We start from the raw sequence: 72,089 nt of genomic DNA, 5'->3' as shown, positions 1-72,089 counted from the left end.
CGCATCAGCAGGAGAGCCCAGAAGTCCAGCCTGCCCTTCTATGTGCTTGTGATTCTTCTCTTCAAGGAAACCGCCAGCATCCCGAACCAGCTTAAGATGATCAGCGAGGGAAAACTCCGGAGATACCAACGAAAGACTACAAGACTTCTACAGTGCTGCATCAACCAACTTTGGGACAACTACAACGATGGATCCATCAGCGCCAGCAGCCAGCAAACTTCTGAAGAAATGTGGACAGATCTACAACGGACAGTGAGTGAATAAGAAAAACGTGCTGAATGTAAATATTGATGTACATATTTATGTAAATATATATGTACATATTTATTACACCAGGATATAACAAAATCGAACTTTTTACAGTTTATGGATCATGATAAAATCTTATGTTCCCTGTCCTTTAGTTGAGACTGATGCACGCCACCACTACGAATACATATATATCTATAATTTTGCTCGTGCACCATGCACCATGCATCAGTTACAATAACCATTTACCATCATTACATTATATAATCTACCACTGTATATAAAATTAGAGTGTCCAGTGATTAATTACACTATTTCTCGATTCATATAATAGCAAGTGTTTATTCATTTATAGTAAAAACGTCATTGTACAATTTATTTCAACCATTGCTTACCATCCATTTTGGCACCATCACACTTATTTAGCGCATGCGTACCAATAACATCATAGAGCCCACTTAAATTAACTCATAACGATAAAGAGCTATACAGAAGTAAAATGCAAAGGTGAAAAAGCAAAGTTAAGAATGTTAAAGTGCGATACTAGTATCAATCCTTCGCCTTCGAACCTTAGCTCTTCGCCATCGCCCTAAAGGTGAAGGTGCGAGTGGCCCCAACGGAACACGATATAATAAGAATATATACCACATGTAGTATTGAGAAACTGAGGACCTTATACACTCGGTACAAGTTTTGGGACTTAACACAAAATAAGTCTATATATAGAAACTAAGGATCTAATACACACGGTTCAAGTTTGGGGACTTACAAACAAGATAAATATATATATATATATAGAAACTGAGGATCTTATACACACGCTTCAAGTTTGGGGACTTACACATAATAAGGGTATATATAGAAACTGGGAACCTTACTTACATTGAACAATGTTGAGGACTTATACATAAGATAAGGGTAAGAAAACCGAGGACCTTATATACACGCTATAAATTTTGGGACTTACCCCCAAGATAAGGGTATATTAAGAAACGAAGAACCTTATACACACGTGAACGGTACAAGTTTGGGGACTTACACAATATAAGGGTAAATATAGAAACTGAAGATCTTATACATGTACACGTCGCCCGCGTGGCGCAGTGGTTAGAGCGTCTGTTCTAGAGTCGCGAAGTAAGGAGTTGATTCTTACGTCGCGGGTTCGAATCCCACTGTGGGACGTGGAGACCGGTCCTTTGGATGAGACCGTATAAACCGAGGTCGCAGTAGGTGCTGGCACAAAAAAGATCCCTCACTGCTCAATGGCCGAAAGAGCCGAGTATAGGACAAAATTTGCAGCTCTCCACTGGCAAGTGGTGGCGTCTCTATATGAGTGAAAAATTCTGGAGAGGGACGTTTAACAACATACAAAAAACAAGCAAACAAAATATACATGTACACACGGTATAAGTTTTAGGACATACACACAAGATAAGGGTTTACAATGACACTGAGGATCTTATACACACGGTACAAGATTTGGGACTTGCAATTAAGATAAGGGTATATGTAAAACCTGTGGATCTTATACACTTAGTACAAGGTCGGGGGTCGCCGGCGTGGCGCAGTGGTTAGAGCGGTCGCTCTAGAGTCGCGGAGTAAGGAGTTGATCCTTACGTCGCTGGTTCGAATCCCACTGTGGGACGTGAAGACCGGTCCTTCGGATGAGACCGTAGAAACCGAGGTTCCGTGTCAAAGTAGGTGCTGGCACGAAAAAGATCCTTCATTGCTCAATGGCCCTCAGTGCCGAGTATAGGTCAAAATATGCAGCTCTCCATATAGGTGAAAAATTCTCTTAAACAATATACAAACAATATAAATTAGGGACTTGCACACAAAATAAGAGTATATCTTCAAAGTTCATTTTTCTTTTTGTATAACTATATCGGGCATCACTGAAGAGACATAATTTGTCGAAATGCGCATCTGGTGCATTAAACTGGTACCGTATAGGATTAACATTATGACTCCTGGGTCAATGCCTTTGCTGGTGGACTGTTAGCTATGTACTTCGGTACTAGCTTGAGAATACGGATTATATATTTAATTGCTGTGGTAAAATTTAGAAATTTATTTCAAAATTTAGGATTATCTCCCCAATGCATAGCACTGATCTTTCGATGTATTTGGCTCCAGTCTTTAGCACCCCTTTTCAGCTCTTCAAAGTTTTTTTGTTCTTTTCATATAAATATTTCGGATTTCCAAAGTTTCGGCATGAGCATCCCTGAAGAGACATAATTTGTCGAAATGCGCATCAGGTGCATCAAATTGGTACCCTATATGATTTACTTTATGTCCCCTGGGTCGAGGCCTCAGCTGGTGGACTGTTAGTCCTCGGGGGTATCTACACCCAAGTAGCTTAGTACTAGCTTGAAAATACGGATATATACGTAACTGAACTGCTTTGGTAAAATTTAGAAATTTATTTCAAAATAAAGGATAATCTCCCTCATGCATAGCTCTGATCCTTCGACGTAGTTGGCCCCAATCATTGGCACTTTTTTTTAGCTCTTCAAAAGCCTTTTTTATTTTGATATTTTGCATTTCCAACGTTTCGGCTTGAGCATCACTGAAGAGACATAATGTGTCACAATGCGCATCTGGTGCATCAAAATTTGGACCGTATATGATTTACAGACAAGATAAGGGTACATAAAGAAACTGAGGACCTTATACACACGGTATAAGTTTGGGGATTTACACACAAGATAACGGTATATATAAAACCTGTGGACCTTATACACAAAGTACGAGTTTGGGGACTTGCATACAATATAGGAGTATATATACATGTAGAAACTGAGGACCTTATGCACGGTACAAGTTTGGGACTTTTAACATAATTTCCTTTCAATTGAGGACTTATAACAATATCGTAAAACTAGATCTGCAAAAATCGTAAGGCTTTATATAGTTCTAAACCATTCAGTCAATACAGATTTAGTAACATGGTCATTTGGTATCTTGCTTAAATCTTAAAGAATGGAGCCGTATAAGGTTAGGACATTTCCTTGTTCTGATTAAATCATTTTTTTTTCAATTCTAACAGCTTTTGAAAAGTTATATTTTCAAAACTTGTATGGTCAATATCATGCTTTACACATTTTCTTCCCTTATTTTACTGAATAACTTATTGATAAATAATTTATATTACTTTTCCCTAATTTTGAAAACTGAAAAATATATCGTCTCTGAGCGGTGAAGTGTTCTCGACTTGAACGCACTCTGTCTTATTGATATCCTAACACCTCATGTCAACTCATATCAAGTATCAAACCAGCCTGCAAAAGTCCCTATCAAACACGAAGTAACTTTTAAAAGATTGATTGATTGTTGTTGTTGTTTCACGCCGAGTCGGCAATATTTCTGCCATATTTCGGCGGGTCTTTTAAAAGATAACCTTTATAAGATATATTCGCTCATTTTTATTCATGAACTAATATATCTTGACTTTATTAGTTTTAAAATTACCTTAAACATAACTATGCAGACCTAAAACTTTCTCCTCTAAGGCTGATATAACATACAATATCGATTTTAGTATGTCATATTCTATATACAATACTATGAACCAAAATTATTTTCTGAAAACATGATTTTTGGAAAGAAAAGGACAATTTCTGATCAGCAATCTACCACAGAAATGAAAATGTTCTTGCAAGCGACAGAAAATAATAATAAAAAAAACAGGACTGAAATAAATTCAGTCAACAAACATTTTTCCCATTTTATTTCCATGTTGAAAGTTCCAGGAAACGTTTTTATAAAAGAAAAAACACCTGTCAAAACAACTTGAGAAATCATTATGGAAAAGACCAGGTATACAATCTAATTAAAAAATCAGGGAAAATCTTGATTTGCATACTACTTTGTTAGTTCACTGGGATTGATTGCAATTCTACGATTTTTTAAAATTTTGATTACAGTTCCCAGAGTTTACATTTATTGTAAATAAAAAAAAAAATGATAAGATATTTTTGATATCTATTATGATTATTTGCAGCATTTTAAGATTATTAATAATGTAATTAAAATGAAGGGAAGATGTTTATTTGCATACTACATGTACATGTAATGCTGATCAGCTGGTTGTTTCGTATACGTTAAGGACCCTCTATACACCACCGCAAAATGTTTTCTTTCGAAGACAATCAAGTATCAATGAACATAAATCACTATTGTTTACTTCCGTGGAGAAAATACATGCGAATAAAGTGTTCAATTAATTTATCTTGGCTATTTAAAATGTTATGAATGCTTGAACTGGTTACAAATTAAGAAATATACTGTAAATTTCTACTTATTGGAATTTAGATAAAAGGGCAGATCAATTAACTGCAGAAGAATGCCATAGAATCAAAACTCTTTACTGTGCAGTGTAGAGAGGGTTCTTAAGTGAACTGATGACATTGTATAATTGATAATGTGTTTACTTTCAAATACTTTAACACAGATTATTTTCAAGATATAATTTGTCCAGAAGCATTTTGGAAATATATATATATATATATATATATATATATATATATTATACTACATGTAAGTAAAGTAATAAATATTCCTTTTTTCATGCTTTGTTGAAGGTCAAGTATCTATGGCTACAACTGACTGGAATTGATTGCAGGAGTATGATCAATGATAATATGTTTACAAATGAAACTGAAACAAAATTTTATTAATTTTAATTTATCGAATGACCCTCAATTAGAAATACTTTTTCACCTGTATTTTGCAATACTTTACCTTAGAACGAACAAAGGCAACAAAAGGTTGTTGTAATGTTTGTTGTGTATGTTCTACTAGAAGACGTCTTATCGGTCCCCAGAGAAAGAGTGGAAGGGATTTCGTTCAACCATGACGGGAACGTCAGCGCGTAACGAGACCTAGTCAAGACAGGGCTATCCATCTTACTTCCTGCGTAATCGCGACGTCACTACCATCAGACCTCTTTCAATACAGTAAGCAATCACCATCTTCACTTCCACCCAAAAACTGGAAGAAACCGATTGAGCAAGTTTGGTCTGCGACTTTGTCGACTTTATGGAGGTGTTCGTCTCAACGTCTCTTTATGAGTAAAAAATATTCGCACAGGACGTAAAACAACAAACAATCAATCAATCAAACACGCACGTGAGCGTTGTGTGCCTATTGTTTACCCCCACCCAATGTAACCAGTATATCAAGACTTTTTAGTAAAAAATCACATTAACCTACTCGACTCTGTCCATACAATCCATTTTTGTATCCAATTGAACATTTTGGGACTAACTGGACTGTAGAGTAAGAAGGCCTAGGAATATCCCGCCCCTCTTGATCAGCTAAGGGCTACCTTGGTGGAAAGGTTGGATAATATCACTATGAGAAAGATATATGCACTGAAGACCTCCTTGCACAGGAGTATTAAGGCTGTGTGCGATGAGTAAGAGAGGCATAGGAAATATTAACTACATTTTCGATTCCTTTTTTGTAGGGGTATCGTCAAATGAGTTTCACTTTCTCTTGAATTATTCGTCAAAATCAAATATAATCTTCTTAACTTGTTGATTAAGTCGTTTCTAAATGAGAGATAACAATATTGGAAAATATATTTAAAAAGTTTTCATTAAATCACATCAAAAGTTTACTCTGATGTGATTATTCTTATTCTTCATACTAAAATTATATATAATAAAATTATATATATTTCATTTTGTTTATTTCAATTTTAAAAGTCAAAAAAAAAAAAATATTTCAAAGAAATAAAAAAAAACTAAGAAACCCATGAAACATGCCTGAAGAATCAGTTACATTAAAAAAAAATGAGAGGAGATGTCAAGCAAGTTCATTCTGCATTGTCAACATTATCAAAAATACATGCGAGTCTTTACTGTCGCTTGATTTACAACGTTTGTTCAATAAATTACGTTATTTTACAATATATAAATAAACGTCTTAACATCCTTCATATCGTTGGTTTTGCATTTATTCTTATCATCTCCTGAAACACAGAAGAATAAGATTTAAACTCAGTATTACTCTGATTAATAAGAGAGAATGAAACTAATAAGCAAGGAATCAAATTAAACAAGAACAGAAAAATGAGAAGTTTGAGCTCAGAACAAAACATACATTTACGGATGTCTACAACATATAGCGTATTCTCCTGCTGGGTGGGTATTGCACGTGAGGTTAAAGGGGCAGCGTTTTTCTCCAGGCCCACATGTGACATTGGGTATAGAATATCCAGAGAGGCACCTCGAGTCAGGGATACTCTAAAAAGGTAACCGGAGATAGAATTATACTAGATTTATTGGGACTTGGATATAGAGATTTTAAGGATATATTAAAGTTTTTCAAACATCATAGTTAACAATTCTCTGAATTTATATTCATTACATTTCGATAAACCTTTTATCAAATACTTTAGCTCATGCCTCCAAACCACAATTTATCTTATGATTTAGACAAAAGATTTCAGTATTAATTTGAACAAAAAAGTTTTCTCGATACAATTGGCATGTGCTGTCAATTTTTATCTTCCTGTGTGGCATTAATATGTAAATTTTTAATGAATTAATTAGTTTTACTGTGAATATACATATTTGTACCGAATTAACTTTGCATCTAATCAATGTCAAAACTTGCTATTAAGATTTTTTTATAATTATATTCAGTTATTTCTTTCATTTTCAAAAAGTTGTCGCTGTGATATTTTTTTTTAGGAGTTTATGAATGAACAAATTTATTCAGCAAAAAACAACTTAACTTTGAATAGAAAACATTATTAAATGCAATAGAACATTCTGAATTGTTGTTCGCAAAAACAAAGCAGATAAAAAGTGATAATATAAAATCATTTACCACAGTCTTCAAAAATTCCTCTTTAGTCCATTCAATAAGGTCCTGGAAATTTAATAATCATATACACTTTAAAAAAAACTAACACTTTTTCTTCTCTAATATAAATTAACTAGAAATTAGATTTGAAAAAAAAAATCTGAGACTAAAATGAATACTGAAAGTGAAAAATTATACCCATTAGCAATACTTAAAAAGAAACAAAAAGGTACTTTGAGCATTGAGCTTATAAAATTAATCACTGTTCCCGTTTGATTGTAAAGGCAAAGTAAATTAAAGAATATATTTACCAAAGAAACCGTCGCCCGCGTAGCGCAGTGGAAAGAGCATTTGATGTAAAGTCGTGGAGTAAGGATTTGATCCTTACATCGCGGGTTCGAATCCCACTGTGGGACGTGGAGACCGGTCCTTCGATGAGACCGTATAAACCGAGGTCCCGTGTTGCAATACATGCTGGCACGAAAAAGATCCTTTACTGTTCAGTGACCATGAGTGCCGAGCATAGGTTAAAATTTGCAGCTCTCCACTGGCAAGTGGAGGCGTCTCCATATGGGTGAAAAATTTTCGAGAGAGACGTTAAACAACATACAAACAAGCTAAGGAAACCTCGAAGATTTAGCCTTGAGACCATAAGCCGAGAACAGACTTAATTCAAAATTTTGATTTTGAATATGTTGAGTTTATATTAACATAAATATGTACGTAAAATTTTGCAGGGTTTAATAATATTCTTATATAACTTAATTTTGGTTGTAACGCGTCTTTTGATTGGATAAAAAGGATTACAATAAATCGTATAACCTGGGTTGTCTACGTCACAATGACTTAAGTCAAAAACGTATCAATCCCCTTGACGTTGCATTTAAAATACGTACAATTTGAAGGCATTTTTTGAAGGAGAAATTGTCTTATTTTCTACACTTAATAATGGAAAGTTAAATTATAAGGAATGAATTTTATAGCTACCCAAGATATAATGGTATAACCTTGGTTAGAACAGTTTATGCTTTATATAAACCGCTTCGAGGTTTATAAAGCGTGAACTGCCCCGACCTAGGTTATACCAGTATAACTTGGGTAGCTATTAAATTCATTCCTTAATTAAACATTTGTTGAAAATTTTGTTTCGTTATGAAAATTATTTCCAAAGTTATATTGATTCGAAATTTTGACTAAAGTCTGTTCTCACTTTAAGGTCTTGGGGCCAGATCATAAAGGCAAATTCAAAGAATTATGGTCTCCCGCTTTCGGTGTCTTTGTGGATGGGATACCATTATTATGTCAAATACGAAACCCCTATTTCTTCTCAAACATTATAAGGAAAGATAGCATTTTTGATAAGTAGGTCGAACCTCAAGGTCACGGGTTCAAATATCATAGTATATAAAAAGGTCTTTTCACAGATAATATGCAGGTGTAATATGAAATTTTTATCTTTTCTCTTTCAAAAGTTATGACCAATTTAAAGTAATGTTAACATTTTTGAAAAGTAGGTCAAATTTTAAGGTCAAGGGATCAAAAACTAGAGTATAATTGGAAAGGTCTTGTCACAGGTAAAGATATGACCTAGGTTAAAGTTTTTGGCACAGACAAATGAAATTTAATGTCCCTTCGCTTTCGCGAAAGCGGGGGACAAAAAATAGTTCTGCATTGGCACTTTGAAAAAAAAAAATGGTGTGAAAGTCTAATGAAATTTTATTCACTGGTATAAAAGTTACTGATAAGATAAGGATAATGTAATGGAAAGAATATCTTTGTTCATGTTCTGCTACGAAAAACCCCTAAACATCGAAAAATGGAGATGCACAATAGTCACTTTCTTAAGAGTTTTCTCCCGTTGTCGGCGTAACCCTTATTTTTTTCACTATATCCTTTGAATCTTACCTGTAAATATTTTCAACCTTCAAACTTGGTCAGACAATTTGACCCGTTCCTTTGTTGTCATAGTACGGGGCAATATGAAAACATAATGAACATATAAATATATCGATTTTTTTGTACATTGCCACATAAGGTTGGTATCAAATGTTACAGAGGGAAAACAGTGCCTTACACCGATTGACCCCGCGAGAAGAAATAAATGTGAAAGTCGACTATGGCGCAATGCATTGAATATTCAGTGAAAGTCCAATTGAGTTTTATTTATTGGCAAAGAGGAGCTACAAAAAAGAAGTGGGTACATGTACTCTCAAGTGTTACGGACGGATACCATTATCACAAGGGCCCCTTTTTTCAAGCAGGAGCTATAAGGAACATAGTAACTGTGAACAAAAATATCTAGCAGCTCTGTAGTTAATAGGTTCATGAAATTTGCCACTGTATGAGAAAAGTCAAGAAACAAGATGTGTTTGTGAAACACTGATGCCCCCGTATGGCAGCTTATGGCGAAGGTTAAAGTTTCTCAAATGCAAGTCGAAATCCAGGCCAAAGGATAAAAAAATGTTAAATTTAAAAGCCCTAGCACCAACCATTCAAAAGTTATGGCCAAGGTTAAAGTTTTTCGAAAGTAGATCAAACTCCTATGTCAAGGTCAAAGTGGTTGGTATCCAAAGAGAGGTCTTGTCACAAGAATTACATATGTGAAGAATGAAAGCCCTAGCACCAACCATTCAAAAATTATGGCCAAGGTTAAAGTTTTTCAAAAGGTCAAAGTGGTTGGTATCCAAAGGAAGGTCTTGTCACAAGGATTACATATGTGAAGTATGAAAGCCTTAGCTCTAACCGTTCAAAAGTTATTGCCAAGGTTAATTTTTTTCAAAAGTAGGTCAAACTACTAGGTCAAGGTCAAAAGGTTAGAGTTGTTGGTATCCAAAAGAAGGTCTTGTAACAAAGAATACACATATGGAGTTTGAAACCCCAAGCACCAACTAATCAAAAGTAGGTCAAACTCCAAGGTCAAGGTCAAAGTTGTTGGTATCCAAAGGAAGGCCTTGTTACATAGAATACACATGTGAAGTTTGAAACCCCAGGCTCAAACTGTTCAGAAGTTATTGCAAAGGTTAAAGTCTCATAAAATTTTGCAAAAGTGGGTCAAACTCCAAGGTCAAGGTCAAAAGGTCAAATATGATGGTACCCAAAGAAAGGTCTTGTCACAAGGAATACACATGTGAAATATGAAAGTCATAGCTCCAACCAATCAAAAGTTATGGGCAAGGTTAAAGTTGACAACAGACAAACAGATAAACAGACAGGACAAAAACAATATACCCCCGGGATCTTTCGATCCGGGGGCATAAAAATATAATTAAAAGAAATGAATACCCATGAAGTAATTTAAAAAAAAAAGAATTGACAGAAACGATAGACAACCCTTACCACTATGTTGGTCAATGAAAACACAGCAGGGATCATCAAAAGGAACACAATTCGACGATCCATATTTTGAATCCCCTCAGAGAAAATGCAAAATCGCAAGAAATCTTATATATATGTATACTGTTTAATTTTAAATGTTTTATTCTTTCATTAAGTCACCTGGTGCATGAGACGTGCATGTCTCCAAATGTGAAAGAACTTGATAACTTGATGTGTGGTTTTCCACGTCCGAATACTAATGAATGAATTATTTCCCTCGGCTACTTTCACAGAGAGGTTTATTATCTTTAGATGAAGAAAATTCGAATTACTTAAGTTAGAAAACAATTTAATATTTAGTTCATGATATACAAAGTAAGTTTCTGTAACTTTATATGCAGAAAGTAAAGAGGGGAAATCGGAGACAGGAGGAATAACATTCTTGAAAGATATATCAGCAAAAGCATGGATCCATCCCTGATGTTATCAAGGTCTGATGACACGATTCACAAATATCTGTTTTGTTTCTCTTCGTATTTTATATAAAAAATATTCAAAATAAACACTACCATATGATTTCTTAAATGTTTTTAATTTGTCTTAGAAAATATATGCAATAAAAATTGTCATTTTTAGAATTCAAGTGATTTCAAAACGGATTATATAAGAAACGCCACCCTCTGGTATTTTGCACCAGTACCTGGTAAGATACCTGAATTTTTTTGTGAGGAAACTTGTTGGAGTAGTAATACTTCAATGAGAAATTCTTAAAGAAAGTTATATATTATTGAGGAACATGTCGTCTGATATTAATCTACTTATAATCTTACTTAATATCAGAAAACCTGGCTCATACGTGGTTCATTTCCAGCGAAACATTTCTGGAAAAAATGGGATATCTTCAATGTTTTCAAAATTTTTACACCAAAGTCAGAACCCATCTTTCATTTTGTCATTTACTTCTAACTAGCCACCGTCACGGTAGCTCAGTCGGTAGACCGCTCGCGCCGTGAATGGAAGGTCGTGAGTTCGAATCTCGGCCGCAAGTGACTTAGTCGATAGGTAGCAACTGTACCTTCGCCGAGCGCTCGGCACTTTGAAGTGAAAGTTGCGGGTCCTTCGGATGAGACTTTAAAAACCGATACCCCGTGTCACGGCAGGCGTTGGCACGATACAGATCCCCCACTGCTCAATTGCCGCGAGTGCCGAGTAAAGGTCTAAATTTGAAGCCCTTAACCGATATATGGTGAGGTTAAATTCTCGAATGGGACGTAAAACAACATAAAACCAATCAATCGAACGCAGCCGAAGTCATGTTATGTAAAATCAAAGCAAGTCCTTTCAAAGAACCAGGTGCAAAAAGCGAAGTACAACGGGATTCATATTTTCTTAAAGTGTGCTGAAATTTTATTTCGAAAGTGTGGATGAATTCTTAAAGCTTTGCCTGTCCTGTAGATTTTTTTTTAAAATCAATTTTTATTTCAAATATACTGTTAGAGCTCTTAAATTATCTCCATCGAACAAAGTCAATACCCCTTCCTAAAGATAATTTTTATTCGACGTACATTGCTCAGGTTAGTCAAATGAAGTTGATTGGTAGGGTGGTCACACGATACGAAATGAACAGGGAATTTGTTCGTTTTTTTTCAGTCTGAAGTACTTTACACAGTATTTTTCCCCTTCAATTAAATATTACGCCATTTACCCATTATGACGTTCATATTGACGTTTATTATGTTTGATAAAATGGTTATCCCTATCTTTCTTTATGGTTGCGAGTATTCTCTTTAGAGAAGTGGACAGGCTTTCGCCTACGTCCACTTCTCTTCGCAAGCCTTCATGTTTTGATTCTGGAAAACGTGTAAATTTTCGAACCGGTGACGGCCTACACTTCACAGACATTATATCAGTTTCAACATAAATACACACAACTGTCACAAGAAAACCATCCTTTACATATCGTTAATCCATTTTCACAAGTTCTCCATCACGGATTTAAATTAATGTTTATCTACCACAGCTTATTAGAAAAAATTGAAAATTTCAAGTCGGATAATTTGGAAAAATTGGCGACGACGTATTTTGATGTTTAAAAAGCAGTTTTTGACACTTCACTGTTGATTTAGCATATCAATCAAGATCAATATTATAACTTATACAATGTACTTATTTTAACTATTTTAATACAATTAAAATGTAAATTTGAGCTTAAAAAATACTTCATTATTTCCTCTCTGTCAATGCTAAAATCTTTTCTTTTATTCTTAAACATATTAACTTTACCTTTCCCACCGTTCACGGTAGCTCAGTCGGTAGACCACTCGCTCAGTGATCGGAAGGTCGCGAGTTCGAATCTCGGCCGCGACTGACCTAAGTCAATAAAAAATGGGTAGCAACTGTTCCTTCGCCATGTGCTCGGCACTTTGAAGTGAAAGTTGCGGGTCCTTCGGATGAGACCTTAAAAACCGATGCCCCGTGTCACGACAGGCGTTGGCACGATAAAGATCCCTCACTGCGCAATGGCCGTGAGTGCCGGGTAAAGGTCAAACTTTGAAGCCCTTCACCGGTATATGGTGACGTCTCTATATGTGTGAAAAATTCTCGAATGGGACGTAAAACAACATACAATCAATCAATCAATGTACCTTTGAAAGAAAAGATTTAAAACAAAGATCAAAAGAATTTGAACGAAACTTAAGGAAATACTGTCTCGTTAATTTAAATTAAGTAGACGACTTCTTTTTTTTCATTATTATTTTGTAAAAATAGTTTCCAGTTTTGTCCGAATCAGAGGATTTTTTAATCCTTCAAGAGTTACTTGCACATAATTTAAATCCGGGATGGAGAACTTGTGAAAATGGACTAACAATACCTAAATGTCAGTTTTCTTGTGACAATTATGTATTTTTATGTTAAAATTGTTAATAGAAAACGTCTCTTATACGTACATTCAGACGTATTTTAAACGAAATGTCAGTTGACGTGTAGGCCGTCACCGGTTCGAAATTTACACGTTTTCCAGAATCAAAACATGAAGGCTTGCGAAGAGACGTGGATGTAGGCGAAAGCCTGTCCACTTCTCTAAAGGGAATAGGTTGCGAGATATGGGGATTTGAAAATGTGAACATTTTTGAGAAAGTTCAACGCAAATTTGTAAACTTGTACTTCATCTTAAGTCATCTACTCCAAAATTATATGGTTTATGATGTGCTTGGTAGATATCCATTGGGCCAAAATAAAAAATACCTTTGTTTCACCTAACGCGACCGACCCAATTAAAACGCGCCGACTGGAAAATTTTTCTCATAAGGTTATTCCAATATTTTTTTTTATCAACTTTTATAAAATAGAATTCCATCAAAATCAGTTTTTATCAGAAAGACTGATTTTGTTCTGTGATTTTCAAGCGTTTGTTGGAAACAAAATGGCGCCCACAACATGTCTCGGTCACGGAGGGATTAGTTCATGTTTTAAAAGAAAGACAACGTATCAACCTTATGCCTTTAGCATATAAGAATCCTACACTCTTGAAATACTTTGTAAATAAAATACAATATACAATGACCTATTAAGCGTGTTTCGGTTGTGTTTACCATCTGTCTTAAAATTAAGTACGTAAAGAGCATGATTAGGCCCCTAGGCCCTCCTCATGATATCCCTCATAAGCAGACAAGGGGCCCTTCTTGTGAACAAACCAATCAATTTCACATTTTATTTAATTTGAGTTTTGATCTTATAAACAGTTCATCAATATTTCTATGTTTAATACATGTATATGGGACCATAAGATTTTAAATAAGTCTGCATATCTCATCCTAATGAATAGAATTCAAACGTCCTTTCTTCATGCCTTTTATTCATGGGTTAAACTTCATGACTTTGACATTGTGTATGACATTTTATCATTTTTAGATATGGGTTAACTCAATTAAATATAGTCAACATACTTTTTCCAAATAGATTTGAAATTATGAAACAAGCTTCCTGAGATGTCCGTGTATTTTTCTTTAATAAGGCCCTTAAATTCAAGATTGGTTGTTTCTTTGATTTAAATTCATTTGATAATTATTGGGACAAAAACATTTATTTAAACATTTGTCTGGTGAAGGGCTCCAAATTTAGACTTGTATGCGGCATTTTAGGCCATTGAGCAGTGAGGGATCTTTTTTGTGCTAGTATCTACTGCGACACTGGACCTAAGTTTTTATGGTCTCTTTCGAAGAACCGGTCACAACGTCCCGCATTGGGTTTTGAACCTGCAACTTAGAAAATAGCTCCTCACTCCTAGACTCTTAAACGCAATGCTCTAGAACCACTGCACAGTTCGAAGCCCTTGAAAAAGTACATTGCATGTGTCAGCACTGGAAGTTGATAGTATGTATGAAAAAAAAAACTCTTTGCATACCCGAGAATCTTTTAAACAGATGTGTTCAATTTCAACAAATTTACTCTGGTATGAGATATTTCCATTAAATAATAGTTGTGAATTAATATACCTTAAATGTTAGTCTTAACGGCATTTGTATGGTATTCTAGCTGTTTACAAATGGCTTTCTTTTGTACTTACTTATTTATAAGGGTTTCATTCCATTTAATTTTAAGAAAGTATTTTCAAAGCTGCTGTCCAAATTTATTTGCCTACCTACCTACCCAACTTGAGATTTTTGGGTCGGGTTAGGGGAAACAAAGGTATTTTTAATGATGGCCTTGAGTGTAAATATTAAAATGAGAATGATAAAATTCTGGGTGAAACTGTTGAAATGTAAAGAGACAAAATTGTGTCATTTTATATAATTTTGTATACATGTACAGCTCATAAATGTAAAAACTGTTTATTGTAGTGTTAAATGTATTTATTGTTAATTGTGAATATTTTACATAATGTGGTTTAAATAATGTCTGGATGACTCAAAATATAGTTGTTGTATTTAATAAACAAACACTGATTGGTCAATTTCTACAAAAATTGAATTAAAATTTTGATGCATCTAGTAAAAAAAAATTATAATTTGCTCACTAATAGTAATTTACATCTAGAAACTATTTAAACACCAATGTGTCAATGAATACTATAGTTACATAGCAAGATTTGGACCTAGTAATCATTAATTACCAATCGAGACAAGCCGATGGAGGAACATAACATCACATCAAAGATTATGTTTTTTTGTTTGTATGTTGTTTAACGTCCTTCTCGAGAATTTTTCACCCATATGGAGACGCCACCACTTGCCGGTGGAGAGCTGCAAATTTTGTCCTATACTCGGCAGTGAGGGATCTTTATCGTGCCAGCACCTACTGCGACACGGAACTTCGGTTTATACGGTCTCATCCGAAGGACCGGTCTCCACGTCCCACAGTGGGATTCGAACCCGCAAAGTAAGGATCAACTCCTTACTCCGCGACTCTAGAGCAGACGCTCTAACCACTGCGCCACTCAAAAACTACGTAGTTTATGTAATAATGATATTGGAGACGAATAACATTATTATGTCATGACCAGCTTAAAAATGATTTTAGAAAATTTTATTTTCCAATGGCATAAATAAGTGATTTTAAGCTTTAAAATTTATTTATATGTAAAAAGGTATCCACAATCAATAACCTTAATAAATTCATCTATATAGAACATAATTAATAAGAGAGTTATCCTTACAGATATGTAAACTGTACACTATCGCATCATGTATTTTGATGATATTGTATGATATTGTTGTATTTTCTTGTTGTTTTACATAATGTAGGAATAAATTGAATTTAATTGAATCGTAGGTTACGTAATGTGCAAATGATCACTTCGCAGGAAATCTAAGTGAATAGTCACCTAAAATAAAATCTCACGTGGAATCACTCATCAAATTTGTTGCCAGACGATTTTGCAGCGCCGACGTCGCTGTCAAGATCTTAAGAAGAGTTATCGGTAGACTGAACGATCGTTCCAATCCAATGGAAGCCCTTTATGAGGCTGAGGTGGAAAAAATGTTTATCGTTGGTCTTATTCTAAGAACAACTGCTTTATCAAAGCCAGCGGAACAACCCCCTTGCACCCTTGAACCAAGCATTGGTTGCTCTCCGGTATTTTGCAAGGGGATGTGACGGTACATATTGTCGTTTTGTACACTTGGAGGCACTTTGTCTGTGTTGAAGAGTATACGGCAGAGAGAGAGCGGTGGGCCGGGTGTCAGACCTTCTATGCACACAGGTCTGCCTGAATGAGGTACGTGAATCATTTGCATTAAATGTGCATTCCACAAAATTGAAGGTTAAAAATGCACACAGAAGCATCTGCACAACTTGTTGTTTCCATTTGACCTTCACCAAAGTCGTAAAAATGCAAAACTGAACCCGATTTCATAATAGATATGTTGGTTTTCTTATATACCTACACTTCCCATGTAGAATTTATATATATCCACATGACATATACAAACAACTGTGGTTCATCATCATCATCTCTAACTTTTCTATGATCTTTACCTAGGAGCAATTTTTTTTTACATTATTTTCGTCGTTTTTGTTTGTTTGTTTGTTGTTTAATTTAATACTATCGCAACATTCTCAACTTTTGTTAGATGCGTGGATGGGACCATGATAAAAATTGTTGCCAAACAGTTAAATGTATAATTACTAATTCCGAACCCTAGGACGCGGGAAGAGAAGAAGGCACCCTCAACTTTTTTTTGAGTAAATAGTCTTTGGGTGAATATTTTCATTTAGATGCTGGGCTGGTGCTCCCCCCTTCCCTCAAATAACTGTTAGGAGTATTTTTGTGTCTTTCTCCTTTGTTCAGTTTAGATTTTCTTTCGTTTTTTTTAATTTTTATCAGGTGAAAAATCATATATATCGGCATTTTAATTGCTGCAATTATTGCAGGAGTGGGACATAAAGTACAAGAACGACTACTTGATCAAGGTCAAGGATTGCATCTTGTTCCATTCACAACTGAAATTTAATCCGAGGAACCGAGAAAATACTAGTTCCAAACTTGGAGTGAAACAGAAAAAGTCTGAAACAAGAAAACAGGACAAGATAAAACAGAGGACCGAAAATTTACGAAACACTTATGCACGATGTGGACTGAAAGCCAACCCCTCCAAATGTACAGCAGTCGGTACCACTGGTACCACTTGCAATTATTTAAAGAACCCAGACAATTGGCGATCAGTCTGTAGGAATTGCATCAGATCTAAGAGCAGATCTTAAAGCAAGAGGGCTTATCTATTTCTGAAAGTGAATGATAAGGATGAAGATGCCATGTTAGATATTCTTTCTACCAGTGACGATTAATCAGATACTCCTAAGTCAGACAAATGACCTCTTCCACTATGTTCAGGACAAACCTCTAGAATTCCGTGTAGACACTGGATCAAAATATAATATAATTGTCAAGTCACAGTTCATAAAACAAACTTGCACGGTAAAGAACAGAAATCGCAGAAGATACTGCGTTCAAAAACCACACATTTCGTTCGGAATTCTGTGTCGACTTGCCACCTACAAGAGGCAAAGTTTGAAGCAGTAAGTGTGTCAGGAAAACGTCATAACGGGTGCTACAACTGCAAAGGAAATTTCATTAAGCTTGTAGTAATTCTCCACATCTAATATGCAATACAGGACCTCTCCCAGGAGAACATAGCATTACAATTGACCAAAATGTAAATGTGATTTACGGAGTGTGCCGTCATCCAGCGTCTTTAAAGCTACAAATCATTGAAAAGCTGCGAGAAATGGTGTCAACGGTGACATTGTTCCCGAGAACGAAAAAAATGCTTTACTTCTTACTCCTTATTATGCGCATTCGCAGAAAAGTTGAAGTTAAATGTACCATGGTCTCAAGTACCAAAACATGAATGTTGGGACCCACGAGTTTTGACACAATCTTCAAAAAAAAAAAGATTACTTCAACATATTTCTCACCTTTGTATGTCCCATTCGAACGACAATTCCGTCAGGATATTTTTTCTCCATTACTTGTACAGAAACAATGAGAATATTGATTAATTGTATGCTGTTTTACGTCCAATTCGAGAATTTTTCACTCGCATTGAGACGTCGCCATATCCGGTGAAGGGCTTCATATTTTGACCATTACTCGGCATTAAGGGCCATTGAGCAGTGAAGGATCTTTACCGTGCCAACGCCTGCCTTGACACGGGGCCTCGGTTTTTAGGGTCTCATCCAAAGGACGCGCAACTTTCACTTCAAAGTGCCAAGCGCATGGCAAAGGAACAGTTGCTATCCATTGTTTTAACGACTTCGGTCAGCCGCGGCCGAAATTAGAACTCACGACCTCCCGATCATGGAGCGAGTGCTTTACCGACTGAGCTACCGTGAACGGTACAATGAGAATAGTTGACAAAACTCAATAGACAGAAGACTGTAAATGAACTCTGGGAAAAAAGTTATCTTTAGTGACGAGTGTAAGGTTGCATTGGGCATGGATAAACGTACTCTTGTTCGCAGACGGCCCGGAAAAGAGAAGACACCTCCTTGCTTCAATCCTGCTCGTTGTGCACGCACGAGGCTAATGATCACAGGTTGCATTACAATTTGTTTGTTGTGTCCATCACGAGAATTGGAGGCGCCACCATTTGCCGTTGGAGGGCTGCAATTTCGACCTATACTCGGCACTTAGGGCCATAGAGCAGTGAGGGGTCTTTTTCGTGCCAGCACCTACTTCGACCCGGAACCTTGGTTTCTAGGACCGGTCTCCACGTCCCGCAGTTGATTCGGACCCGCGGCGTAAAGATGAACTCCTTACATCGCGACTCTAGAGCAAACGTTCTAACCACTGCGCAACGCGGGCGACCATTACGTTTAAAGGTAAGGGAACAATTACCGTTTTAAATGATAAGGGAACGATAGGCATTGTAAATGGTGACATTCAAGCTTTCAAAATGTATTAAAAAGATCATTGTTAGGTTACGTCTGGCCAGTTATTGCTTGTCATTTCCCGTATTACAGCTATTGTTCATGTATTCCTATCTTTCGAGCCCAACTGTTAAAGATTTCCTAGAAAAATTCACATTAACATGTAATTGCCATCATAAAGTCCAGACATTTGTAATTAGCGAAAATTACCCCCCCCCCCCTTTCCCTTTGGAATAGGTAACGACCCCCCCCCCAACCGGGTGCGTTACATAATGGTTCTTCCACATGCAGACGTTGTCCTGATAGTTAATGAGGGATCCATGAACACCCCTGGCAACTGCACGATACTGGCTGGCTGACCTTAGCTTCCTGGGAGTTGAAGGTGAACGCGGTTTACTAATTTTTGTAATGCCACCTAACTAATGGGCTCTCATACTTTCACTATGGAGCATACGCCCTGTCTGAGAGCCCAAAAGTGTAAAGTCAGTTACAGGCCAAGTCTAGGACATTTGTTTTAGATTGTCCAACCTGTGGTTGACCAGGCGTAACTCTCCCTAAAAAAAACTATCAACAACCCCCTCCAGAGTGGACACTTCTATCAGTGCGTATAACAGCTGAAAACCTAATATGTCCCCCACAAGAACCTCACAAATAGTTCCTTGAGCGAGCGTGTTCTCCTCGGACTACATTTAATGTATGCTAGGCCGACAAAGTAATCAATGTATATCTCTAACAGAAATACATCTGCCCTTTTCAGCAGTCAGTAAGAAGGACTGCACACGAAACAACAGGTGCGCGAACAGAGCCACATGTTCGTGAAGTGACAAGGTAATTCGTACCTTATATTTCCAGGACCAATTCAAGTAAGAAATGAACTTATAAATCCTTGGTGTTTATTTAAATTTCTGCTGTTGCTATTTAAATATAATCCTATTCCACCAGGAATATCAGTCCAAATTTTTACTGACCAAAGTTATGGGTTTCGCAAATTTGTTTTGGAACCTACCTAAATTATTCCGTACATTTTCAAAAAAAATCTGCTAACATAAACTAGGGTAGTTGCAATGTTAAATCTTATCGATTTTATATTCATTACTTGTAGAATGTTAAAATGTTTAAATGTTTACAATCATGGGAGTGCATGAAATTTATCAATAAACCTGACTTCTTTAAAAGTAGTAATTTTTTTTATTCTAGACATTTACAATAAAATACACAGTATATTTCTTACATTATACAAAACATTAAACAAACACTGTATATAATCATTAGAATATTCAAGTTTGAATGCAGAGTATTCTACAAGTGTATATTTGAAAGGATAAATACTAGCTCCGTACACGAAAGAAAGGAAAGAATTGTTAAATTCAGTGTCTTAGATATTTACTGGCGTTTGCATTATGACGAGATCCTGCACTTGATTTGAAATGATGTAGAGGTGTGTGTGGAACGTAGGAATCTCCATTGTAGGATAAGGACGAATTGGCATTGTACTGAAAACCTGGATTTTGATTTCCCGCCAAAACGAGGTCTCTCCAGTTTCTGATTGGTCCAATGTCTTCCTGATGGTTTTCTGGACATTTATTCCTGTTTAATACATAAAACAAAACTTTGACTGAATTTTATCTATGTCAAGAATTTACCGATTAAAAAATGGACACAATCGTCTGTGTAAAAGATGTTTATTTGAATGGTAACTGTTAATTGTTTACGTCAGTTTAAAGTGACAAAAGTAGTACAAGGAAGAAATTAATCTCTAACTTTGGAAAAGATATACGGTATACATTTTATTAAAATCATGTATACTAGATGTCTTTAAAAAAAAAAAAAAAATCTTTGTACAATCTCTAAAGGGAGCCGAATGTAGTTTTATTATGTGAAATCTACAACAGAAAGCTCTTTGATCTTATGTCCTGTGTAACGTATATTGACTTCAGTATACATGCCAAGTTTAGGGAAAATCTAAGCATTTTTGAGGGACCAATCTTAAAATATTGTTTCATGTACTAGAAGGTTTTATGGAAAAGTGCTAGTTTTTGGACTTCAATGTAAAGGACAAGGTATGGTTACGACCGAATCTGGCCTCTTATTTGATGTAAAAATCAGAACACAGTTAAAATTGTGATAGTTTGTAGTTAAGAACTTAAAATGATGCTTGTTTTAAAACCAGCACTAATTTTGATTCAAGGCTTACATGGAGGCCACAAGAGGGTGCAAAAGTAGGATATTTTCACGAATTTCCTCAATTCTGATAGAATTCTGTGAAATTTGAGATACTTTTCACTTCGGGAAACATAGAGCACAAGCTTGCCTTTCTGAAATTTTTATACATAAGATGCATCTGATACAATTGTATGAAATATATACATTTGATAGATAGGCAATCTTGTACTCTATGTTTTCTGAACCAAAATGTGCTGTAAAATCGATGAAAATTTGCATAAAAATGAGAAAATTCGGAAATTGACATATTTTCCAATCTTCCTGTGACCTCTGTGTATCCCATAACTTAGAACCAATACTCATTTTGTGGCAGGGGTGACAACAGGTTTTTAACTAATAAACTGTTGCATCACTCTAAAAGACACCCCGAAACGGGGGCCAAAAAGGGGTCTTAGCCTATCTTGTCATTTTCACGTATCATACAATTTAACAGACATTGTTCTAAACTATAAACAAAGAACAAAAAAAAAACTATCGTCTGGTGAAAGTGGGTATCCAAAAATGTATTGCACAAAGAAAACTCCAGTCGCCGTCCTTAAAATCTAAACCGAGGAGTACTTACGATTTACTACATTTTCTGACTACCAGTCCTATGATTATCATAATTAATATAATTCCAACAATTGACGACGAGACTCCAACGATCAAATGGGTGTTTTTAACTTTGGACTGAGTCGATTCTCCTTTGGTATCTTTTGCATTAGTTGAAGTAGTTGTGTCGACACGTTCTGTTGAGGTTTCTGTTGATTTCAAGGTTGATGTACTCAGGGTTGATTTAGGCTCGCTGATTGTTGTAGTTGAAAATGTATCCTCCTTCACAGTTGCTTTGCCGTCAGTACTTATTACCGATGTTGTTGATGATTCGGAAGTTGATGATTGAGAGGAAGTCAATGCTTCTGTGTTACTTGTAGTTGTCATTTTCCCTGTAGAAGTCGGTTTTGTAGTTGATGACGATGTGATTGGTTGAGTTGTTGTTAAGCTTGCAGTTGTTGTTTCTTTGTTTGTTGTAGTTGGCGAGTTTGTAGTGAGTGCTGGTGTTGTTTCCAGTGTCGTCGATGCTATTGTTGTTGATGTTGAATCGGTTGATGATATCACTGTAGTTGTGTCAGCAGTTGTGGTTGATGTATCCTCCGGCATCTCTGCTGAGTCACTTATTGTGTCAGCAAAACTTGTTGTTATTGTCGATCCAATAGAAGAAGAATCGGACACCATAGATGTATGTTCGTTTTCTGTAGTTGTGATTGGAGAGGTTGCTTTGGTATATGTTGTTTTGTCCTGTGCAGCTGTCGTAATAGAAGCTGTAGTCTCTTCTATTTGTTCTGTTGAGCTCCTCAATGTGGATTCTGTGTCTGTATGAATCATTGTTGTTGTCATACTTTCTGTTGTTGTTTGTCCACAGGCTACGTAGATAAAAATATTTATATTAGGCCAACTTTAAAACTATGTTTGCCCTCTCCCGACTTACGATAAAAAATTAGATCGTTAGATTGGTGGTGGTATTTTTTTCAACATCGGTTCTGAATTTTCAAAATCTATTTTCCGGAATACGTAAAAAATAATTGTGTTGTGGAGTTAAAAAGTATTGATTTGGTCCATTTTAATGCAGTTGGTCGGGAAGGGGCAACCGATTTTTTTTACATATTACCATGCTTAACTGTATTACTGTCAATTATTTTTGGAAGAAAATCACATTCATCTCGATCCAAATCAAAAGGAAATAATGCCGTCACGATAGCTCAGACGGTAGAGCGCTCGCTCCGTGATCGAAGGCCGCAACTGACCTAAGTCGTTATGAAAATAGGTAGCAACTGTTCCTTCGCCAGGTGCTCGGCACTTAAAAGTTGTGGGTCTTTCTGATGAGACCTTAAAAACCGAGGCCCCGTTTCACGGCAGACGTTGGCACGATAAAGATCTCTCACTGCTCAATGGCCCTGAGTGTCGAGTAAAGGTCTAAATTCGAAGCCCTTCACAAGTATATGGTGACGTTTCCATATGGGTGAAAATTCTCAAATGGAACATTAAACTACATACAGTCAATCAATCAAAAGGAAATAAGAACATAGTATGCTAATAAGTCTTACATTCATTTTCTGTCCAGTTGAATTTATCATTTGTTGTATTGCAGTATAGACACTCATTGATGGAACTATTCTGCATGGAACTAATGCATTTACTGTCGATGAAACAGAAATGTTCCTGTAAATAATATATGAAAATGAGATTTATCCTGCTTAAAAGCTAAACACGATTCGTAAAATGAATTTGTCCGCCATATCTTTTATCTGAGGTCCCCATGTAAGCCGTTCATTTAGTCACTGTTTAGTGTAATCAGTTGTCGTTTGTGTAGACAGACGTATTCTACATAGCACTCGGTAGCAACGAAAATAACTTTGCACGGTAAAAAAAAACGATACCAAAGAAACTTACAACCGTTGCACAGGTAAGTGCAGTATACAAACAAACCCAAATACACGTAACTGCAATAAAATGTATGCAAAGGCAATGCAAGACAACTAACGCAAACACATGTCGCCATTCCACGTGACAATGAAGCAGGCAGGTGTTACGAATGCGAAGGATATGCCCCAGTGCTGATATCATAGATAGTAAAATCAAATATGGCGTATGCTTATTTAAGAGTCGTGTTCAACTTTAAAGAATTCAAAGCTCTTACGGTAAGCGTACATGCATGCAAGACATACATGAATTTTCAAGTACTTAGATCTATATTTTTTTAAAGGGAAATATGGAAAAAGTAAAAGCAGATTTTTGAAATTCATTTGACAGACAGGTGTTATTCGAGAGATTCACAGGATGTTTATGTATATACATTATATCGTTACAGGTCAATCACAAAACACTTGGTAAACATAAAAATGTACTCCGAACACGTTTAGAAAGAGAGCACCACTTACCTTTAAGATGAAATACACATTTCCGGATTCATTGTGGTACTCCTGACAATGGGACTGATATATAATAACTTGATACGTGTCTGTGAAACGTACTCCGTCATTTGAAATGTTAAACTTGATTTCAGTCGTCCAGATACCAGATGTGTCATACGGAAGCGGACAGAATCCCTCAAATAAGGTTCTCTCTTGTAAAGTCATCTGTCTCTTGTGCTCACTTTGTTCTGTTTTGTTAATATTGCTCTAAGAAAATATATTTCATATTGATGAAAAAAAAAACTATGTCAAAGCATTGTCAAATGAACAAGCATATCAACACTGATGGATTGACTGCGTGTTATTTTACGTCCCATTCGACAATTTTTAACTCGTATGAAGACGTCATCATATACCGGTAAAGATCCTTAAATTTAGACTTACTTGGCAATTGAGCAGTGAGGAATCATCATCGTGCCACCCATTATCGTAACACAGGGTCCTTGTACTTAAAGGTTGCATTCAAAAGACCTGCAACTTTTAATTCAAGGAACCGAACATTTGAGGAATGAAACCTTTTCTCATCATCTTAGGTCTGTCGCTGCCTGGGGCTTGAGCTCACAACCTTCGAATCACAAAGACTACAGTATCGGTAGCTCAGTCGGTAGAGCGCTTGGTCCGTGATCGGAAGGATGTGTGTTCGAATCACGGTCTCGACTGACGTAAGTCGATAAAAAAAAATAGGTAGCAACTGTTCCTTCGTCAAGCGCTCGGCACTTCGGAGTGAAAGTTGCGGGTCCTTCGGATAAGACCTTATAAAACCGAGGCCCGTTTCATGGTAGGCGATGGCACGATAAAGAACACTTACTGCTTAAATAATGGCCCTGAGTGCCGAGTAGAGGTTTTAATTTGAAGCCCTTCACCTGTATATGATGACGTCTCTATATAAGGCCAATTTTTTTTTATATTCTGTTTTACGGGAGCGCCGACCCTAATTTGGGCTAAAATGAAATAAAAATAAAAGTCCCCAATTCAAGTTTTATTTTTATTTCTCCCGAAGATAGTTTATTTATAGTCTCTGAAAAAATAAAAGAAATATAAATAACCTTTTTACAAGCCTTTCAAAATGCGATTTGTCATTGGCTGAGGTAAATAGATTCATCCAATCACAGTATTCGTTGCGTGAAGAGTCACTGCACAGCACAGCGCCAAAAATGTCAGAATCGGAGGGTTTCACGTGTTTTTAAATAGTCAGTTCAAAAAAGTGACGTGTCAATGTTATATATTAGACAAGAGGCCCATGGGCCACATCGCTCACCTGAGCACATTGGCTGGGCAAAAGCACAAATCAGTTCAGTATTGAAAAGATTACCGGGAAGGGGGGGGGGGGGCTTGAATTTTAAACTACCTGATGCTTCCATGTCAATATAACAAAATGGCTTTGTTGTTCTTGAGAAGATTTTTAAAAAAAATTCCCATATATTCCTGTGTAAAAATTTGATCCCCCATTGTGGCTCCTCCCTATCCCAGGGGTCATCATTTGAACTTGAATCTACACTACCTGAGGATGCTTCCATATCAGTATGACTAAACATAGCTTTCCTGTTCTTGGGAAGAAAATATTTTTTCTATATGTTTCCATATCAAAATGACTAATCATGGTTTGCAGTTCTTCAGAAGATATTTTCCTTTTCATTTCTATTTAAAACTTTGATCTTCCATTGTGGCCCCATCCTACCCATGGGGGCCATGATTTGAATAAAATAGAATCTACACTACCTGAGGATGCTTCCACATAATAATACATCAATCAGGGCTTTGCTGTTCCTGAGAAGAAGATTTTTAAAATTTTTCCTATATATTTCTATGTAAAACTTTGATCCTTCATTGTGGCCCCACCCTACCCCCGGGGGTCATGATTTGAATAAATTTGAATCTACACTACCTGTGGATGCTTCCATATAAATATATACCATCTGGGCTTTGCTGTTCCTGAGAAGAAGATTTTTCCTATATATTTCTATGTACAACTTTGATAGTCCATTGCAGCCCCGCCCTACCCCCGGGGGTCATGATTTGAACAAACTTGAATCTACACTACCTGAGGATGCTTCCATATAAATATGGCTCATCATGGCTTTGCTGTTCTTGAGAAGAAGATTTTTAAAGATTTTTCATATATATTTCTATGTAAAACTTTGATCCTCCATTGTGGCCCTGCCCTACCCCCGGGGGTCATGATTTGAATAATCTTGAATCTACACTACCTGAGGATGCTTCCATATAAATATGACTCATCATGGCTTTGCTGTTCTTGACAAGAAGATTTTTAAAGATTTTTCCTATATATTTCTATGTAAAACTTTGATCCTCCATTGTGGCCCGCCCTACCCCCGGGGGTCATGATTTGAACAAACTTGAATCTACACTACCTGAGGATGCTTCCATATAAATATGACTCATCATGACTTTGTTGTTCTTAAGAAGAAGATTTTTAAAGATTTTTCCTATATATTTCTATGTAAAACTTTGATCCTCCATTGTGGCCCTGCCCTACCCCCTGGGGTCATGATTTGAACAAACTTGAATCTACACTACCTGAGGATGCTTCCATATAAATATGGCTCATCATGGCTTTGCTGTTCTTGAGAAGAAGATTTTTAAAGATTTTTCCTATATATTTCTATGTAAAACTTTGATCCTCCATTGTGGCCCCGCCCTACCCCCGGGGGTCATGATTTGAACAAACTTGAATCTACACTACCACATGAGTTTCATCTTTCCTGGTCCTACGGTTCTTGAGAAGAAGATTTTTAAATGATGCCATTATTTTTTCACTAAACCCTTATTATCTCCCCTTGAAAGAGGGCGTGGCCCTTCATTTGAACAAACTTGAATCCCCTTTACCCAAGGATACTTTGTGGCAAGTTTGGTAGAAATAGGCCCAGTGGTTCTTGAGAAGAAGTCGAAAATGTGAAAAGTTTACAGACAGACAGACGGACAGACAGACAGACGGACGCCGGACAAAATGTGATCAGAAAAGCTCACTTGAGCTTTCAGCTCAGGTGAGCTTAAAAAGTATAAATTTTAATGAAAGATTGAATGAAATAGACGAATCAGTGATCTTGATCAAATGTCATGCGGAGGGCCACGTGGAAATCGAGGTTCTGTCAACCGCTTGTTTTGAAAGGTTTTGAATACGTATTATCTTTGACAATTGCTTCAATACATTGAAATACGTCTTGAAGATTTTTTAAACTTAATTTTAAGACAGGAATGTTTTCTTTTACAAGTAACGACAGAACACTAGAACTATGTAGAACTGGTAGAAAGTGGCGTGACTGAGGAAATTCGAGTCACAACTTTCACTCGTTTTATGACAAATATTGGAATTCAGAATTACCTACGAAGATATATCAGTATATATGCTTGATTGATACAAGACATTATCTCCTTTTTTGTCGCTTTATGGAATTTTGCGTGCTATGTAACAAATTAATGTACATTGATTGTTCAGCGTATTCATATCAGCTGATGTAGTGTATATGTATAGCTCTTGTTTAGTAAAACAACTTTTTTTACCACTAGGGAAAAGTATTGTAAATGATACGCCCTTACAAATATTATTTTAATTCAAGACCTGGTTTCTTTTTTCATTCAACAGTTGTGGATTAGAACCATTTTCAACAATTAAATTTTTAAATTCTGCAGTAAACAGAATATTGTCATGTGTATTTTACATGTGTATACTATGGGAAAGATGTGTATTTTCTACAATTATATTGAAAGTTAGCATGCTCAGAAAGAAAACATAAGGATAAAAAGATATATATACTACAGATTGAGGAAGTTTGAATATGTTTTAAATAGAGATATTGTGGTACGTTTTTTCCACCTACGTATATATTAATTGGAAGTGCGTTGAAAAAAAAATATTATACAACTTTTCTTTTTTTCATGTCTCATGTGCACTTCTGTGAATTAATTTATTTTAGCTGATCCATTGAATGTCTCACTGTATTTTCTCCATAACTTTGCCAGAACTAGTCCAAAATCCACAGATCTTGTAATTTGCTGAATACCAAAAAATAAAAGATTCTGAAAAGTTTATGAGGGGTGTGACAGAAGTCCTATAGGTTTACTGTGGTGACAATATGATATATGACAACTGAGAAAAGACTATAGATTTGTATGTTTGATTTGCATTAATGTTAGAAACTGCAAGCTTTATACTAGAAATGCACCCCTGCCCCAAATATCTAAGAGAAGGTTAAATTTAAAATAGTTCATTGATCCATTAACAGTACCAATTCTGTGTTTTGTGTACATAAGTTTTTCAAATAGCACCGTTTTTCTAACAAATTAAGGTCATACAAATAAAATTCCAACCTTAATTAAAAATAAAAAAATTTATTGCATTTTTTCATTTCATTTTTATTTTTCTGACCGACTGCTTAAATTTCGAGCTTTTATTTTTATTTTTATTTCGACCCCCCGACTCAAATTTTTGAAAAAAGTTCCTGTAAAACAGAAAATAAAAAAATGTTGGCCTAAGTGAAAAATTATAGAATGGGACGTAAGAAAACATGCAATCAATCAATCGAATCACAAAGCGAGCCATTTACTGATTGAGCTAACTTTATTTTTACAAATGACAATTCAGATGTACTTGTTTTACGGTAAGATAACATATCGAGTCCATGTTTTCAAAGAAATATTTTCCCAAGATGGTGGCCTCTTTACAGGTTGTAGTAGAGAGATCACAAAGACCAGCACTGGGAACACTTGTTATTGTAGGAGGTCCGATTAAATCAAAGGAGCAGTCGCTCCCCCCAAAGCCACTATCACATGTACAGTTTCCTTGTAATAAAGATGATGAATGACTAAACATTAAGTCTACATGTACATGTAAGACGATGGCAAAAAACGATATTCTTGGACTGATAATGATAAAACAGACATCAGAGATCTTATAAAATTTCTTGTAATTTATATTTAAAATTTTGAGAAATACTTGTAATAAAGCTATTTAATTTATTTTATCTCATATTTATCTCTTTGATTTTGCAGATTCTTTATTTTCAAATCAAAAGATTAGCAAGATAGTTTCCTAACATCGTATGATACAATGAACAGCCTACCCCCATCACAAGTTCCATGTCCGGTACAGTTGCTTGGACAGAGGTTTTGTATTGCATAGGTTACTTCCGGTTCTGTCTCTTGCAATGTGGCATTTAAAAGAACAAACGTGGAACATTGCTGTAGAGCGGCTTCGACGTGAATGTTCGTTAGGTTCTCATCGCCTGTCATCTGAAAACAGATTTTAGCATTGAATTTGTTCAATTCAAAAGACTTTTAAGCAAAATTGGGCCACTTTTTCAGTACAAATTAATTGATATATGCACTAGAACATGAGATACTGCAGTATATGCCTAACGTGCCGTACATTGTTCTAACTTGTAATTAACCTACTCTTATGTCTTCAATGCAGTTGGATAAGGTTACATTACTAAGGTCGGTCACATGTTGTTGACACGTGTTGTATTCAGGTGAATTTTCAAAAGCCTGTAGACAAACGCTCTCGGAGTATTCAGTCGTCCGTACGTAGGAAACCGTGCGTTTCTTTCTCTGAAATTGTTAATTTAAAAAAAAAACTATCGCCAAGATGAAACTGTCATCGTGTATTCATTAGAGATTGTTCCTTATTAATTCTAGGTTTGCAAATTTCAGGATCAATATTTTTATGCATACAAATCAATCTAGAAATTTTCAGTAGTTTGATAAGTTAAAATTATTTTAAAATGGAGAAGACTGTACGAGTTATAGCATACGATTAAAGGATCCCTCTCCATAAACATATTGGACACATCCCGTTTTCGTCTTCTGTTTTGTACAAGGTCTACATTACATTCATACTGTTTGCCTCGGTTTGAGTTGCAAGGTGTGAACGTGTTGTAGGAGCATTGGGTTTTCCCGCTCTCAGTGCATGTACAATGAGGAACAAGAATGGTCGACACAGATTGCAAACTGCTGTAGACTAAAGAGTCACCGCTGAAGAGATTTTCGTTGTCTCGAATCCTACGTGCAAAAACATGGTTGAAATTGTTATTTTAAATCGAATGTTTATGTATAGTTTGACGTTAAAGAAATTTTTTTGTAAATGTAATTATGAATAATTACTTCCATGACTCGGAGAAGTCATTAGGATAACTCAGACCGATGTCATCTATAATAGTACTGTTTCGCCTTCTGAAGTCGTTTTCCATCACACCATCAAAATATCCACATAAACCATCGGCATTCCCTACATCCATAGCAGAGGGTAGAATTTCAAGATCAATGATATAATGTCTGTTCCATTCCATTATATATATGGCGAGTGAAGTACCAGTGGGGAAATATATCTGAAGATGCCGTATAAATAGAATGATACAAAATGGCTGACTACTAAATCAATATGTCTAATTTTCTTAACTTTAAATTCAGTCCTGTTGTATATAATTGAAAGTCATGTTAGTTGTGCACTTCGACACAAAATTGTTAAATCAGGGCGAACGTTACTTCACCTCCTGAAAATTTTGTGATAAAATTCTGAATTTATTAGTAGACTTTTAAAAAATTCCAATGTATTTAAAAATACGATTTGTTGATAAATGAAATGAAATCCTAGCGGACTTTAATTATTTTTCTTTTAAGTTTTGAGAATTGAAATGGTGTTTCAACCAACCATTTATCTCTGTAGTTTTATGTATAAGTAGCTGACCTTATAGTATTTGTCGTGGATTTTCGTGACTTTCAAAACATTGTCCTCGCAAAGTTCATAACTGATGATTTTATTTTCTCCACACAAATCTATGACAAAGACATCTCTTCCTGCTCTTGCTGCCACTGCGCAGACGCACCAAGGTCCATCATACGACGGGAAACATAAGTGGTGTTTGGATTGAATCTAAAATTTCAATGTTAAAATTCATATTTATACATGTACTATATTACTTTTTATGAACATTTCTATCCTTTAGGCTTTATATTGATTTTTGGATTACCTATATAAATTCATTAAGGCGCTTTCTTTAAAATAGGACAGATCATGGCCCGTTTTACAGACGAAATTACGACTAAGACCAAAATGTAATTTAGCGAATAGTTTTCTTCCTATATTTATTAAAATTGGTATTTATAATTTTTATAAAGAGTTTTAACAGGTTGGGCACAGTTCCTTTTTTTCCGTAATTGTTACGCTAAAAGGGAATTTTTCCTCTTTTCAGTAATAAAAAAAACATCACTGTATACGGGAATTTTCACTCGTTTACCCTCTGTTCTTGTGTTTGCCTTGAGTAAAAGATTAAGTGCAAGAATATTTTCACATCCTCTCAATATTTATAGTCTATTAAGTGTATATATGCTTAAAACTACAATAATTCAGCAAAAAGCTGAAAAAGAGTGATGAAATATTTCTACTATATAGATTTCTTACGGAAGCTAATCTGTGTTAGCAATTGCTAACTCGTACATGAAATTATTCGTTCTAATTAAATTCTATGAACTTTTCTTTCAAAGACATAGTAAAAACAATTTTTAATACCACTGCTTCTTTTACAGATGAAATAGTTAGATGAAATATTAAATTTTAAAAGATAGTCAATAAAAGATGGTTTGTGAATTAAAGACCTTGTAAAATTCCATACTTTTCGTATCATTTATCAACAGGGGGAATTTAAGTGGAAGTCGTGGATTACTGCTGCATGCATGTGAGTTTAAATTCCAATACATGTTCAAAATATGTCACCTCAACGAAACCAAGCTATGAAATTTTCCGTGTTTGAACTAGTAATAATATACTTGTAATGGAAATATTCACATCCGTTGGAAAAATACTCATGATTTCGTACGATTAAATCTCATCTTACTCCCGTCTGCAGCACTAAAGAACTGACATTTTTTGTCAACGAGGTTGGTTTAATAATGTTTAAACACATTACATCGTATTTTTCGTGCACTTTTTATTTAACACACGGATTTGGGGCATTATTTAAAAAATATGACGAAAATTCCCGTTTACAGTAATGTTTTTTAATTACTGAAAAGAGGAACAATTTCCCTTTTAGCGTAACAGTTACTGAGAAAAGAAGGAACTGTGCCAAACCTGTTTAAGATGTTTTTGTATATAAGTAAATATTAAAAAAAACTAAACTTTGCAAGATTTTACATTAAGCGCAAGTTCTTGGACTTAGTCGTAAGTTCTTTTGTAAAATGTGGCCCGGGGCTTTTTGTTTGATCAGCCTTACCCATTGTAGTTGATGCTGATTTCGATAATTTATAAATTCTCCAGGTATCTGACACTCGTATGATCTGTAGGGAGAACACATAGATAACATGTACAAACAAGGTAAGCACATCTCTTGTTACATTACAAGATTTATTGACTTTTTCCCTTTGTAACGAACAATTATTCTGAAATACGTTAAATAACGATAACTGGGTATCAAAGATTTGAAGAAAATGTTAAGAATGTCATCTATAAATTGGGCAAAGTTTTTCACTAGACAACCTTCAAATTAAAGGATTTCGGACTAACATGCATATTTGATATTAAATAATAATAATAGTAAAATATTATGTAGCAAACTACTAAGGAAATATGACAGTTAAATCACCGGTTTAGACAAGTTTTACTGTATATGTAATGCTGCTCTTGATAATACACCCATAAAGGTTTATATTTCTGAATATATTTTAGGAAGATTGTAAGTCATACGCAATGCACTGTGCGAACTATTCCCATATTTTCTTACTTTCCGTCAAAAGTATACATATGTGGATCCGCTCTAACACCACACGATCTTCCTTTCCATTGTTCATTTCCTTCTCGAACACTTATCTGTTTCATTATAAAACAATTATGAGTATCGTAAAAAAGAAAAGATAGCAAATCAGTTAACATGTAAAGTTAGGTACTTTTTTTTTACAGTGAAGATATTTTCTATAGAATAAAGGCAAGATTAATACATATGAGAAGCACACAGAGACTATTATATAATCACTTACATTATTTTTCATTCATGTATTTTAAATATTTTATTCGTCGAGAACGTCGTGCATAGTATAGAGTAACGTAATTGGGTAACTTAAAGTAACACTAAAAGACGGGCGCTAGTAGTTTTTAGTCATTTTTTCGTTTTGACCACATGGAACTTTTCTCCAATTTGCACAAAGCTTCTATTATGTCCTGTGATGATTTCATACAAAATTCATTAATAAGTTTCCAATACTGGCCGATTCGGACTAGCTGTTCGTAAAAATAATAGCATCCCGTAATATCCCGTGATTTTGACAAGTAACAAGGAGAGATGGAATGTTTGGTAAAGATTTTTTCCCATATAATAAGTTCTTTTGGTAAAACTAAAAGAAGATATAAAATGTGCAAATCAAGAAGTACATGTAGACACATGTTTCTTTAAATAGATATAAGCAAGTATTTGAAGAAATAGTAGAGTAATTTTGATGCCTAGTCGGTTTTGTTGCTATGTCATAAATAAGCGTATTATGATATTTTACAAGACGTATATCACAGATATGAGCTCTTTTCTTTTTTAAGAGGAATACTTGTTATCCATAAAAATCTTGTTTTCGAAATGTGCAAATGAATAAAATTTTATATCAAAAAATAGAAAGAAGTTAAACCTAAAAAAAAAAAAAAGAAGCAAAAATTGGATGTCTAGTCTTATTTGAAAACGTAACGTCAAAAATACAGTAAACTGTTTTACTTGCAAACTTGCCATTTTTAAGGGAAATACAAATCTTATCATCAGCAGAATAAAATATTAATTAGTGAAAAAAGAAGAAAAAAGAGAATGAAAGAAGACAAGATAATCAAAAAAAAAAAGATTCTCGTACATGTAAGTAAAAGTCAACATTTCTGATAGGGATGTTTCAGTACTCTCACATGGACGTAAACTTCAAGCGTTTTAATGACACTATTTTGACGTTACAAAATGGGCCCCAGTTCTCTGCGCGACGTCAATTGACTTTCTTTTTAAATGTATAAATTATATTATTATATGTAACAATATACCGAGATATCAGGCAAGGACACATGCTCAAATAATTTACTGCCAACCCCGTTAGTACCGCCTGTCTTTAAGTTAAGGGTCATGTGACTATTGATGACGTAACCATCCGTATCCTGGCTATAAACCGGAAATGAAATATTTTGTCTCCATTCGCCGTTTTCGTACTTGTGTCTCTCGTTGTAGCTATAGCTCTTTACTTTAACTACGCACTGATTAGATGATCCTCCACCACTACATTTAGAGGAATCGTCTGTTTTGAAGGTCATATGAATGTTCAGGTCGCTAACTGGTTGTGGAACTCCATTAATATAAAGCGATTCAGAGGCAAATGGTATTGTCATCTCTAATTCGACATTCTTGGATCCTTTTCTCTCCAACTCAATACTTGGATTGAGAATCTTAAAAAATGTATTTAAGTGTAATTCAATTTTTTACCAAATGTATAACTTTTAGGAAAAGGTTTAATAAAATCCAAGGAAAATAGTTAGCAAATTGCATTTTAAAATTACAGAGTCTTTAAATTTCAAACTGAGAACTGAGTACTATTCTTTAAACTGTCTTAACAGGCATTAATCTGAGTTATTTATTATGATAGTACCTTAATTCCAGCAAAGAATGAATTTCCAACTTTGAAAAGACATGGACTGTTTGCTTGTTTTCGTTTTGCACCAACTTTGCAGTGTACCTTACGAAAGAAACAAATTTTGTGGAAAATTTAATCACAATTACTCATATTTGTTTGTTTACGCTTTTTTGACATACATGTATATTAATGCAAGCATTTGTTCTCTTACAATTTAAAGGAATTGACTTCAAAAACACATGTTTTAAAATGATTTCTAACTGAAAACAATTTGATAAGGTTAACTTTACATTCAGATGTTTTAAGCAATATTCCCAATATTCCAAACATCATAGTTTTAATGATTAAAAAAATTAGCTTACGTGAGACCCTATCTTTTTCTCGGCTCTCATCATATCATGAGCTGTTATCACAGCAGTGTAATTACTGGTTTCATCAACTGTCTGATGTAAAACTTCTTGTCCATCAATAAACCAAGTAACGTCGTAAAAAAGTTCTTCATCGGTTTTCAAACTAAAGTTGCAGAGAAGGGCCACAGCGGGGTCAAATCTGATTAGATGATTTAATATTTCTTTTTTCCATGTCATATTATGGTACAAAACGGAAACAGCTGATGGTACCCAATCAACACCTTTTTTGGATGGAAGAGTACAAAAAGCAATATGTCAAAAGAAGCTTTAAAAAAATCAAAAAGAAAGGCTACAGTAGGCCGATTAGAGATAAGAAAATTATACTTACAATATTCCGTGTCAACTGTGAATAAAATAAATAACCTTTTGTACATGTATAATAATAATAATAATAATTTTAAAAAAATGGAGAAATATAGAGTTAGTTAAAATAAGCATCTAAACAACAAACCTTTGTCACAGGCATCAGTAGTCCACCCAGTAGCACATCCGCCAATACAAGATCCGTTAAATCGGTCGCACACGTACGGTGTTAAGCAGTGACTGCTACATCGCTGTGAACAATCACGTCCATACCAACCAGGTGTGCAGGCTGAATTAGAAGATGAAAATCCTACCTTTATTTATTGCAAAGACAGATCTGTGTCTGTCTAATTCTTCTTGTCTTAATGATTTAATTCATAATGATAAATGGAGTGTTGAAAATGTCCAATAGCATTATACCAGTTTACATATATTATATTCAGGACATATATATTTTTTAAAAGATCTGGACGTTTAAACACATACACATATTTCCTTATTAAGGATAGATGATACTAACAGAAAAAATGAATGCCTAGCGATTGGTATATATTTTTGGGGCTATTTTTGTTTCAAATGATGCAAATATTTAATTTTTAAAATTTCAGAAATTGTACACCTTCTATCATGTTCAGATTCTACCTTTTTGCAACCATCCTTATTAATCTAAACAATTTGTTGTCACTTCAAATTCCTATACTATGAAACTTTGAATGAAAAATTGGAAACTACGCGGTAAAAGTTGTTCATTTTACTTATATAAACATGACTCAAGTTGTTATTTTCAAATGTTTTCATGAAAATTTGTTTCTATCATCTGTCCTTAAAACTCTGTTCTTTATTTGTAGTAATTTATTTACGTGAAATACTTAAGTTAGTATATAATCATGAAGATGCATGTAAACTTCTAAATAAAAAAAATGTGGATCCTTTTGTACAATCATACATATGGATATAAAACCAAGTAAAGCTTGCAATATTCTCAGTTGCTTTAAGCGAACAAGCTTGTAATTCTGTCTATTTCCTACTCATTTTCAAAAGAGACAGACGAGTTTGTGACGAAAACATATTCGCGATTGTGAGTCGGTGCCACCCCCCCTTTTTTTTTTTCATGTAAAGATGGAATAATTCATTTTTAATAGCTTATGTTTAAACACTAACCTTGATTGCACCTGCTTGATGTCCAACCATTATTACAACCAAGTAAACAATTCCCGGTGACGTGATGACAAGTTTCATTAAAACAATGTCCACACTCGTAAACACAATTATCACCATATGTGCTATTCGAACACTCTTCAATAGTTTATGTAAATTTAAAATGAAAAGAAATAAAATAACATTATAACACGTGTATCGCCTAAAATAGCATTTATTACATTTCTTTAAAAGACCAAAGGCAGAAATAAGTTAAAGATTGAATATTTACCTTCTGTGCAGTTTGTACCGGTATACCCAGCTTGGCATATACAAGATCCGTCAATAGCGTTACATTCGTCACAATTTGAAAAGCATGGTCTACATGGGCTACCATAATGATTTCTAGGGCATCCTTTTAGAACAAAAATGTCAAAAAATAAATTCACCGAAAAAAAAAAACTCGTGGAGATAATCAACAGTAATCTGTTTCGTATTTGCAATACACATAGAGACTTCCTGGTCAGTACGCGTTAGAATCCCCTGCTGACAGTTTAAAAACGTAAGTCTCCTGTATTGAAGGTATTCGTGGTAAAATGTACCATGAAAACATCTAGTATGAACAACATCAGCTTAGTTATAGAGTCAACGATAAGATGTATTCTCAGATGGACTATTTTTATTTTAACGGAACTTATGAAAATATCGACTATGAAGTGAGTAATTGAGATATACCTTTTTTCAGTATGCAAAATCTTTTTTTTTTATGACCATTGAACACTTAAGATATTGATCTTGTGTACTCCTTTTGTTGTTTAAATATGTTATAACATCATATGCTCTTAGGCATTATTGTGAATATAAAATGATATACTCATGCTTTTCTATTTAAGATTCAATTTGAAAAGAGTTGAGTTTATGATAGCTCGACTACTTCCATTGCATAACAGGGGTTAGGAATGTAACGAGCGAAAATCAAGCTTTAAATTCCAAAGTAACAAATATGATAGCAAAGAAAACAAAGACCGTTGGAAACACCATAGTAGGGATCAGGACACGGGAAGAGTTAGTATCCCCTATCGACTGGTTACGCTGTTTTGAGTCCTTTGTCTTGATCATTAAATGATTTTATCCGTAGAGAAATCGGTATGAAAACAATCGTCTAATAATCAATACTAGAAATGCCAGTCACATTTGTAATCAATGCCATTGAACCGACCATTACATTAAAGTTCGGATCTGTTGACTATAAACGATGTTGCTGATACCTATGTAACATCAACATTTTTACAGTAACCTCATTGATTATGAAAAAACTACATGAGGTTATAAAAAGAAAATTCATAACATTTAGCATAAATATAACCATTTTTTATGCCATATACTTTTTCATTTAGTAAAATATTCTTACAAATTAAATTGATGCAAAGCTATCGGCTGCAAAAATATATTATGCATTTTAAAGTTCATGTATTTCCACAAGAAAAAGTCCAAAGAAAGAATTCAAAGTAGAAAAAGTATTTGATACATTTTGATTGCAAAACTGTATAATTGACTGACTTTTCCGTGCAATTTTTAATACTTTAATTTTCAGTGATCAATTGTTACATATTAATCAAGATATATAAATTAAAGGATAAGAATATCGCAGGTAAATGATGATAAATGAATGTAACGAACAGTAATCAAGCACGAAAGTACAATGAAACAATAAAATTTACACCAGAGCAAACACGGACCTTTAAAACATCAGAGGTGGGGTCAGGTGCCATGGAGGAGACATAAATTAGATAAATTAATACCTTTAGACTTAAAGGGGATATATTGAATCTGCGTAGAATTGTATCATCATCAATTATCTGATGGAAAGACAAATGCAACAAAAATCTAAAGGTATTAATTTATCTAATTTATGCCATCTTCTGTCGGCTAAACCCGCCGTGTCCTCCTTGGCAAACGGAAAAATTCATAGACAATTCAATGCGTAAATAATGAACTAATGATTTGTTTCGAAAAACATCAATCAGCAGTCGACTTAACGATAAATTGTTATTGCTGAAAAAGTCTTTGTATCGACAAAAGAGTTTACAAATTGTTGACACTAAACGAGACTGTTGATATCCATGTTTTGTCAACTTGTTAGTCAATATAATACCTCGTTTAAGAATTAGTTCGAGGTAGAGTGCGTTCTTACTCATCGATTCAACAGGTTTTGTTTGTAATTTACCATAAAAGTCTTTTTTTTAAGACAAAACTATCCAAATATGAAACAGATGTGTTAGACTCTTTGGTATCTTTAATTTCGATTTAAAGGGGATATATTGAATCTGCGTAGAATTGTATCATCATCAATTATCTGATGGAAAGAAAAATGCAACAAAAATCTAAAGGTATTAATTTATCTAATTTATGTCTAAATGCTCAAAAGGGAACTTGCAAACATCACATGCTGATACCCTAGATCTTTGGCATGTGATATTTCCAATCAGTATTTTGATAGATATGTATCATAATAAATGAAAATTACAGAAAAAATATGTTGTCATTTCCAACTGCTATTTAGTGAAAATGAAATTAACATCTTTTTCTTTTCTTTATATTATAATTAGTTTAGACACTGAAATAAATATCATTATATCTTAAGCATGCGTATGTCTGGGAGCAGTTCACATTACAACTTTATATAAAACCCTAAATTAAAAATTAACTTTCGAGGAATGAAAAACAAAACGAAACATTATTTCTATTATGTACACTAAGTTTAAAGTACATTTTTTTAAAACAAAAATTATTTATTTATTTTAAATATTTATCAATAAGAAATTATTCCTTGGAAGCAAATAAAAAAAAATACCGTCCCACCTTCCCATGTACATATACATGTAATAACACAGCCACGATTAGACTGGCCGCATATGTTTCAGAGTCCGTGGATTGTGACCTTTATCTCGAATTCAGAAAGTTACCTCAGATCAATGTATGAATGAAAATGAGAAATTATCACATGGTGACAATATATATTAAATGCCAAATTGAAGGCCTTGGATGACTTCTATTTTTTTCCTTCGGGAATTTAAAAACCAGATTGTAGTGTGTACAGATCATTTTGGTTGATAAATGGGCAAGTTCCTTTACATGTAATATTTGTAGAACTCGTTCAATTAGATTGCAGGGTTAAACATTTAAGACTCAACAAATGAAGACTTACCATAAATTTCTACTTCGCAGAAGGAGAGTGAAGAGCTGTTCATTTTTTTGAGGTGGTCAACAGAGAAATTGAATGAAAAATATAGATAGGAGTGTTGTTTAAGATAGGGGATTTTTATCACAGATGATGACGAGGCAGGTATCTCTTCTATCCCACTGTGTGGATTCTCTGATGAACAATATCGACAAATGATATACTGGAATCTTACAGCTGATGTCCCTGTTATGAAAAATGAGAACATAAAAATATGCTCATGAATTGAGATCTACATGCTGAAATATTGAAGAAATACCGATAAAAAGATACACATAGTTCACTTTTAGAGCATCATAATGAATCAAACTAGACCACTTACCAAAAAAAAAGTTTCCTGGCCCTCTCCCGACTTAGGATACATGTAGAAATAATGAGTAGGTAGGTGATATACGGTACTTATCACATAATTAATAAAATTGATTCTCTTATTTATTTAAAAAATGAGAGTTCATGTTCTTCAATGGAACTTGAAAATATCTTTATATATACAGTTCTTCTAAGGTCTTAGAGAATTAAAAGGTCCGTAGCAAAGGCTTCAAACGGGGGCATCTTCACCAAAGAGGAAAAAAAAACTATAAACTGTCCAAACCCTTGAATTTGCCAGTGCCCGATCTTACTACAATAAAGGGGGGGGGGGGGCAACCAGCATACTAAGGAAAATTAACTGAAGCTAAATACTATACTCAGAAAATATGGAAAAGCCCCCCCCCACCCCCCTGCGTTCTACAGATCTTGGGTTTAGAAAAAAAAAAGGACACAGGCAGGCCTTTTTGTACGGTCACACGTACCTACATGATGGTAATTTATACAATTAATGTAAGCTACTATCAATGAAATGCATGCATTATAAAAAAAATATCAGTACCTTTATTGATGAAATAAAACCGTATATCTTTAATGTTGTGAATAACATTCGTATACATGTCCAAGTAATAGGTCTTTCCAGTCCAGGAAGAGGTAAAATCAATGCAACTGGGTTGAGTAGTAGAACCATCAAACAGACGATGGGAAGGTAAATACATGTAGTACAAAAATGAATCCGAGTAATATAGCCAAGTATCAGTTTGTAAAGCGACATTTTCATTATCTACAAAATGAAAAATAAAAAATAAAAAAAAAAAATAGCGTTATCAAACAGAAATGTGAAAACTATAAAGTAATTGTCACTTTTTTATGGCACTGAGGTCACTCGGATGACCTATTCCTAAAGGCATCTGTTTTTGTCAGCCGTCGTCTGTCTTCCGCTGGTCGTAATTTTTTGAACATTTTCGGTTTCTCCTCTTAAACAGCTTAACCAATTTCACCAATTCTTGACATTAATTGTATTCATTAACAATACTTCAAAGGGTACTGAAACTGTTCTGGTCTCAAACCAATAAAAAGAAATCATTGCTACCCATCAAAAATCTTCTTTTCTTCTAGACACCAAGAAAATTTGATTTTAACAAGCAATAAACCCTGAGGCTCTATTAAAATTTTGAAATTCATGGCCTTAGGGTGAGGGGTTCTGGAGTTAAAGATGTGATTTAATGATATAATAGTGAAAATGCATAAATTCTTCAAAAATCATCTTTTCTCCCCCTGTATAATTGGCAGATAAACTACATGTAAGTACATAGTTATGATGAGCAAGGACGGCTCTCTCAGAATTGTATGACTTGTGGCCTTAAGATCAGGGGTTCAGTTTTGTGTGAGGGTGGGCTTTGTTGATTATGTTATACAGTGAAATACAATAATTTTTGAAAATCTTCTTTTCTGCTCCTGCGTATAAAGCACCCGAAGTGCATGGTCATGTTGGGCAAGGGTACCAATTTTATAATTATGAATTTCTTCGTAATGCGTCATGGAATCAGGTGTTAAGGAGGGGATCTATTGATTAACTAGCAAAAAAGCAGATAAACTTAGTTCATAGTACTGATGAACAAGGGTTCTTCTTCCTTAATTGTGAAATTTGTCGCCTTAAGATCAGGGTTCTGTTTTTCTTTTTCGGGGGGGGGGGGGGGAGGGATGTTCGGGGGGAGTCTATAGAGTATAAAGAAAAACGCATTATTTCTTCGAAAATTATCTTCTCTGCTCCTGAGTATTAAGAAAAATAAGTGCATAGCTATGATGAGGAAGGATACCTCACTCAAAATTAATATTTTCCACTGGGTCAGGAGTTATGGAGTTTATGCGGGGCTCTTGAGAATCGCGAAGAGTGGATTTTTTCTTTGAAATCATTCCTCTCTCCCTCTGGGTTTTAAGCAAACTTACTCAGATTAAATATAAAGATATTAAAGTTAAGCAAAGCTGTTTTTGATTTTCAAAAATATTAGAGACACAAAACAAAATCTTTACCAGTGTATGTATTAACTTTTCTGTGCTTTATTTAAACAATGTGGCATTAAATATATACGAATACACCAGAACTGAGACGACCCGAAAATGGGATTGTACGTAAGTACAAGTAATTCAAGCTATATATTTAGCTAAATGTTATAGTGATGTTATCAAGAATTTCAATCCCAAATTCAGACAACTCCATACTTGCACTTGGAAAAAGTAAAGCACTATGTGTTATGTTTTATTATCCCCTCATTCAATTTTATTTATACGATGTGAACACAATATATATATATAGATATAGATATATATATATATATATATATATAACAAACACAAGCGCATTACTATGTTATATAAATCCTCGAAGTTTGTTGCGAAGGGATATTAAGTTGGGATTTTTAAAACCAGGTTTTTGATATTCTGGACCATTTGGTCAAGACTTCTAATGCTGGATAGACCTCTATTGATTTCTGTAATACTGAGACATAAATAGGTAGCACGAAACGTTTTGTACACTTATCCACACGCTTTGTTTACGATTCTCTCTAGCTTTGGCTTTGAACAGGATTCTCTATTCGGGATCTCTTGGATATCATTTAATTTTTTGTGGATTTTAAAAGAGATAGTTAGGGTAAGCTATAATTAAATAAACGGTTTGCTATTTTTCTCAATACGTTAGTAACCGACTAAAAAATTCAATGTTCAGTTGTAATCGATTTATATTTGTCATGTGTTTGTTATCCGCTTTGTTATGAGCTAAAATGCCAAATATCGTCTATGTACAAACATTTTTTTATGCCCCCTTATCGAAGATTCGGGGATGTATAGTTTTTGCCCTCTCCGTCCGTCTGTCTGTTTGTCGCAAAAACTTTAACACTGCCCATAACTTTTGATTGGTTGGAACTATGGCTTTCATGTTTCACATGTATATTCCTTGTGACAAGACCTTTCTTCGGGTACCACCATATTGGACCTTGACCTTGGAGTTTGACCCAGTTTTGCAAAATTTTCCCCAACTTTAACCTTGGCCATAACATTTTAACAGTTGGAGCCAGGGCTTTCATATTTCACATGTTTAATTGTGTCAACTTTGACCCTTTGACCTTGGAGTTTGACCTACTTTTGAAAAACTTTAACATTGGCCATAATTTTTGAACGGCTGGTGCTAGGGCTTTCATACTTCACATATGAAATTCTTGTGACAAGACCTTCCTTTGGATACCAACAACTTTGATCCTTTGACTTTGGAGTTTGACATACTTTTGAAAAAATTTAACCTTGGATACAACTTTTGAAAAGTTATTGCTAGGACTTTCATATTTAACGTTTTTTCCTTGTGACAAGACCTTCCTTTGGATACCAACAATTGTAATTCATTGACCTTGGAGTTTGACCTACTTTTGAAAAAAACTTTAACAATGGTCATGACTTTTGAACGATTGGTTCTTCAGCTTTCATATTTCACCTGTATATTTCTTGTGAGAAGGCCTTTCCTAAAGCCCATTAATTTTGACCTTGATGTTTGACTTACTTTTGAAAAACTTTAACCTTTTCCTTATCTATTCAATGGTTGCTGCTAGGGCTTTCATATATCACAGGTATATTCCCCGAGACATGCATATTTGATTTGCAGTTGAGAAATTTTAACCTTTGCTATAAGTTTGTTTTTTATTGTTTTGTTTATAGTTGTTTTTTATGTAAATGTAACAAGTAATTAATCATTATACAGTGTCTACGGATTTCTCCTTTATTATCCGATCTTGACAAGGAGCACACGGTGGGTGTGACCGGTCGGCAGGGGATGCTCACTCCTCCATTGCACTCGATCCCACCTCTAGATTTTGAGGTCTGTGTTTGCTCTGCTTCAATTTTTTATCGTTTAATTGGACTTTCGAGATTGAATACTGTTCGTTATCTTCATATTTTATTTGAGAGAAAGAATATGTAAAAAAAGTTATAAACAAATTATATACGGTGATAAATAAAACAAGAAGTCTGTGAGCAAATGTTCACTAGTAATATCCTCAGTCTGATGTGAATATGTTCTAATGAAGCCCATCATTTGGCATGCCTAAATTTCAAGCATCTACATGAATAGTTGCTGAGAAAACTGCGACGAAAATTTGGTAAAGACAGACGCAGAGATAAACAAGAAGTTTGACATCGAATTCGTACAAAAATTAAACCCACAATATGACATGCCTAAACAAAAACTGTGCTAAGCTTTCAAGTATCTGCGATGAGTATTTGCTGAGGAAACTGCGACGAAAATGTGGTATTGACAAACGCACGGATAAACAGGAAGTTGACATCCGATTCGTACAAAAATGAATCCCATACTAAGGCATGCCTAAAGAAAGATCGTGATAAAATTTAAAGCATCTAGTACGATGATTAGTTGCTGATAAAATGTGACACAAACGGACAGACGAACACACAAGGCTAAAACAGTGTATATCCTTCGGAGCGGGTGTAAAAATATTTAATCCTTAAAATTTGTTTTGAAGTGTTTTTATGATTTTTTTTTTCTATATTAAAATTTGATAAATATTAAAAATCACAAATTCAGACTTGTTTGTTTGTTGTTAAATGTCTCTCTCGAGAATATTTCACTCATATGGAGACGCCATCACTTGCCAGAGGAGAGCTGCAAATTTTGACCTATACTCGGTGCCATTGAGCAGTGAGGGATCTTTTCATGCCAGTACCTACTGCAACATGGGACCTCGGTTTATACGGCATCATCCGAAGGATCGGTGTCCCACAGTGGGATTCGAACCCCGACGCAAGGATCAACTCCTTACTCCGCGACTCTAGAGCAAACGCTCTATCCACTGCGCAAGGCGAGCGACATGACATTTAAAAAAAAAATACTGCATATTTTTTTACGTTAAATATTACAACTATGTAGAAAGGAACGTACTTATGCTACAGTCCGGTCCTGTATAATTTTCTCTGCAGACATAGCATGCTCCATTGTTAACATCACATACTTCACAATTATCAGACTTATTACAAGGCAGACAGTCCTCACCATAGTGGTCAACCTCACATCCTACAGAAAAACGTTCACACAGTAAGAGAGCCTACTCATGCACTGAAAACAAAAATGACCTAGAAATCTGAAGATCAATCGAAATATTCTCTTGAAGTTAAGTCAAGCAATGGGTAATATCTATAACTCACCAGTTATTTCTATTTCACATAATTCGATTTCAACAGTATTGCTATATGGCTCCCATAAATAAAAGTAAAGGTACGATGCTGTTCGTTGAGCCTCAAACTCTACTATGTGTGGAATTTCCGTTCTAAAGTTACCAATTTCGTAAAAAGGCCAAGTATAAGTGTTGTCGTAACAATAACCATTTGTTCCATTCGTTGTTAAATTTCCTATATCGGCATAAAAAAAATACATATTAATCATATTTAGCCAAAAGTTGATTTAACCATTGAATTTTTATTTCGCAATTTTTAATTCAATATTATTCATATGATACAAAAAATTACTTTTTATTATTCTAATCATGAAAAAAAGCAATAAATCGTTTTAAAATATGAATATATCTGCAGAATTCTGTATACATGTACATTGTAATTACATCTCTCTTTCTCTCTATATAACTATATACATGATATTGATGTTGAAATAGATACCTTTAAATATTAGTCTCGACGATTCAATGCTGTATGTCTTTTGAAGTTCGATTTGAAACAGAAAATAATTCCCACTAAAACGTTCACATGTGTTATTTCTATCTCCATCGGTCAGATTCGCTGTCTTGAATTGAATGAATATGCCAGATACATTCCTTCCAAATGCTAGATTATCTAATAAAAACAAAATGATCTAGTTGAAGAAATTGTGATTAATTCTAAGTGAGAACCTTTAAAGATATTTTTATATTGTATAATAAGAAATCAAGTTTGATTTTTTAATGTGTTGACCTATCATCTACATATATATTAACAGTGATTTAAAAAAAAAAGCACAACTTCTCTCAATATCAAATGAAAATTTTTCCTCCATGATTTATAGACTTGAACAAGACTAAAACCCCAACTCACTGGGCAAGAATTTTCACAAATCTTGTAAAAATAGCTCTGTGCAATACTCTGCTTAAAACCCATGTATAAGAAAGAAATTCTTATGCTTTTAACAAAAATGTATATTTATGCACAATGTAACGTTTGTTTCTTCAAATACCGCTCCTCAGTAGGTTATATGTTATATAAGACTTACTTGAAGCTGTCAGTGCAAAGTAAACAAAATATATAGCGCAGGGCGTATTGTGTGCGTAGATAGTTAAATCTCTGCTATAATCGGCTGAAGCCCGTCGAAAAAATGACGCTAGGGCAAGGGCATACGCATGTTTGTTGACATAAAGATTTATACACATTAAAGAAGTTTACACCGTCTATCTGAAAATGAGAAACCTCAATTATCTGTCTATTAGAACATAAAATAGATGGTGCCAACTGCAGGGCTTTCAATAGCTTTTTAAATTAAGTTTAAAGGGTCTGTTTTAACATTATTTCCAATAGGTTCAATCGCTAATTACAGAATTTAAAATGGCAAAACCCAGTCCTTGAAATGGTGAACAATCGCATCCTGTTTTATTGGAAAGCCTGTGTGCACAATGGCATTAAATGTAATAATAATTGTATGTTGTTTAACAGTTGAGAATTTTTCACTCATATAGAGACGTCACCGTATGCCGGTGACCAATCTAATTAAAATTTGATGTTAGATCTGCTCGCATACTCGCTACACTAACATCTAACAACATCCCCTAGAGGGTCACGACAGAGGTCAAATTCTATTAACCAATCAAACCGTCGTTTGTTGATTGAATAAATCTAGAGTTGTTCCGAATGGCAAATCAGTGAAATCGAGTTACGAACGATTATAATGGCGGCGCCCATTACACCTATGAAATTTTACCTGCTTCGAAATATTTGTGTTGCTTGCGGGTTTTCGTTCGTAACTCAAAGAGTAGATGAAGCTGGAAACATCAAAGTGGATAAATGTTTAGAGAAGAAATTAAGAATTACACTGGAACGAATGAAAACGCTACAAAACGTATGTAATTTGAGCAAGGAGATAAGTGTTCCGACCGGTATGAGTGTATGTCTGAAATGTTTTCGTTCCATGGAAAGGGTACTGAAAGTAGAAAAAGAGAATGTTGAGACAAGGGATCGATTCCAAACTAACATACGATCAACGATGTCCAGGTCAGTTTTTCAATCCAGTATTGCTGATCAGTGAAGCTTGAAATTTTGTTCAGTATCTCATAAATACGTTGTTCTGTTCTTCATACGTTTATGTGAGCATCATGAGGCCTGTAATATATGATTGTAGTACTACGCTAAACCAAAAATTACATTTAATACCCTTAATTATGATATATAAAATGAAAACAACTTCCAGTGCTTAGATTTAAGTATCATATCATTTTCAATTAAAACAATTCTACAATACTAGGATTTTTGATTTCCTGTTAAGAATATGGTTCAGGTTAAACTGTAAAGTTTATAAAAAAAAAATTCAGATATAGTGTTTTGGTGCCCTCACCATCAAAAACGGTCATCAAGAAGAGGGAAATTAGGAGTCCATGAGTTATAGGTATTGACAAACGCTTGAAGGCATCAGAAGACACCCATGCTGTTATCTATTGTGAAAGTGGCACCAGTTCAACTAAAGCCTCTTGGCTCTACAGGAAACATTGCCCCCTTTACCATATGCATGGGATAACAATCTCCTCAGTTGCTTCAAGATTAAACATCAAAACAGCCTTTACATGTAAGGGTATACATTTACTATTATTAAACATGTTAAGAATGACATTCACTATATAATGGAGAGAAGCATAGACATTGTCTATTCTCTTGATTTGTTGTTCATGTATTGATTCTGCATACATCTGCCAATGTTAACAGGTCCCTAGATGCAATACTATCTCTATTGCACCAAAGGAGAAATATGCTGGTGAGTTTGAGGGAAACCGTAAATTTTAATTTAAAAATATATTATAATGCTTACTTTAGGGGCTAAAATCATTAAAAGTACTGACTGGTCTTTTCAGTCTTATGATACCTTAATACTTGTATATGTATGTCATTAAGACAGACCCAGTTCCAAAATCTTCCAAGAGATCCTTAGTCTCTGGTAAAGAGAACAAACCAAAATCAGACAAATGCTCTCTTGATGGAAGAGTTGAGGTACAATGTTACAAATGTTGAAATTTGTTTATTTTACTTTTCCTTGCGTTTTGATTTGTTTCAAGTTACATTAAGTCTGTAGGTACAATACAGAATACTTGTTACATTAAATTCCTTTGTAGTTCTTTTGTGTATTCAAATTATCTTTATATAACCTTTGTCTCACTATGTTTGATTAATATATACATGTATATATTCATTATCAAAATAAAACAATTTTGACCTCTGCTATGAAAGCAAACGTCATGTACTTATAATGACATAATTTTTTTTAGAACCCCCCCCCCCCCAAAAAAAATAAATTAAAATGTTCAACTCAGTAAATTTATTATATTGCACGAGAAAAAAAAATCCCCAAAAATGCAATTGCTATTGGAATGTGAAGTTTTGATATACCACTAATAGTCCCAAACTTAAAGCTCCCCCTAGCTTGTTTGAGGTGAGCTAAAAGCATTTAAAACATTGTTCAGGCTAATTTATTTCCTTTTATTTAACAGTACTATAGTCATAGTAGATGTTCACACAGCTCTCAATATTTATGATATCTCGTTCTGACGCATATGCATGACTAGTTTTTCGATTGAAAAAGTAAAAAGTGATTGTTTTTTGTGGTTTTTTTTCATTGAATTAGTCTATGCTATTAGTTTTCAACTGGTCTTATTTACTAACTTGTTCATGCAATAGTAATTATTTACATGTACCTGCATATGAGAGAGAGAGAGGGGGGGGGGAGGGGGTGTCCCAACTTACTTGTTTTCTCAAGAATTTGGCATGTAGTACATTTACTGTACTTTTATGAAAAAGATAAATCCTACATTAATATTAACTTTTTTTAGTTTATCAATAATGAGATAAGAAAATTATTTATTTCTTTGGTAAAACAAAAAGTATGTTTGTATTAGATAATATGTAATGTATCTCTATTCATATTTCTATATTTAAACTACTAGATTGTATTGCACTTTCCAAGTGGGAGAAAGTCTGTAATCATCAAATATTGCCCAGCAACAGATCTGCAAAGCTATAACTAGAGGTGGAAATACAGACAATTCCATGGTCAACATTTTGCTCAAATGTAATCCAATGGAATTAGTGCGAGGCTCCCAAAAGATTGTACGAGAAGAGTGTAAGGCAGTTTCTAAGAGGGGTTCAGGCACTCTACTACAAAATAAAACCCATGCAGATTTTTTTTCAGTTTCCGATGGGAACATTTCTACTAACAAGTGGAGAAAACATGTCCAGCACTATTGTCTATTATGACAGCTACTGTTTCAGACATGCCACCTGTTATTGGAAGCAAACCATTTCTTCATGCACTGCAAACTGTAGGTGTGGCACTTCATGGAAGGAGTCGAGAGATGGCTGTTTTGCAGTACATGAATGGTTTTCTGTTATCTCATGGTGGATGTACTCAGCGTGTATATTTTGAATTTGTGTTTAAAACTATTCATAATATATTTTCAGCTAATTTATTTCTTATAAACAAAAAACTATATCAGAATTAGACTGCCATTCCAGTATGTTAATACCCTCAGTCTGTATATTGAAACTTAACGGAATATTACATTTTTAAATACAGTATCCAGATGCATTCTTCTTAGTACTATATGATTTTCATTCTAGGACATAGAGAGACTGTCACATGTAGGGTTGACTGTCCATCCATTGACTTTAAAAAGAAAGCTCAGTGACTGACAGGGAATACTGGAAAAAGAAATCATACAAATCCGTGATTCCTGGGTTGATGGAGGAAATGTTAAGTACCAAATCATTGGTGACAACTGGGACAAAAACATTCTTCCAATATGTAGAACATCTGGCAGGAAAACTCTTTCTCTTCATCTCTTTCATGTGTATGCCATCACTGACAGAGTAATTCTATCTGTACCTAGCTCTGACAAACATGCCTCCCATGATATTGAAGTTGCAACATTTATTCCATCCATTCAAGACCAAGAGAAGTTAATGAAAGAGCTAATATTTCTGTTCTCCACTTCTGTCATTGAAAATCATCCTGAATTGCAAAAACAAGTTGGAAACATTATCCAAAGCACTTAGAGCATAAATATTCCTACTGTGCAGGAAATAAAACTAAACAAGTAAGTCATTTTTGTAATTTTTTGTTGTAATTTTCATATTTTTTTTTAAATGAAAAAAATTGACTAGAAGGAATATTGCAAGATCTACTTCATTAATGGTTATTAGTAAGAGTATTTTTTTTTTATAACATCAACATTTTTACATTGAATAAACATTTATATATTATTGAGGAAAAAATTAAGCTCCAGTTCACAAAAAATGGTCTTAATATTGATACATGTATTTATACTAAAATATGAATAAAATTACTTTTTTATTATTGAGGTACCCACTGGGACTTTTTGACTGCAACGAAAATAAGAAGAATCTGTACCTGGAACCTGTATTTTTTGGAGGTATTTTCTTTCGTATTGAAATAAAATATATTTAAAATTTAATCTATAATATGTCAAACTGCAGTGATTTATGCTTTTTTCAATAATCAAATCCTTAACAGGTTGTATGGAATTCTGGTGTTAATATTTAGGTTAAATATGGGTAGTTATTTTAGGTGCAGTTTTTTTGTCTGTGCATGTATATACAATCAATGACAAGATATTATCCAATACACATTCTAAGTGTTTATTTTTTTAATAGGTGACAGGTTAACAGATGAACGGGTGCAAGCAGTCCAGAATGCCATGGCTAATGCTGAAACACAGCTTCAGAGACTCCAAGGCTTTGTGTCAAAAATCGAAGACTTTCATGGACTGATGAATTTCTTAGAGGCATCTAGTTGATTAATATGCATGTGTTATGATGAATATTATGTAAACTAGATACTTATTGCCTAGGCAATAACAGGTCTTCCGTTTTCTTGACTTCTTCGAGAAAAAAAAAACAACACAATCTTGTCAAAAAGATTACTCTAAATAATTAACAAAAGTTATCTCAAGGTTTCCAAAGATATGTAAATACAAATAAAAACAAACGGAATTACTTTCCTGTTTTCTTTATGTACTTCGTCATGAACGAAAGTGCTCCAAACGAATAAAATGTTCATTCTACACCTAAATTATTCACAACTGATCATCCCTAAAAGTTTCCATGAAAAACTACTCATGTTTGAGACAACTTCCGGGTTTTCGGTTGGCACTTCCGCTGAAAATAATTTGCATGGTTATGGCCTATCTAACATCCCCATTAGCCAAACATTTCTGTAAAAAGAAGAAAAAAACTTTAAAAATTCACTTTTTTTCATCGCTTCCTGTCACTAACGGAAGTGACGGCAACGTACGATTTTTACATGATGTAGATAAACTGATGACTGACTATCAGTTCTGAAAGTTTTAGACTTCAGCAATGTACTGTTTCTGAGCAATTTGGTGAACAAAATCTCAATTTGAGGACAGAAAAACACGCGACCGGAAGTGCATTTTCATAAGATGGTTATCGTCACACTAGGCAATTGCAGTCTCAATAAAATATATGAAAATCATTTCAAAGACTTTATCTATGAGCAATATTTTTGGGAAAGTTAAAAATCCAAATTACATAGTTTTCTCTTATAACCGGAAGTTGTCGTTTTTTTGTTTCCAGTGAGACCAACACATATAGAAACTGTGAAAGAGATTCAATTATATGATGCAAGTTTTATTTCAAAAGATAAAAAATGAAATTTTTGATTTCTTTGATCACTTCCTGTGACGACCGGAAGTGACGGCTGACGCTATTAACCCAAAGGGTTTTGCTTACTCATTAAGTTCTATTACTCATATAAGTTTGGTGTCTTAATCTCTTACCGTTTTTGAGATCTCACTTTGACAAGTTCTCATTTTGCGGACAGTAAAACACGCGACAGGAAGTGAATTTTACGAAGATATTTGACGTTACTCTAGACATTTGCAGTCTTAATAACATATCTAAAAATCATTTCAAATACTTCATCTATAAGCGATATTTATGGGAAAGTAAAATGCTCAAATTATGTAGTTTTTCGCTTATAACCGGAAGTTGACGTTTCTGTTTCCGGTGGGACCAACATATTTCGAAACCACAAAACAGATGCAATAATGTGATGCAAGATTTAATCAAAAACAGAAAAGTTGAAATTTTTGATTTCTTTGATCACTTCCTGCGACGACCGGAAGTGACGGCTGACAGATTTAAACATATTCCACAAACCTACTTGTCATGGTCTATAATCCCTGAAAGTTTGGTGTCTTAATCTTTTACCGTTTCTGAGAAAACGTCCGGACATGAACTCTTTTGAAAAAACGGAAATCGGACATATATGACGACCGGAAGTGAATTTTGCAAAATCCTTAAAAATGTTTTTAGTTTTTTTAATTTCACATAATCCCTGAAAGTTTCAAGAAAATCCATCGAGCCATCTCTTAGAAATCGCTTGGACAAAAAATGGGAAAAAAATAATAATAATAATAATAACTAGAGCAAAGCTCGTTGCAAAGCAACGAGTGGGTCTTCCTTCTTAGCTTGTAAGTTGACGTCGTAATAAAAGAATAAATATTTGTTTAATTTCCACCTAAAGGTTACATGTTTCTGTTTAGATTGTCAACTTTGCTAACATTCTCTTTCTTCTTTGAACCCAAATATCAAGAGACCTCATCTCCAGAACTCTGAATCTGGAGTGAGCATGAGGATATATAATTCAACTGTACTCTCTCCAACAGTACTCCTGAAATTGTATCCAAAACACTAATACTCCCAGACCCTCATTTCTTGAACTTTGACTTTTGATTTTTAATTTCTAGACTTTTCTATTCATCTAACATCTTTGATGCAATCATGTTAGTAACACGTGCCATACTACAGAATCATCAGTGTTTTGCTACATCACTGTCATAATAATTGCTTGACAAAACATTTACACAGCATAACTACATAGTAAGTAATCCAAATGTGTTACTGATTGAGGATATCCATTCTTTGACAATCAGTAAGTAGAAAAATACTCTTACAAGAAATGCACAGGGATGATTTCAGTAAGACACGGTGTCACTTGTGGAAAATATTAACATAACATCTTTTTTAGCCTTTAACTTAAAAGTTAAACTTCATTATCTCAAAAACCGATATCTAAATACATGTACCATTTATATGGTGAAGTGAGCTGGTACTCCCAACCCCTTATTCTTAAAGTTTTTTACCCTGCATGGTTATCTGGAGTCATTGGATATCTTGATGTTTAATCTTGGTCCAGTTGAAATTGAGAAAAAATGGTTTTACTGTACTTCTTGGGTTCATTTATTCAAATGTTTTACAAGGGGGGAAAATGACACATATATTTAAATTTTTGTAACATGTTAAAATAATCTTTTACATGTACATGTATATTACACATATATTCAAGTAAATTTTTTTAATAAGAATTCATTAAAAATATTTGAATCCATTGAAGTTGATTGCAGTAGATATAATGTGAATTATGAGCCTAAAACACAACAAGCAAATTTAAAGAATAGTGGTCTCATTCTGTCATTTGTCAACTGAAAAAGTTTGATGATAATAGGCCTGAAACTGTTCAAAATATGCCTCTAAATCATTTTGAAAAAGAATGGCTGCAAAATTTAAAAAGTAGGTATCCATGAACTACTTTTGAGTGAACATGATACGAGGTCCTTAGATGCATCAACTGACAAGATTTGATGATCCTAGTCCTTATAGTAAGCAAAATATCAACATTTTAATAAATGTAATTTTTGGTCAACCTTGAAGTGACCTTGAGACCAAGCCCTTTGTCCCAGAGCGATTCCCTGTGCAAATTTTAATCTACAATATATCCTCATCCTTTTGTGAAAGTTTGGTGATAATCTGCCCAGTGGTTCTTGAGAAGATGATTTTTTAGCAACCAGTACTTTTGGTTTTATTTACCTAATTATCTCCCCTTGTTTAAGGGTCACAACACTAAGTTTACTATAAACGAGAGCCCTTGGGCCATGGATACACTGTGACAAATTTGACAATAATTGGCCAAGGGGTTCTTGAGTTATGGCCCATATTCTAACAAGAGGCCCATGGGCCACAACGCTCACCCGAGTTACTTTGGCCCTGCTGTTCTTCACCAGACCCTCCCTCCCTTGTAATACTTATTGCAGCCCCACCCTTTCCGCGGGGGCCATGATTTGAAAAATTAGAATCTACACTACCCCAGGATGATTCCAAATATGTTTCAGTTTTTCTGGCCCAGTGGTTCTTGAGAGGAAGATTTTTAAAGATTTTGCCTACATATTTCAATGTAAAACTTTGATTCCCTATTGTGGCCCCGCCCTACCCCTGGGGGCCATGATTTGAAGAATTTAGAATCTACACTACCCCAGGATGCTTCCACATAACTTTCAGCTTTTCTGGCCCTGTGGTTCTTGAGAAGATTTTTTAATGACCCCACCCTATTTTTGTCTTCTCTTGATTATCTCCCCTTGTAAAGGGGGTTGGTCCTTCATTTTAACAAACTCCCCTTCACCCAAGGATGCTGTGTACCAACTTTGGTTAAATTTGGCTCAGTGGTTCTTGAGAAAAAGACAAATATATGAAAAGTTTACAGACGGACGGACAGACAGACAGCTAGACGGACAGGCGACGGACAACTGGTGATCAGAAAAGCTCACTTAAGATTTCAGCTCAGGTGAGCTAAAAAGTTTACGTACACTGCACAAATGGCCATAGCATTAGCTCTTTGAGCCTTTGGCTCACAAGAGCTAAAAAGATAAAAAGAATTATGTATCTTAGAGTTGTCTATTTGTAATCAAAGCTATATTAAAATCAGACCAATTTCTTGAAATAAAAAATTGCACTGTTGTAGTGCAAAAAAATTAATGATATTTTACATGTCGCTACAATATTCAAAGAGGGTGTGTTGCAAAATTTTGAATTAAATTAGAGGGGTTATGACTGTTTCATCGCTAATTATAGATGATCAATACGAAAACACAAAGTTGAGAATTGCAATGTCATTGAAAGTCTTGGAGAGCACTGAGCTATTAAAAAATTATTTCTTCAGACAGGTCATTTTTCAAAGTGCACAGTAAATTTTCCTTAAATCAATTTGTCCGCAAACTTTTCTAACAATCCTCGTTCATGTACATGCCCTTAGCACTGAAGTCATTTGAAATATGCACATATGTTAACATTTGTTGCTGTATATGCCAAAATAGCAGTTCTCTCTAAATATTTTTTGTAAAAATACATATATTACAAGTTCTTAATGTATTAAGGCCTGATGTGTCCATAATCCTAGATGGAAGGACTTTTATCCTTGTGTGACTGTTTAAATTTCAATATGCTGCTTATTCTTCGTCATCTCCAAACAGATGCTCTTCTGGCAAATATGGTCATGCTTGGTATCAAATTTCAGTTATCAGATGGCAGTCACACCTATCCAAAAGAAATTGAAATTTCTCATTTAAAATTAAAAAAAAAACTGTACAACTGATAAATGATAAATAGCGATGTTAATTTTACTCGGACAGCTAAGTCGCACAGTCAGAGGCTTTAGTCAAATGAAAGTCGAGTACTCGTTGAAATTTAAATTAATTTTTCATGTCATTTTCCTTTTTGTCTTTAAGAGACTGCTAGCCTGTACAATATTTAAACTACATTATAACCATTATACAACAAATTATTGAATCATTAACATTTTCGTAGTAATAAATATATGTATCAAATGTATTTGATTTCAAATTTAATATTTACTGCCAGTGTTTTTTTTTTCAGTACTTTGGGACTGGGGGCTGGGGCCCTCAGAATTGGGAATTTCAGCATCAAGTAGGCTAAATTGGAAATCTCCCAGAAAGCCCAATCACTTAAAAAGCATTGTCAAAAAGCTTTGTTTTTGTCTTTGTATTACTTTAACAAACAACTGTTATATCTAATCAAGACTATTCTTGGTATGGATTATCTAATTACTTGCATCAAGAACAATAGTGGTATGAATTATCTAATTATGAAGAAATCCAACTTGGCTGAGGTGGCAGAGGATAGTTTTTTTTAATGCCAAACATGTGCCGAGGAGGTACACATATACATGCGATCCATAAAAACATGTACATGGGGACAGTTTTCCATGGGCTAATTAATTACACTTCATATGCCCATGGCTCACAAATTATGTCAACAAATTACATGTAATCTGCCTAGTAGAGTGCACATGTACCAAAAATGCACCTGGGGTCTCCCCAAATTTGGGCTTGTTTTTCCAAGATTTGGGCCTCAGTCGCACCCATACAACCCATCCCCAGGCCCGAGCAAGCAGGATAAAACACCCAGTAGTCTGTAAATCAATGCATGCCCTAATGAAAATTCACCAATTGATATGGGGCCATTCATCTTCCCTCTGAGATACACACCTTCTTCTAAGGCCTACTGCTTTTCAGCTGAATTTCCTCTGCAACTGACCACGTGTCTTAGGTTCGCATTTACAACTCTGTATATGATAAGCATCATAGTGACACCTGTACAAGTTGCACATCATTTATTTCAGCAAGCACTCTGCTACACTGCAAATGTGTCCCATAATCATTCTAATCATTTTTCTACACAAGAGGCCCAAGGGCCTTATCGGTCACCTGAGTGCAACAATTTAGAGGATCCATAAACTGATAAATGAAGCTTTGTTGCCCAATAGCAAGAAAAATACTATGATTATGATCAAAAAAATAATTGGTCTAGTACCTTTCTATCTGTCCCCCATTTACCACTATTACCATACAGACTTTTAATAAAATGTCTATATTATTACCTCTCACATTGGCCTCACTTGGCTTTTGCAGAACATTTAAGAAGATAAGTTATTTTTGTTTCATTTTTATTCATCTATTATTTCCAAGTTACCTGATTATTAAAACTATGAAAGTACTTTTTGTATTATACAATAAAAGTTCTTGCATAATTCTCTTATTCTATTAACCTTTCAAATACATTTTCTGCAGTGATTAATAATCAAAAGTGAATGGCAAAGGGGAATAACTTCACTCAATAGAATACAAATTAATAGATCCCTGGCCATGACCAGAACACTTGACTAAATGGTCCAAATTTCAGAATTCTGGTAAAAATACCCTTGCTCATTAAAACTTTTACTCTGTTTGCTTCCAATATGCCCAGGAGCAGAGGAGATTTTTGAAGAAATAACGCATTTTCACTATTTAACACAGCCCTACCCTAACACCAGAACCCATGACCTTGGGTCAAGAAAATTTACAGATTTGGAAGAGGAACTCTCATCATCATAACTATGCGATTAGTTGAAGATTTTCAAAGAATTCACACATTTTCACTATATAATCAAATAGAGCCCCCCCCCCCCCCCTTTAGAGAAACATCAGAACTCCTGGGAACACAAGTTTGAAAAATTTTGTAAAAGCATTCTTGCTCATCATAACTATACACTTGTTTCTTTGCTTTATAACCAGGAGTAGAAAAAATATTTTGAAAGAAATTATTAATTTTCACTATATAATCAATAGAGCCCCCCCCCCTTTTCATCAGAACCTCTGACCCAGGGGCCATGAAATTCACAATTTTGGAAGAGGCAGTCATGCTCATTATAACTATGTACTTAGTTAGTTTATTTCATACCCAGGAGCAGAGGAGAAGATTTTCAAAGATTTAAAGTATTTTCACTATATAATCAATAGAGCCCCGCCCTAACACCAGAACCCCTGACCCTGGGGCCATGAAATTCACAATTTTGAAAGAAGCACCTATGCTCATCATAACTATGTGCTAAGTTAATTTAGTTAATTCCCATGAGCAGAGAAGAAGATTTTCAAGGATATAATGTATTTTCACTACATAATCAATAGAGCCCTGCCGTAACACCAGAACCCATGACCCAGGGGCCATGAAATTCACAATTTTGGAAGAGGCAGTCATGCTTATTATAATTATGTACTTAGTTAGTTTAGTTCATACCCAAGAGCAGAGAAGAAGATTTTCAAAGATTAAATGCATTTTCACTATATAATCAATAGAGCCCCGCCCTAACACCAGAACCCCTGACCCAGGGGCCATGAAACTCACAATTTTGGGAGAGGCAGCTATGCTCATCATAACTATGTACTTAGTTAATTTATTGAATACCCTGGAGCAGAGAAGAAGATTTTCAAAGATATAATGCATTTTCATTATTATAATCAATAGAGCCCCACCCTAACACCAGAACCCCTGACCCAGGGGCCATGAAATTCACAATTTTGGAAGAGGCAGCTATGCTCAACATAACTATGTACTTAGTTAGTTTATCTAATACCCAGGAGCAGAGAAGAAGATTTTCAAAGAAATAATGCACTTTCACTATATGATCTATATAGCCCCACCCTAGCACCAGAACCCCTGACCCTGGGGCCATGAATTTCACAATTTTGGTAGAGGGCTCAATGCTGATTACAATCATGCCAACAGTTTGACTGCTTGATGTCCAGGAGTAAAGAAGAAGATTTTTAAAGATTGCATTAATTTTAGTGGTTTTAGCCCCACCCCTCAGGCCCCAGGGGGGCAGGGACCATGAAATTCACAATTTTTGTTCCCCTTCACCCATAGATACTATATACCAAATTTGGTTGACTTTGGTTGAGCGGTTTCAGAGAAGAAGCTGAAAATGTTTAAATGTTAACGCACGACGCACGACGGACGACGGACGACGACGGACAAAAACAGATAGCAATAGGTCACCTGAGTGACTCAGGTGACCTAATAAAATATCACATCAAACAGGGGATATCTCGATTTTTTAAGAAATTTGACTGGGTCTTTAGTACGAAACTATCCCCTGCCACCTTTAACTTTCAAAGTTTGCTTTTTAATTAAAATAACTTTCCATATTTAGAAAGTGCAATCAATTCTGAGTAAAAATATACTAAATATGTCTTATTTCAATGAAAAATAAAAAAGTTAGAGGCAAATAAGTGACCCCACCAATTGTCGGTCAACCACCTTAACCCCATATTCTTTGTGTTACTTCAAAAATGACCAACTCCTACAATCCAAAAGAATCTATTTCTTATCAAAACAGTGTTTAATGGTAACTTTGATCAATTTCAAATGCAGCTACATATAAAAAATTCAATAAGAATTGCATGCCTTCATGAAATGTACTCACATGAAACACATACTCTCCTATTTTTGATGTTTTGAGAAATCCCATTTTACCTCTTAATTGCTTGAATTTATACATCTATAGCTTGTTTGCAAAAAGAAAACCTAATCTATTTTTCAGGATATTTATTGTAATATACAAAAACCCCTCTTGCATCAAAGGTTCAAGAAGAAGTGTCCTGAAAATTGCAGTTATCTACCCTACCCCTCCAACCATTACCTGATTCTATATGGAAAATATACTGTGGAAATCTGATTTTACTGACTGTCCTTTTTCTGAGTATATTTCCATTCAATTTCAATGTATCTGAGTGATCAAATACATGCATTTGATTCCCCTGAATAATTAAAGTGATCATCCTGTCCTTACTTGGCATTTGTGAGTAAATTTCAGGTGTTTAGTAGAATCCAATAATTACATGAAAATGTACATATTTCTGATATTTTGTTCATTAAATATGCAAAAAGACCATCTGTTTTGTTATAATTTAAAGAAAAATATATAATCTATATGAAAATAATGAAAAGTTTAAGTTCTATCACATTATAGAAGACAAATGAGGGGGAAAATGAAGGGGAGGGGGTATTTTTTTTTATGTAATTATCAATAGTAAGATGGGTCTAATTTGAAAAAAAAAATTAAAGCACAGCAATTCTTTGAATAAATGTGGTTCTGTGAACTGATATTTTTGCATACTGACTCATTCTTTTCTCAAAATAATGATATTTAGTGAAAATACATGTAAAAAAGAGTAAGTTTATAATTTGTAATTTCAGTGATATCGCAATAACTGAGCCCCTTTAAAATTTTAATTAATACTAAGTGATTGCATCAAAATTTGATAAAATATATGTGACAGTGCCCAAAGTATTATTTTCAAACAAATAAATTTTTCTCAGACAAAAATTGCCTTACTCTGTTAAGATTTGTTATGCTGATGCTTCAAACTCTTTGAAAATGTGTACTGGGAAAGGTTTACCCCCCTTGTGTTTAGGTCTCTCTACCTAAATGAATAAGAGTCAAATAAAAGAAATATGGTGAGTTTTGAAAATGGCATACATCAATAAACTTATTTTGAGAAGAATTAGACTAAATTACATATTTCTGAAAATTGCTGTTTTCTTGAAGGTGGCAGAGGATAATTTTTTTAAATGCCAAACATGTGCCGAGGGGGTACACATATACATGCGATCCATAAAAACATGTACATGGGGACAGTTTTCCACGGGGGCTAATTAATTACACTTCATATGCCCATGGCTCACAAATTATGTCAACAAATTACATGTAATCTGCCTAGTAGAGTGCACATGTACCAAAAATGCACCTGGGGTCTCCCCAAATTTAGGCTTGTTTTTCCAAGATTTGGGCCTCAGTCGTACCCATACAACCCACCCCCAGGCCCGAGCGAGCAGGATAAAACACCCAGTAGTCTGTAAATCAATGCATGCCCTAATGAAAATTCACCAATTGATATGGGGCCATTCACCTTCCCTCTGAGATACACACCTTCTTTTAAGGCCTACTGCTTTTCAGTGAATTTCCTCTGCAACTGACCATGTGTCTTAGGTTCGCATTTACAACTCTGTATATATAAGTGTCATAGTGACACCTACATGTTGCACATCATTTATTTCAGCAAGCACTCTGCTACACTGCAAATGTGTCCCATAATTATTCTAATCATTTTTCTACATAAAATATCACATCAAACAGGGGATATCTCAATTCTTTAAGAAATTTGACCGGGTCTTTAGTACGAAACTATCCCCTGCCACCTGAACAACAAAACCTGCTTAAAAAACATGCAATAAACAAACTAAATTTGATCACATATTTTGTAAGTTTTTCTTTGGGAAAACTTCCATTACATTTTGGGAAAATACAGGCATATTTTCAATTGGGACTGGGGCCGAATTTCGGCCCCAAGTCGGTTCTAAAAAAATCACTGACTGCACATTTTATCTATATACAGAACATCAAATGCTTGTATTTATCCTTTCTTTTCCTGCTGCTAGTACATGTACCCGTTATTCATTTCTTACCTGAAGCCATTTGAATGTGTCTTGTCAGTGACCCGTGATTGTTAAACAATTAAAGTGTAACTCTTATAAAAACAAAATTTTAATTATGAGATTTTTTGCATTCAATCAATACAATTTAAAAATGATTGATATTAATATCAGAAAGAAACACCTTTGAATTATGCTCATAACCATTCCCCAGTTTACATGTATTTATAAAGTTTTATTATTCTTCATTAATTGGTAGTTCCATTATATGAGATCTGAGATCTTACGAAATTGCAGGTTGAAACTTTACAATTTGGATCCGACATCTTTTAAAGTATGCCAATGCATGTTTGTCGAACAACAAAATTCCTTTGAACAATTAACAAAGACTGGTTAAGCCTTTCCCTGAGTTTGAACACTGATACGTTAATAAATGAACTGAGCAGATCCAATTTTTTTAGCTCACCTGAGCCATAGGCTCAAGTGAGCTTTTCTGATCAAAATTTTTTCGTTGTCTGTCGTCGTTGTTGTCATTGTCGTTGTTGTTGTTGTAAACTTTTCACATTTTCATCTTCTTCTCAAGAACCACTGGGCCAAATTCAACCAAACTTGCCACAAAGCATCCTTGGGTAAAGGGGATTCAAGTTTGTTCAAATGAAGGGCCACGCCCTCTTTCAAGGGGAGATAATTAGGAATTAGTGAAAAAATAATGGCATCATTTAAAAATCTTCTTCTCAATAACCACTGGGCCAGGAAAGATGAAACTTATGTGGAAACATCCTCAGGTAGTGTAGATTCAAGTTTGTTCAAATCATGACCCCCTGGGGTAGGGTGGGGCCACAATGGGGGATCCAAGTTTTACATAGAAATATATAGGAAAATATCTTTAAAAATCTTCTTAAGAACAGTAAAGCCAAGATTGGTCATATTTATATGGAAGCATCCTCAGGTAGTGTAGATTCAAGTTTGTTCAAATCATGACCCCCGGGGGTAGGGTGGGGCCACAATGGGGGATCAAAGTTTTACAAAGAAATATATAGGAAAATATCTTTAAAAATCTTCTTCTTAAGAACAGCAAAGCCATGATTGTTCATATTTTTATGGAAGTAACCTCAGGTAGTGTAGATTCCAGTTTGTTCAAATCATGACCCCCAGGGGTAGGGTGGGACCACAATGGGGAATCAAAGTTTTACATAGAAATATATAGGAAAATATCTTTAAAAATCTTCTTCTTAAGAACAGTGAAGCCAAGATTGGTCATATTCATATGGAAGCATCCTCAGGTAGTGTAGATTCAAGTTTGTTCAAATCATGACCCCCGGGGGTAGGGTGGGTCACAATGGAGGATCCAAGTTTTACAAAGAAATATATACGAAAATATCTTTAAAAATCTTCTTCTTAAAAACAGTAAAGCCATGATTGGTCATATTTATGTGGAAGCATCCTCAGGTAGTGAAGATTCAAATTTGTTCAAATAATAACCCCCGGAGGTAGGGTGGGGCCACAATTGGGGATCCAAGTTTTACATAGAAATATATAGGAAAATATCGTTAAAAATCTTCTTCTTAAGAACAGTAAAGCCATGATTGGTCATATTTATATGGAAGCATCCTCAGATAGTGAAGATTCAAGTTTGTTCAAATCATTACCCCGGGGATAGGTTGGGGCCACAATGGGTGATCAAAGTTTACAGAGGAATATATAAGTCTTTTTCTCAAGAACAGAAAAGCCATGATTAGTCAAATTGATATGGAGGCATCTTTGGGTAGTGTAGAATGAAATTTGTTCAAATGAGGGCCCCCAGGGGCAGGGTGGGGCCACAATAGGGGATCAAATTTTTACAAATGAATATATGGGAAAAAAACCTGCTGCTCAAGAACAACAAAGCCATTTGTTATATTGATATGAAAGCATCATCAAGTAGTTTAAAATTCAACACCCCCCTCCTTGTAAACTTTTAAATACTGTACTGATTTTTGCTTTTTTTCCCTAGCTAATGTGCTCAGGTGAGTGATGTGGCCCATGGGCCTCTTGTTTTACATTGAATTTAAGAGTAGCAAATTTTAAAGGAACAACCGACTTAACAAATTTTAGTCGATAGTCAATATGATTGAATGATAGTCGAGTACTCGAACATTCATTGATATCCCTAATGAAACCATCAAACAGAGTTCAAAGATACTGTCACATTTTCCGTGTATTATTTGTAAAAAGTACTCTTAGCTATTAAATAGATGTTTACACGCAGTCAATTTTGAGGATGAAATTACAAAATATTTTATAAATAGGGATTAATTAGGAGTTTTTTTTTCATGATTTCACAAAGGAAATGCACATAACTTATACATGTAAAAAATTTATTAGGGATGGCAATGGTCAACTGGGTAACCATCTAATCAGTCAGAAATATAGTAACCGGTTTAGCATGGGATGACGGGTTATGATTTTCATAACCGGTTAGTCGGTGTTTTTTGTATAATGTGTACTTTTTAAATAATATACCAGTATACATATTTTTTTTTTAAAAATTACCACTTAGATCATGTAGATAGCATGTGTAAAACTAGTCTCATTCAAGCAGATGCTCGACTGTCTCCATAAACTCCTGCTCGTTGGAGTTTACGGAGACAGACAAGCATCTGCTTGAACGAGATTAGTTTAAAACTGAAAAGTTGCTATCGACTTATTAAATTATTCACAATATACAGCCACTGTGAAAACAAATCCCCATTATTTTGTCATTACAGTAAAACATGCTTATAAGTGCCAGGGACAAATAATTTTGATTCATTATAAATGTATTCATTTTTCAGTTTAGTTTTCAGTATGTTTGAAAACCACAGGGAATGAAAATCACTTCACTATATGGTTCAATTCCTTATTTAAATCTGTTCGCAGTAAGCGTGTTTTACTGTATAACCCAAATACCACTCTAAGTTTACATACCCAAATCATAAAAAATTCTATATTCTAATTTCAAGAACTAATTTTTTACTAAACAATGTTTTACATGGTAATCAATCTAGTTCATTATTGTAATGGTAGCCTAGTTGTAGCCTGGCATTCATTTTGTAATCAGGAGGCCTGGGCTTGATTCTCATTTGCTGTGTCAAACCTAAGACATAAACATACAGGTAATGAAGGTTCCTTCACCAAGCGCCAAGCATTAGAATGAAAGTCAAAGGTTTTTCAGATGAGACCTTAAAAACCTCACAGTAGATGTTGGGACAATAAAGAACCCTCACTGCTCAATGGGCCTTAGTGCCAAGTATTAAGGTCTATGTTTGAAGCCCTTCACCAGTATGTGGTAATGTCTCTATACGAGAGAAAAATTCTCAAGTAAGATGTAAAACAACATACAATCAATCAAAGTGTCAGTAAGAAGCTGATCCTTACATCGCAGGTTCGAATCCCACAGCTGGATGTGGAGATAGGTTCCTCGAATGAAACCGACTATGAACCGAGGTTCTGTGTCACAGAAGGTGCTGGCACGAAAAAGATCCATCACTTCCCAAAGGCCATAAGTGTCAAGTACAGGTCTATATTTGCAGGCCTCCACCAGCAAGTGGTGGCATAATAATATGACTAAAAAAAATTTGAAGGGGCAATAAACAAAACACAAATCAATCCTGCAGTCTTATCACAGAAATAATTCAAACTTTTATGTATAAATATATTTCCAAATTTCTTTTGCAATTTAACTGAGTGACATTTTTGAGATTTTCCAATAATAATACACATTTACTAACTGGGTTCGAGGGCAACATGTGTTTTGTCGGACCCAGGAACCAAACTGTTTGCCTGAGGCCATTAGGTCAAAGGGAAACAGTTTGGTTCAAGGGGTCAGCAAATTGCATTTTACCCCGAGAACACGGTCAATAAATGTTTTGTTATATCTTTTACTTTCTTTTTTTGTTTGACATACATGTATTTTGTAGTGGCTTCCGTGATGTAAATTTCCTTTACCAGCACTGAGGTAAAACTCTGTCAATTCCGTAACTTTCGAACACCAACGAATGCAAATGAGATTTAACTAATCCCGCGCATACTGTAATATGTAAGCAGTCCAATGATCTCATCGACAATTTCAATATCTCACTTTGCGGTTCAACATAGATTTTTTTATGATTGCTCATAAAACCTTGGAAATGTTAGACATCTTGAGTGTACACTGGTATAGATTTATATAAGAACAAATTTTTAAAGGTATAACAAATTATAATATTAATTAAGGCCCTAGTTATAACAGCTATTCATACTTGTTGAAGAATATATAACAATAATTATCATGTTTATAATGTAGTATGTTAGATAGTGTATTGTTGAATTTTTGCATTTTTTTGTTTCAATAAAAAAAAAAATAAGTCTTGGTGAAATTACATGCTCTCATGCATTTAAATATAAGGTAAAGCAATGGGGATTTGACAATGTCATGTCAGGGCTAACAGACAGAGACTGAACCATAAAATAGATAACATACATCAGTGTTTGTGCGTACATTTATACATTTGCTGGCATATACATGTAAACATCAGTGCTGTAAGCAGCTGTTAAATTTTAGATAAGAAAAATTCTAACCTTCATTTCCATGGTCCACGCCAATCATATATTAAAATGTTCACCGTGAACTCTTTCATCACTCGCTACATTTATCACAGAAAACTCCGACACAAGACTGTTCATCGCTGTTAATGTGATCGTCAGAATTTCCTCTTAAACAATTTGCGTAAGAATATATATATCCTTTTAAAACTAATGCTCCCTGTACGCAACCAAGGATTTTATGTGCTTCATAGATGTGGATTTAACGTGCATGTTCACATACGGCTCGTACGTTAAGAAAATGTACAACTGTCAACTTCACATATTTTCTTCTCATTTTCTGTCTGTAATTCAGACTTGCATGGCTACTTCCGGGGACGTACTAAAGACTTGATATACTAAAGATCTGATATTCGACCTGATGATTTTTCAAAAAATAAAATAATCAGATTGAGTGTTATACATGATTTATTTTTAAAAATTATTGATTATGAAGCATTATGCTTACTAAACTACACCTTTTTTTTAAATATTTGCCAACAAAGCATCAGATCAAATCACGTTTTTCGTATATCGGGTCTTTAGTGTCTTCTTCCCACAATGCCGCTCGTGATTGTTTACATCCAGGTTACAAACAAGAGGCCCCGATTAAGACTCTTTCTATACGGATGCATTTGTAAATGTTGATTTACCTTTACTTGTGTAAATAACTTGCATTTATAAACGATTTAAATAACAGAAAACAGAGAAATCGAATCAAAACAATTTATTTAAAACACAACAACTATCTAAAACCGTACAAGCATGTGTTACGATGCCCTAAAAGGCGTGGCTGGTTTGTAGACAACTTGTTCCTGTACGATTCTCGAATAATTATTATATAAAATAGAATAAAATATAGCACGGAGCTTGTTTCTCTTTATACCACATGACAAGATTTAATATGTTAGAAATTATGTCATTCAAACTTTTTCATAATATTTTAATATTTTTAGCTATCCAAAAAATACTTTTGTGACCTGCTGTCCCCTGAATATAGGGGCCAGCCCCTTTTTCTTGATGTTATCTGAAACCTCTCGTAATTACACACAACTTTTATTCTATATGTCTTACCAAATTTTTATCAGTTTAAAAGTTATTGAACAAAAAGCAGCAAAATTTAATGGAAAAATAATTCTTAAAACTTGCCGTCACATAGCTTCCGAACTTAAAAAAATTAGCCTACAATTTTAATGTTCTGCGCATCTGCAATGTATTAGTTACAAGTTCTCCAGTTTTCATGCAAATATCATGTGTCGTTATTGAGAATTCTACTGGACAAGAGACCCTCCAAATATCGATTAAAGGGCAATAACTCATGAACGGGGGTATATATAAAAAAATTGAAAAAACCGTTTTTAGGCAATAATACATTGTATCTACCCTGAAAGTTTCATAGCAATCGGACAAAAGGTCTCCGAGAAATAAATCGCCTGCTGAAAATCAGCGGGAAAAAAAAAATAAAATAATAATAAGAAACAGTAGAATAACAGTAGGGTCTTCCGAAGGAAGCTCGGAAGACCCTAATAAACAGTACAATCACTATAAGGTCTTCCGACTGAAACGGAAGACCTTAAAAACAAAATTCCGCAGTAATACACATTAATTGTGTAGAGAGTTTTGACCTCTATTTTACTTACAACTGGTTGTTTATCAACCCAAAAACCAGTTACATATGCACAAGAAGCTATTCAACACACGCAAATATAGGTTTATACAGATGTAGACTGCATGTTTGAATTTGGAAACATTAAATGGCTATATTTTTTTACGCTATACACAAGCTTACTTATTCAACCAAGAGTGCTGTGAACCGAGGTACAGTTCACTACTACGGGTATGAAACATTGTATATACTTTATATTTGTGCGTATTTAACTGAATACTTGAATACTAAGCATAGCTTGACAAAAATCTTTCTTTCTGAATTGCAGAGACTTACTGAACACGAGAAATGTCAAAGGACAAGTGTATAATGCATATCGTGCATATAAAATGTATCATGTGATCTTGGATGCCATCTGTTTGCTGCTTTTCCTGCATCACATGGCTGTCCCAGAACTGAACATGAAATAGATCTGCTTACCAACTTTGCAGCAATATCACACAGAGAAAAGATAGACAATACTGATGACATATTTCAGAATTTACGAGATACTGTGTATGATCCACAACATCCAGAAAACTAATGGACATCAACACTGGAGGAAGGAAGGTTCGAGTGACACCACTCTGACAAAACCTATGTGCATGTCTTAACTCTGAAAACTCATGAATAAAAAAATCCACGATATACATATTGCCAAAACCATCAAAAAAGCAAAAAAAAAAAAAAAAAAAAAAACAACAAACAAACAAACAAACAAACAAATCCCAAGACCAAATGCATGATTACCTGTTCATGCTATATAAACTTGTGATTTTGCATAGAACTTAGATACTTCAGTTGATATGGGGGATGGCAAGGGGGCAGTGCGGTCTGCCAAATGTGAATTGCCAATATACCATCTCACGAACAAGGTGAAGAATGCAATTGGTTCTATTCATTTAACATCTTTAACACCTGGCATTCCCCTAACAAAAAAATACTATAGTAAACTATAGTTAACTATAGTACCAAAGTAAAAACTTTGGAACTTTGATTTACTATAGTGAAAACTTTGGAACTTTGATTTACTATAGTAAGAACTTTGGAACTTTGATTTACTATAGTGAAAACTTTGGAACTTTGATTTACTATAGTGAAAACTTTGGAACTTTGAATTACTATAGTAAAAACTTTGGAACTTTGATTTCTTATAGTGAAAACTTTGGAACTTTGATTTACTATAGTAAAAACTTTGGTACTTTGATTAAGTACGATAAATCCCTTGGAATTATGTTTTTGATTCCCATTCTTTACATTTTATGATATTTCAAGTTTAAGATTCATAAAAGCTTGAGAGAACATTTTAAAAACCCGACCCCTCCCCTGAGAGAATAATGTACAAGATACGGATTTTAATGTAAAGGTTGTCGCCTGCGCCGATAAATAAGCAATATTTATTTCATTGTATTTAATTTTAATATTATGCAGATGTTACGTAAGTCTTATTTATGGAGAATAAATAATATATTATCAAAACAAATTGTGTCAGTTAGAATCAGAATATCTGCTTCATCAACTTCAGTCAACATGTATTTTTTTTTTAAATTTATAAATGTAAATATTGCATTTGAATTAACTACTTTGAATATTTAAATAAAGATGTACAACAAAAACCAGCCCCAACCAATCCCATTTCCACCCCTACCCTAAAACGGCTAAATATCAAACAAAAAATTAATAAAAATACATAAGTTGTTAAACTAATGAAAAAACTTTGAAACTTTGATTAAGTATAGGGAAAACTTTGAAACTTTAATTAACCATAGTAAAAACTTTGGAACTTTGATTTACTATAGTGAAAACTTTGGAACTTTGATTTACTATAGTGAAAACTTTGGAACTTTGATTTACTATAGTTAACTATAGTAAACTATAGTTAACTATAGTTTACTATAGTATTTTTTTGTTAGGGTCTCCCTTATAGTCAAGCACAGCTCTTAGTTGCTAACCGCTTCGTCAATTTGCAAGGAAGAAGGAACAACAATATCTCATTAGATGCGTACCTGGAGATGTTAAATAGAGATAGCAAAATTGCCTGCTGTGGTCATGAAAGAAAGGAGAGTATCCTTGCCCACTCAAAGGAATATCCTCATGTGATAAATCTGGTTAGTCATTTTGACAGTATTACTGAAATCAAAAGTAGGAAGGGTTTCCATCACATCCCCAGCTACAAGGAAGATGTATTAAAGGTGTTAAGGTCAAGATCTAGTAAATGATTTTAGACTGCCTTTTTGATGCTAGATCCATTATGACGTCATAATCAAATTAAATTTTTCCCCCCCGTACTTTACAGCTGTAAAAGAATTATGTAGAAAATAAAGTACTTTTCTGGAATTCAGTTTGAAATCATGTGAAAAGTAATCCCGAATCCTATATTCAATTTAATATTATAAAGAAGAGGCTTAGAACATACAAAATACCGTTTTCTGAGAAACTGTAGGCAATCTGGATACATTTAATTTGTCTGATATAGAAAAAACTCCCATATTCATGACTGATTTTCTTAATTTTTCATTGAAAATGAAAGTTTAAGATATGACTTTTCGTCTTGTTTACCTACAAATTATGCCCCGAAACACCTTATTTGACCAAGCTATACTTATAAAGCTTCATTAAAGGAATTTATTTCTCAAATTTAAGAAATCTTTAGACTCCTTTTATGTACTAGATCTTGACCTTAAAAGATTTACAAGAAGCAAATGTACTAACTTACATTCCAAAGCGTGCATTCAAGTGCCAAGACTTTTCATTTGATAGGAACATCTTTCAGAATGCATTTGCTGGATTGTCTACTTTGATACACAGGCATAAACCAAGACAACCTTTCATAAGACTGAGAGATCCACATGTTTAAGGTATCTCCACCCTTACACTTTCGAACTTACAAAGTAGATAAATTGCATGTGTATCCAATTGATACAATTTAATTAATTGCCACAGAGTATGACTGCCTTTTAAATAGATTGCCAGCTTTTTGAAGATATCAGACACACATTTGTATTAAGCACTTGTTTAAATGACAACACCTATGTTGTCACAAAAAGGATGGAGATACCTTAAACTTAAGACTGCTACAGAATATTGATCAATTTGTTCAATACATTGTGTTCTTTTTATGATAACTGAGTATTTCTTCCTCTGAATATTATTAATAGGTTCAGTTGTCCTATGTTGTGATCATTCACAGGTGGTGAAAAATCAAGTCTCAACCGGGACTCGAACCCAGGGCCTCTGGCGTACCGTGCCAGCGCTCTAACCACTGAGCTGTTGAGACCCGATATATTGACTGACTTTCACGCACCTGTGAACCCGGTGACATGTTCCCCCTCTTTGTAGAAATTCGTCCTCGAATTCTAGGGGTTAAGGAAATGCTGTAAGGCATGTTCCAAGGGAATAGTGGGTATTTGTACGTTGGGCGCCAAATGCCACAGGTGGTGAAAAATCAAGTCTCAACCGGGACTCGAACCCAGGGCCTCTGGCGTACCGTGCCAGCGCTCTAACCACTGAGCTATTGAGACCCGATATATTGTCTGACTTTCACGCACCTGTGAACCCGGTGACACATATACAAAGTATTGTAGAATCAGACATTTTCCTGGAGATAAAATTGTTTTGAATTGCTATCATGATAAATTTTGTAGGGACATATTAGATTTGGGTACATGTTGTAGTGCATCAGACATATCAGTTCACACTAATAGGGCACATCCAGGACTGATTCATTTTTAGCTCACCTCAACGAAGTTAGGGAAACTTATGTAATACCCAAGGCCTCGGCGTTGGCGTCCCAGGTTAAAATTTTTGGAGCAGATTTCTTTTCAAGTACTTCTATGTCCTGTATCAATCAAAGGTGCATGGAAGATGCTTCTAGTGTTTCATTCTACCAGTCAAGGTTTCAGATGCTGTAATTTCAGCTAAAATATGACCAGGTCAATGTTTTGGAGCAGGTTAAACTTTTTGGTGCAGATCTCGTTTCCATGTAACTATATAAGTCCTGTGTTGACCAAACTTGCATGGATGATACATCTAAGGATGCACACTACTGGATTTGCTTCGGA

At 34.6% G+C, this 72,089-nt stretch overlaps 5 protein-coding genes, 1 non-coding gene and 1 pseudogene across 6 annotated transcripts in view; 2 read left to right on the top strand and 5 right to left on the bottom strand.

The window, feature by feature from the left end:
* The window catches only part of LOC133193259 (uncharacterized), a gene marked incomplete at its 5' end in the record, with an annotated part of 1,131 nt that extends 867 nt beyond the window's left edge, over positions 1 to 264 (top strand). The window contains one exon of the mRNA XM_061329216.1: positions 1 to 264. This exon is cut by the window's left edge and continues 69 nt beyond it. Within this exon, the coding sequence (XP_061185200.1) occupies positions 1 to 264 (264 nt within the window).
* Positions 265 to 20,398: 20,134 nt separating this feature from the next.
* On the bottom strand, positions 20,399 to 22,676 carry LOC133193383 (uncharacterized). The gene is made up of 2 exons (XM_061329320.1): positions 22,037 to 22,676; positions 20,399 to 20,838 (listed from the first exon to the last, which is right to left on the bottom strand). The coding sequence occupies exons 1-2, from the start codon at positions 22,609 to 22,611 to the stop codon at positions 20,619 to 20,621; spliced, it is 795 nt and encodes a 264-aa protein (XP_061185304.1). The 5' UTR covers positions 22,612 to 22,676; the 3' UTR covers positions 20,399 to 20,618.
* LOC133193258 (uncharacterized) lies at positions 22,634 to 24,610 on the bottom strand. Its single transcript, XM_061329215.1, has 4 exons — positions 24,390 to 24,610; positions 23,556 to 23,670; positions 22,684 to 22,874; positions 22,634 to 22,642 (listed from the first exon to the last, which is right to left on the bottom strand). The coding sequence occupies exons 1-4, from the start codon at positions 24,585 to 24,587 to the stop codon at positions 22,634 to 22,636; spliced, it is 513 nt and encodes a 170-aa protein (XP_061185199.1). The 5' UTR covers positions 24,588 to 24,610.
* A 4,397-nt stretch (positions 24,611 to 29,007) lies between these two features.
* Positions 29,008 to 33,252, bottom strand: LOC133193256 (von Willebrand factor D and EGF domain-containing protein-like). Its single transcript, XM_061329214.1, has 8 exons — positions 33,158 to 33,252; positions 32,651 to 32,714; positions 31,126 to 31,311; positions 30,543 to 30,766; positions 30,194 to 30,440; positions 29,835 to 29,990; positions 29,504 to 29,672; positions 29,008 to 29,222 (listed from the first exon to the last, which is right to left on the bottom strand). The coding sequence occupies exons 1-8, from the start codon at positions 33,250 to 33,252 to the stop codon at positions 29,008 to 29,010; spliced, it is 1,356 nt and encodes a 451-aa protein (XP_061185198.1).
* Positions 33,253 to 40,890: 7,638 nt separating this feature from the next.
* LOC133193255 (uncharacterized) lies at positions 40,891 to 45,852 on the bottom strand. The gene is made up of 4 exons (XM_061329213.1): positions 45,624 to 45,852; positions 45,361 to 45,492; positions 41,034 to 41,199; positions 40,891 to 40,900 (listed from the first exon to the last, which is right to left on the bottom strand). Exons 1-4 carry the CDS (start codon positions 45,850 to 45,852, stop codon positions 40,891 to 40,893), a joined length of 537 nt encoding a protein of 178 aa, XP_061185197.1.
* A 3,785-nt stretch (positions 45,853 to 49,637) lies between these two features.
* Positions 49,638 to 69,681, top strand: LOC133193254 (uncharacterized; annotated as a pseudogene).
* A 1,795-nt stretch (positions 69,682 to 71,476) lies between these two features.
* Trnat-ggu (transfer RNA threonine (anticodon GGU)) lies at positions 71,477 to 71,549 on the bottom strand. Its single transcript has one exon. It is a non-coding gene; the product is annotated as a tRNA-Thr (tRNA).
* Positions 71,550 to 72,089: the final 540 nt, after the last annotated feature.

This window comes from Saccostrea echinata, unplaced genomic scaffold, assembly GCF_033153115.1.
Source record: "Saccostrea echinata isolate AGI-Se365-2 ecotype Australia unplaced genomic scaffold, CSIRO_AGI_Sech_v1 ptg000027l, whole genome shotgun sequence".
Classification (NCBI taxonomy): Eukaryota; Metazoa; Mollusca; class Bivalvia; order Ostreida; family Ostreidae; genus Saccostrea; species Saccostrea echinata.
Note: the sequence above shows the minus strand (reverse complement) of the source record. Positions and strands in the feature narration are given on the sequence as shown.

Coding starts and splice junctions, on each gene's coding strand:
- LOC133193383 (XM_061329320.1), bottom strand. CDS start 22,611: ATGCCGGAGGATACATCAACCACAACTGCTGACACAACTACAGTGATA. Junction 20,839..22,036: donor GTCAGAAAATGTAGTAAATC/GTAAGTACTCCT, acceptor TGTATTAAACAG/GAATAAATGTCCAGAAAACC.
- LOC133193258 (XM_061329215.1), bottom strand. CDS start 24,587: ATGACTTTACAAGAGAGAACCTTATTTGAGGGATTCTGTCCGCTTCCG. Junction 23,671..24,389: donor ATGTGTATTTCATCTTAAAG/GTAAGTGGTGCT, acceptor TATTATTTACAG/GAACATTTCTGTTTCATCGA. Junction 22,875..23,555: donor CAACTGGACAGAAAATGAAT/GTAAGACTTATT, acceptor TTATCTACGTAG/CCTGTGGACAAACAACAACA.
- LOC133193256 (XM_061329214.1), bottom strand. CDS start 33,252: ATGAAACAGATAAGTGTTCGAGAAGGAAATGAACAATGGAAAGGAAGA. Junction 30,441..30,542: donor GACTTCTCCGAGTCATGGAA/GTAATTATTCAT, acceptor TTTTGCACGTAG/GATTCGAGACAACGAAAATC. Junction 29,223..29,503: donor ACATGGAACTTGTGATGGGG/GTAGGCTGTTCA, acceptor CTTTATTACAAG/GAAACTGTACATGTGATAGT.
- LOC133193255 (XM_061329213.1), bottom strand. CDS start 45,852: ATGTATTTTTTTTATGCCGATATAGGAAATTTAACAACGAATGGAACA. Junction 45,493..45,623: donor ATGTGAAATAGAAATAACTG/GTGAGTTATAGA, acceptor GTTTTTCTGTAG/GATGTGAGGTTGACCACTAT. Junction 41,200..45,360: donor AGGACCGGACTGTAGCATAA/GTACGTTCCTTT, acceptor TTCATTTTGTAG/ATAATGAAAATGTCGCTTTA.